Consider the following 71298-nt stretch of genomic DNA (forward strand, 5'->3'; position numbering starts at 1 on the left):
TGCCGAAGAATGGATGCCTTTGAACTGTGGTGCTGGAGAAGACTTCTGAAAATCCCTCGGATGGCAAGGAGATCAAACCAGTCGATCTTAAGGGAGATCAACCCTGAATACTCACTGGAAGGACTGATGCTGAAGCTCCAGTATTTTGGTCATCTGATGTGAACAGATGACTCATTGGAAAAGTCCCTAATGCTGGGAAAGATTGAGGGCAGGAAGAAAAGAGGGCGTCAGAGGAGGGATGGCTCCACCATATCACCAATGCAATGAACGTGAACTTGGGCAAACTCTGGGAGATGGTGAGGGACAGGGAGGCCTGGCATGCTGCAGTCCAACGGGTCACAGGGGACTGAACAACAAGAACAACTTGAGCTTTCCAACCTGGTTTCATTTATTTCATCAATAATATTAGTAGAAGTTTAGGAAGTCTTTGATGAACTGTATCAAAGTGAAAGTGAAAGAAAGTGAAGTCGCTCAGTCATGTCCAACTCTTTCGGACTCCATGGACTGTAGCCTACCAGGCTCCTCTCTCCATGGGATTCTTCAGGCAGGAACACTGGAGTGGGTTGCCATTTCCTTCTCCAGGGTATCTTCCCAACCCAGGGATCAAACCCAGGTCTCCTGCATTGCAGGCAGATGCTTTAACCTCTGAGCCACCAGGGAAGCCCTGTACCAAAGTGACACATTAAAGTTTAAAGGCTTATCTTCTCAAGAGTAATGTGATTTAATTCTAACACAAAGAAAACACTGTGGGACTTAGTTTATTTACACTACTTCATATATCTGAAAATATTCAACTCACATACACGCTTGTATATATAAAGATTTATTTGAATCATGTAAGTATTCATCTTTTTAAAAAAGTAGTTAATTTTTACCTTTGGTTGTGCTGGATCTCCATTGCTGTGCATGGGCTTTCTCTGGTTGCAGCAAGCAGGGGATACCCTCCAGTTGTGGTGTGCAGACTTCTCACTGTGGGGGCTTCTCTTGCTGTGGGGCTCTTTTTTTTTTTTTTTTTTAAACTTTTTTCCTGCTCCAGGATTCAGTCTAGGATCAGGTTATATTTAGTGGTCACATCTCTCAAGTTTTCTTATTTAGTAAAAATTAAAAAATTTTTTTTGCCAAGCTGCAGCATGCAGGATTCCAGTTACTCAACCAGGGATGGAACTCATACCCCCTGCAATGAGAGTCCTAACCACTGGACCACCAGGAAAGTCCCCTCAACATTGCTCTTAAGTACCCAAAAGAACTCACCCTTCGAAGGATACACAAGAGTATACAAAAGATACACAGACACGTTTGTGGAGGCCAGAGCACAGATGCAGATTCTGTATCTACTACCAAGACCAGTCTCATGTCAGTCTGGAAAGTGGGACAAATGAAATCTATAACTGTTGTTCAGTCGCTGAGTCGTTTCCAACTCTTTGGGACCCCATGAACATAAGCACGTCAGGCTTCCCCGTCCTTCTCTATCTCCCAGAGTTTGCTCAAATTCATGTCCAGTGAGTCAGTGATGCTATCTAACTAACCATCTCATCTTCTGCTGCCCTCTTCTCTTTTTGCGTTCAATCTTTCCCAGAATCAGAGTCTTTTCCAATGAATTGGCTCTTCATATCAGTTGGCCAAAGTACGGGAGCTTCATCTGCAGCAGCAATCCTTCCAATGAATATTCAGGATTGATTTCCTTTAGGATTGACTGGTTTGATCTCCTTGCATTCTAAGGGACTCTCAAGAGTTTTCTCCAGCACCACAATTCAGAAGCGTCAAGTCTTCAGCACTCAGCCTTCTTTATGGTCCAATTCTCATACTGTACATGACTACTGGAAAACCGTAGCTTTGACTATATGGACCTTTGTTGCCAAAGTGAGGTCTCTGCTTTTTAATATGCTGTCTAGGTTTGTTGTAGCTTTCCTTTCAAGGAGCAAGCATCTTTTAATTTCATGCCTGCAGTCACTGTCCACAGTGATTCTGGAGTCCAAGAAGATAAAATCTGTCACTGCTTCCACTTTTTCCCCTTCTATTTGCCATGAAGTGATGGGACCAGATGCCATGATCTCAGCTTTTGTTTTGTTTTTTGTTTTTTTTTTATTACTTTCTTTTTTTAAATTTTGTTTTTATTATTATTATTTTTTTTATCTTAGTTTTTTGAATGTCGAGTTTTAAGCCAGCTTTTTTACTCTCCTATTTGACTCCCATCAAGAGGCTCTTTAGTTCCTTTTCACTTTCTGGCATTAGAGTGGTATCATCTGCATATCTGATGCTGTTGATATTTCTCCTAGCAATCTTGATGCCAGCTTGTGATTCATCTAGTCTGGCATTTTCCATGATGTGCTCTGCAGAAGTTAAATAAACAGGGTGACAATATATAGCCCTGTGGTACTCCTTTCCCAATTTTGAACAAGTCAGTTGTTCCATATAAGGTTCTAATGGTTGCTTCTTGACCTGCATAAAGGTTTCTCAAGAGACAGCTAAGATGGTCTGGTATTCCCATCTCTTAAAATTTTTTTCAGTTTTTTGTGATCCACACAAAGGCTTTAATGTAGTCAATGAAGCAAAGGTAGATGTTTTTCTGGAATTCCCTTGCTTTCTCTATGATCCAATGAATGTTGGCAATTTCATCTTTGGTTCATGGATCACAGCCGTGTCGTGGAAAATGGGCTACATAACTCAATGAAGCTATGAGCCATGACATGCAGGGCCACTCAAGACAGACAGGTTATAGTGAAGAGTTCTGACAAAATGTGGTCCACTGAAGAAGGGAATGGCAAACCATTCCAGTCTTCTTGCTGAGAGAACCCTATGAACAATATGAACAGTTCAGTTCAGTTCAGTTGCTCAGTCATGTCTGACCCTTTTCGACCCCATGAAATGCAGCACACCAGGCCTCCCTGTCCATCACCAACTCCCGGAGTTCACCCAAACCCATGTCCATCAAGTCAGTGATGCCATCCAGCCATCTCATCCTCTGTCGTCCCCTTCTCCTCCTGCCCCCAATCCCTCCCAGCATCAGGGTCTTTTGCAATGAGTCAACTCTTCACATGAAGTGGCCAAAGTATTGGAGTTTCAGCTTTAGCATCAGTCCTTCCAATGAACACCCAGGGCTGATCTCCTTTAGAATGGACTGGTTAGATCTTCTTGAAGTCCAAGGACTCTCAAGAGTCTTCTCCAACACCACAGTTGAAAAGCATCAATTCTTTGGCACTCAGCTTTCTTCACAGTCCAACTCTCACATCCATACATGACCACTGGAAAAACCATAGCCTTGACTAGACGGACCTATGAAATCTATAATTCCCATTAATATATCCTGTGAAAACTTATTTCATGGTCACAGGTTGGTAAATGTCTTTGGTGCATCAATGCATTTCCCATTGAAGCTGTACATCCAAAAGAATGCATGTGTTTGCTTTGCAAACTAATTTCATGCTTATTCAACACCCTAATACTAATGAGACTCACAGTGACAGAGCAATTTTTGACATGTTAACCCTATCATAGCTTTATAAGTATGGTGTTATGGTGTTTTAGTCACTAAGGTGTGTCTGACTCTTGTGACTCCATGGACTGTAGCCTTCCAGGCTTCTCTGTCCATGGGATTTTCCAGGCAAGAATACTGGAGTGGGTTGCTATTTCCTTCTCCAGGGGATCTTCCCAACCCAGGGATCGAACCCAGGTCTCCTGCATTGCAGGCAGATTCTTTACCAACAGCTACAAGGGAAGCTAAAGGGTGTGCTGCCTCCCCATCAGGGAATTGAACCCTGGTCTCCTGTGTGACAGGCGGGGATACTCAGCACTATACTAACGAGGACAGCGGCTTTTATAAGTATAAACATTTAAATTCATAGGGACTGCTAAAATCCCCATTTTACAGATGATAAAATGAAATCACTAACATACTAACTTGCCCTAGGTCACAGGTGTTCATAGCAGGACTAGAATTTGAAATCATGAAGTCTGATTCCATTCTCTCTTTTTCAAATTATTTTTTAAAAAATTATTTAGTTTTTAAAAGTGCTGCACTCAATATGCCAGCAAATTTGGAAAAGTCAGCAGTGGCCACAGGACTGGAAAAGGTCAGTTTTCATTCCAATCCCAAAGAAAGGCAATGCCAAAGAATGCTCAAACTACCGCACAATTGCACTCATCTCACATTAGTAAAGTAATGCTCAAAATTCTCCAAGCCAGGCTTCAGCAATATGTGAACCGTGAACTTCCAGATGTTCAAGCTGGTTTTAGAAAAGGCAGAGAAACCACAGATCAAATTGTCAACATCTGCTGGATCATCGAAAAAGCAAGAGAGTTCCAGAAAAACATCTATTTCTGCTTTATTGACTATGCCAAAGCCTTTGACTGTGTGGATCACAATAAACTGTGGAAAATTCTTCAAGAGATGGGAATACCATACCACCTGACCTGCCTCTTGAGAAACCTATATGCAGGTTGGGAAGCAACAGTTAGAACTGGATATGGAACAACAGACTGGCTCCAAATAGGAAAAGGAGTACATCAAGGCTGCATATTGTCACCTGCTTATTTAACTTCTATGCAGAGTACATCATGAGAAACGCTGGACTGGAAGAAGCACAAGCTGGAATCAAGCTTGCTGAGAGAAATATCAGTAACCTCAGATATGCAGATGACACCACCCTTATGGCAGAAAGTGAAGAGGAACTAAGAGCCTCTTGATGAATGTGAAAGAGAGTGAAAAAGTTGGCTTAAAGCTCAACATTCAGAAAACGAAGATCATGGCATCCGGTCCCATCACTTCATGGGAAATAGATGGGGAAACAGTGTCAGACTTTATTTTTTGGGCTCCAAAATCACTGCAGATGGTGATGGCAGCCATGAAATTAAAAGATGCTTACTCCTTGGAAGGAAAGTTATGACCAAACTTGATAGCATATTCAAAAGCAGAGACATTACTTTGCCAACAAAGGTCCATCTAGTCAAGGCTATGGTTTTTCCAGTAGTCATGTATGGATGTGAGAGTTGGACTGTGAAGAAGGCTGAGCACTGAAGAATTGATGCTTTTGAACTGTGGTGCTGGAGAACTCTTGAGAGTCCCTTGGACTGCAAGGAGATCCAACCAGTCCATTCTAAAGGAATCAGTCCTGTGATTTCTTTGGAAGGAATGATGCTAAAGCTGAAACTCCAGTACTTTGGCCAGCTCATGCGAAGAGTTGACTCATTGGAAAAGACTCTGATGCTGGGAGGGATTGGGGGCAGGAGGAGAAGGGGACGACAGAGGATGAGATGGCTGGATGGAATCACCGACTCAATGGACATTGAGTTTGGGTGAACTCCTGGAGTTGGTGGTGGACGGGGAGGTCTGGCGTGCTGCGATTCATGGGGTCGCAAAGTGTCAGACAGGACTGAGAGACTGAACCGAACTGAACTGAAATTTTTTGGTTGTACATGTCTTTGTTGCTATGTAAAGGCTTTCTCTACTTGCACCGCTACTTTTTGTTGTCGCGGTGCATAGGCTTCTCATTGCAGTGGCTTCTCTTGTTGCAGAGCACAGACTCTAGGACATGTGGGCTTCAGTAGTTGCGGCTCCTGGGCTCTAGAGTTGCTGTGCATGGGCTTTAGTTGCTCCGGGGCACATGAGATCCTCCGCACCAGGGATAAAACCCGTGTCCCCTGCATTGGTAGGCGGACTCTTATCCACTGTTATTACCAGGGAAGCCCCTCCATTCTCTCGTAATCATTTCAAAAATTGAGATATAATTGACCTATAACATACTTTTTAAAATATTGAGATATAATTGCCATATAACATTGTATTAATATAAGTTTAAGGTATACAACGTGTTGATTTGACACATTTATATACTGTACTATGATTACCACTAGGAGAGTTAGCTAATGTCTCTATCATGTGACCTAATGATCATTTCTTTTTGTGGTGGAAACAATTAAGATCTCATCTCTTACATTACCATATATTCTTAACCATTCAAGGTCAGAATCATGGAAAGATAGGGAGAGCGACAATTTGATCTGATATTTTGATAGAGGGTATTTTAATAGAGTGGTACAGCAGATTAGGGTGACATTTCAGGACCATGCATAGCACTTGAGCCACTTAGCTCTCTTGTAGTTCCCCTTTCCCAACTACTAATATATTACCTTCCCACTGCTTTCCCACTTAATCATTCAGGCTACAAATTATTGTATGCCTACTGTGTACCAGGTTTCTGAATTATGTGCGAGAGATGAGACAATAAGACACAGGCCCTTCCACATTTACGGCATAAATTGCTCTCATTTCTTCCTTGTTCCTAATCCTAATTTCACTGTTTATTTTTTGCACCAGTTCAGACTGTTGATTGCTGATGTGAGGTGACCCCAAAGTGACCTTTTAAAAAGTCCTAACCCTTTGCCTTTTGGCCTCAGTAAACAACAGAAATAGTATATGGGTCCTACTTCTCAGTAAAAAGCTTTTTCACAGCTCAAGGCGAGGTTTTTGTTTTTGTTTTTTTTAATTTGAGAGTGTTTCAGACCCAACCTGGTTCCATCATTTACCTCCTGGCAGCTTGATAACCAGGGCGCAATAACTTCCTTATCTGTGGATTACTCAGTGACAATATAGTACCACCCCGGGAGCAACAGACTGAGGCCCTTTTCCAGATGCCTTGTTTTAAAACTTTCAGTTGGAAAGACCTTCACTATGTGAAACTTATTGAGATTATTTAAAGTCAATATCTGGTCTTCTTCAGAAACCAACAAACAAATGACCTCTGGCTTGCTGCCTCCTGATTTTGGCTCTAGACCATGGGATTATTTAATTTGGAGTTTTTCAGTCTGACAAGTGGTTAGAAACTGGCCAACGTGGGCCTCAACGACAGATAAGTGCGTCAAAACTGACAGGAATTATGAAGACTGCTATAGATGGCTTAAAAAAAAAAAATCGACCTCCTGTTCTGCAAGGCATCATCGTCTCTTCTTCCCACTGCTGCGCTTTGCCAGGTTTTCTGAGAGTGCCAGGTCTGAGAGGCACCAATAACTCTGTTTCCTCGGTTTTTGCTGCGTACAGGTAATTAAGCTAAAAGTCTGTAGTAGTAGATCTTATTATGCTTTAGTACATTATGCATTCCAGAGCAGAAGGTTTTTGCTGGAAAGCTTCACTGTTAAGATATGATTTGCATTTTTTACTAGATACTTGTCTTTGCTCCTTGAGGACAAACACGTTAGGATTCCTTTGTGCATAAACAAAACTGTGGGCTTGACTGTGTGTTTTTAGCAAGACTGGAAATGCTTTAAAACAGAGCATGCTTTTGCTGCAGAGCCTAAACTATTTGGTTAAGGTGAGGGAGCAAGGCAGAAATAAGACTTTTTGTGCAACTCCATCTGTAATTAAAATGAGTGCTAAGTCATCATATGAAATAGCAAATATTGCAATTACAACTATTTACTCCTCATTTTTAAAAACTGGTTTTTGTAGTGCTCTTTTTGAGGCCCCTGCCCTGCCAGTACTGAGGAATGTTCTTAGTCGACCTACTGAATTAAGCCTGTACTGTGGGCAATTCTACCTGCGTGGTCTCCAGACTGGGACGCAGCGGGTCAAGACAGAGATGGGCTGTTGGCCCATATGGTTTGCTCTTTTTCATCCATGAGGAGACTGGCCCAGAGCCTGGAACATCTATCCCGTGGATCTGGCCAGAGCCAGGGGGTCGCCTTTATTTAAAGCTGGTCTGAGCTGCCCCTTCCTGGCTGCTTTCTAAGGCTGCGGCTCGGTCGGGGGAAGCGACGCGCGCCAGGACGCTTGGGTTCTAACGCGAGAGAGGGCGGAGCTGCGAGGCCGCAGCACCCGGGCACCCGGCTGGCATACCCAGCTGGCACTTAGGCCTTGTCCCGGCGGACAATGCCGCCCAGCCGGCCGCACTACAACTCCCGGCGCGCTCCGAACTCGCTCGCAGAAGCCAAGGGGACCCGGCGTGCTCTGCGCCGGCCAGCCTGACAGCCCAGCGCACCCCTCGGCCCGCTCAACGACCTGAGGGGAACCAGCGTGCAAACCTCCTCTCGCGCCTTACTGTCCTCCCCTCTTTATTCCAACTGCCTGAGATTCGGCCACAAGAATAGGAAGCAGTCTCCTAAATTCAACCCCGTAGAGTCGGAGCCAGCCAATAAAGTACGCAGAGTCAGGCCACGTGACAGTAGCGGGGCGGTGCTCCGGCGGCCCCCTAATCTCTATGGTTTTGGCGCCTCGCTAGAGGGCGTGTGGTCCACTGGAGGACTCCCTACATTCTTCCTCCATTACCTCACTGCCTCCGGTGGCTGCTGGGATACCGGAAGACTCGGGTCCCGACTCGGCTCAGTCCTCCAGCTGCCCGGGGAATACCTCTAGCAGTTCTTCCCCGCCGCCACCGCCGCCCCGCAGCTTCCTCCTCCGCCCGCCCCCTGCCGGCCTTCTTGGCCCCGCCCCGTCCGCGCCGCGCGTCCGGCCCGCCCGCGGCCCGCTTCTCTCGGGAGCCCCCACCCAGGCGCATGGCTCCATGAAGCAGGAGGAGGAGGCAGAGCGCGAGAGGTCCCGTCTGCCCCGGCTACGTCTGGGCCAGGAGAAAAGGTGGGAAACTCGGTCCGCGCCGCGCCCTCTTCCCCCGCCCCGCCGGGCCGCCCTCTCTCGCTCTGCCACCGTGCCCTCCGGGCCTCCTCACTCCGCGGCGACTGGAGGGGCCGGGGAGCGGGCCCCCCGGGTTCGGGGCGAGGGTCCCGGGGCAGCGTGGGGAGGGGGCTCCCGAGCGGCCGGGGAGGGAGGCGGCAGGCTGGGCCTGCGGGCCGCGTGTGCCCACCGGGGGGCGGGCGGGTCGGGAGACGCGCTGGGGAGGGGGTGGGCTGACGCCCCTGCCCCGGGCCGCGAGGAGAGGCCGGGCGAGGCCAGGCGAGGCTCCCACTCTTTTCTCCACTCCCTGCTGGAAACAGTCTCGGGTCGTGTAAAGTTTGGTGGTCTCCGGCGCCGCCTGGCGGCCCTTGCCCCCCGTCCCGGCGCCCCCTCCCCCGCTTGGCGTCTGGATTCCACCCCCGCGGCTCGGCCTCAGCTGCCCTACCCGTCGCTGGGTCGTCTCCCGATTCCTCCTAGCGCCCCGCGCTTTCCTTCCATCACCTTTTTCTTACCTTTTACCTTTCTCTCTGCCCGCTTGGCCCCTCCCCGCTCTGGTCTCTCCTCTCCCCTCTGTATCTCGCCCTTTCTTTGGTAAACTCTTTAACACGCACGCTCTCGCCTTTCATTAATCTTTTTTTTTTTTTAAACCCCACTTTCATTCTGTCCTTCCTTATCCACCCAAAGCCCCTATTTCCACCTGATATTCTGTGGGTTTTATTCCTCCCTCCTTCCCAGGCTGTGGATTTTGCCCTTCATTACTTGCCCTCCTCCGTTCCCTGTCCTGATCTGAACTCCTCACTTTGCCACACTCTCTCACCCTTATCCCTCTGGGCCTATCCTCTTTCACTGCCCTCTCCTTGGATAGAGTGGGTGGGGCCTGGAGTCTCCTGTTTACATCTTTGGGAATAACTCATATCTACTACTGGGGGGTGGGGAGAGTTGGTGAGATTATGAAAAAATTTATGCCAGCCTAAGAGTAATGATGACTGACTGTTACCAACAGTTATCATCTCCTTCTGGGATAACAAGATGGCCTGTCCTCAGGACCCTGACATGCTGTCCAGTAATCCTTCAGCGCCATGTTTGCAGAGAATTTGGGAGTCTTGTTTGTAGTCTGAAACCAGTAGAAAACTTTGAGATGGTGTATCTTGGCCTGAGAGCAACTTCTGATCTAAATTAGTGGTGGAGGAAGTTTTAATGTGTGTTTCATGTTCAGGTTCAATAAAACCTTTAATCTTCCTTGTCCTCCCTTCTTGGTGTTGACCTCAGGAACGAGGTGGTTTACTGCAGGGGGCTGCCCTTGCCACCTTATATTTAGATTTTGAAATGTTTTGACTTAAGGAAAACCTGTTCCTTAGCTTTTTTTTTTTCCTTCCTAGAAATTACTCTGTTGTAGTCCTTTCAAAAACCATCTCTTACCTCCTCACTGCCTTGGTTTTGTTCACTCACTGCACCTGCATTTCCGTCTTAGGTACAGGAAGAAGGAATGGAATCAGAAGGAAGAAAATTCATTTCAGAGACAAAATAGCTCCCCTCCTCTGTTATAGCTGTTCCCCTGACAGTACAAACTTTCTGCTTTCAGTGAGTATTACCTTGGACATACTTAGAATGGAATTGTGTTGCTTTTATTTTTTTGTCTTCTCTTGGTTTTAGGCCTGTGCTTGGACTAGAATATATGTTTACTTTGTTCATTTCTGTTTTTCTACTTACATGAGTGTCCTAAACTTGATGAATCCTTCCACTTCCGCTTGCTCGCTTTTAAAATAATTTTAATTGGTAAAAAACAAGTTTATTTTCCATAACCCTATTAGAGTAACTTAGATGGTTTTGTAGCATTACACTTACCCTTGGGTTGCATAAAGGTTCGCCTCCCGCCCCTTCCCAAACTACTATTTAAAGACAAAGATCTTAACTCAGAGGTTAATACAGTTTCTATCAAGGTCAATGATCAGATGTCTTCCATATGGTTATAATTTTCAGAGAATTTTGGAACATTTTGCCCTAAATCTGCTAGGGTGATACTGTTTTCTTAAAAATAACTAAAATTTTACATGTAAACAGAGTTCTGGGAAATTTTTTATTACTGCTGGGTCTCCTCTGATGGTATGCAAACACTTGTAAAAAAGTTTTTCAGAATGCTTCATACCTTATTGGAGCCTCACAGTCTACCTGTGAGCAAGGCTGGGGACAAATATTTTCATTTTACAAATGAAAGAACTGAGGCCCAGAAAGATCTGGCATCCTGCCATAGCTCACATAGTTAAGGGAGGGGATCTAAAAAGAAAACAAAACATTTGATTTCTTATATTCATGTTTTTCCTTAAGCTAAGTTCACACGAAGGTGTATAGTATTGTGTGTTTTTCTAAATCTGTAAATTTAAAAAGCAGTTGTATAGGCAGATCTGTTTTTCTCAGGGAAAATTTTTACACAGCAAATGTTTCAGATATGTATGTGTGTATGATTGGCTTTCAGAAATACAGAGATGATTATTTGGAATAATGTCCAGAATGTTTTGTGAGTCTTTCATCTGACTATTTCTTGGAATAGTTCCTTAAGTAGGCCAGAATATAGCTTACGTGCCATTTCATACTCAAATAATTATTAAATTGAATTTCAGTTCACTTCTGTGTCACAAAGGAAACAGCAGTCTGTTCCCCTCTGTGTAAATTTGGTTTGAATAGACATCTGGACACTAGTAATAACAGAAGAAAATGCAGAGAACCCCTCCCCCCTTTTTTTGCCTTTTTCCTACCTCCCAAGTCTGTTTTGTTGTTGTTGTTGTTGTTGTTAAAAGGTCATGCCCCTGAATAGCTATTTTGAAATTTGTCATCCAAAGGTGAACCTATTTTTTTTTCCTACCTCCTAACCTTTCTAGATATTTTTATCTAGAAAAGTATTATTGGTTATTGGAAATTTAACTATTTTGACTCGGTAGTTCTGTTAGTACTCAGTATATATCAAGATTTCTGTAACAGTAGTGTATTTAGTAAATTTAGTTTCTTTTTGTTATATGGCTTCAAACTTAAAAGAGGACGTTTGTAGAATAGAACTGCACAGCTGTAAGCCCAATATTCCTTATACTTCCTGGCATCTCACAATGAAAAGATCAATGGATGACTTATTAGAAGTATGGGTCCCCAAAGAGGAAAAGCATCAAGGTCATTAGAATAATAACCCCATATTAATAGTAATAGTAGACGCTTTAATAAATAGTAGTTCTGTGCCAAAGATCAGCTAGATGTTTTTCACGTCTTACTCAGTGAATGCTCACAGAGAAACCCTCTGTGGTAGCAGGAGCCTACATCCAGAGACGGACAGCCTGCCTGAGTCTGCACAGCCTGTACCTGCTAAATCAGATTTGGGATTTGAGCCTAGACGGTGACCCCGAAGCCTGGACTCTGTCCTCTGAGGGTGGGAGCTGCTCTGGGAAGGCATCAGCTTGTTGTTTTCAGTGGACTTTGGAGCCTTGGAAGGGACCCCCAGTGAGGGAAGAAGGCCCTCCTGCCCAGCCAGCCGTGTCTGTCAGGATGCCCTCGCACCCTCCCCTCAGCACTGGTCTCCACATCTTGTTTATAAATATCAGCAATTTATGACACATCATTTCCATTAACTTCTGAAATTGTAAATTGCCCTCCCGACAAATAATGCTTTTAAAGTGCTCCATCATTTAAAAAAAGTAGGAAAGTTCTTGTCACATGCAGTTTAGAAACTAGGCACGGCGTTTGAAAGGAAAGCCTTGAGCAACCTACAGGTAAGCAGCCCCTGAGGCCAAGCCTAGGACTGACCAACTGCTGTGATTTGGCAGAGAACAGCTACCAGTATAAACCAAACCACGAAGTTAGTGTAGGGGGTGTTTGACCTGATTTTTAGCATGAAGTTAGTGTAGGGGATATTTGACCTGATTTTTAGAATGAATGGTCCACATTAGCTATCCGTTTTGCTTGAATTAAACCACGCCTTGGTTTGGGCTGAGTAGAATTGACGTTGTTGATAAGAATAGATACTTGTATTTCAGTCACCTTCGGCTTCTGACACACTCAACAGTCAGCCCCTCGTGGTGGAACAGAGTAAAGATCAGGCTGTTCCATAAATACTCATTTTATTAGAAAGGCTAACTTAAATGAAGTTGCTGGGAGATCTGTAAATAAGATTGTTGATGTGTGTACCATATGCAGGACGCTGGGTTAAGTGTTGTGGGGGAAAAAAAACGGAAATGCAGCCCAGCTTCTGCGACTGAAGGTACTGGTGAGTTCAGCCCCGGCTGGAATTCAGGCGGCTTTGTACCCACTCACCTTCCCCTCAGGCCGCAAAGGTGCCTTTGTTGTGGACCCTCATGAGGGTCAGGATCCCTTGAGCACTGTGTGTCAGATAAAGGGCATGGTGACTTTCAACACTGAGAACAACTTCACTGGACACTTGCTAGGTTAGGAGGCCTTAAGAGGTGAAACAGTGACTCCTGTTATTTCCTCCAGCTCTTTGTGGAAGTATGGGTATTGTCTCCATCTGGTAGAAATCCAGTTTTAACTAGCTTGTTCTCATTGTTTGTTCTAAAGTAGACGGAGTGTAGGAAAATGACATCACTATTATAGGCCCTTAAAATGGCCCTGAGGTTAGCTTGAGGTTAGCCAGCTGAAGGCTCCAGAAGGGTCTCTGTGGTATATGTGTTTATAAAGCAAGGATTTTTACCTGATTCCAGTTACTTCAGATGAACCAACTTGACAGTAGCCATTTGGTTACTCCCATGACCGTTGCTGGTAGTTTTTATGACGTTTTGGGGAAGCGTGAGAACAAAGGCATAGTTTTCTAAGAGAGGTAGAATATGTATGTCCTTAGGGGTATTTTTAGTCGGTCATAGCAGGTTAGTCTATTGCATTGAAAGTATTCTGAGGGATCTTACACTGTGCCCTCAGAAACAGAGCTGTTGGAGAATCAATGTCTTTTGTCACTGTGGGACGGTCCTGGGAGCCAGGTCTGGGACACTTAGTTGTGGTGAGGAAGGCACTGGCACCCCACTCCAGTACTCTTGCCCGGAACATCCCATGGACGGAGGAGCCTGGAAGGCTGCAGTCCATGGGGTCGCTGAGGGTCGGACACGACTGAACGACTTCACTTTCGCTTTTCACTTTCATACATTGGAGAAGGCAATGGCAGCCCACTCCAGTGTTCTTGCCTGGAGAATCCCAGGGACGGGGGAGCCTGGTGGGCTGCCGTCTTTGGGGTCGCGCAGGGTCGGACACGACTGAAGCGGCTTAGCAGTAGCAGCAGCCCACTTTGTTGGAGTTGGGTTAGGAGAGTCTCACTGAGAGGGAAACCTGATGGAGTGGATAGGCAGTGGTTGCTATGTAAATAAAAGTACTCACTACCAGCACCTTCACGGTCTGTACTGTTTAGTTAATATTTGCTTTACGCTGACATACACGTAAAATTTTGGCCCATTTAAAAAACAAACCTTAAATAATTCAGTAGGGTGAGGGAGATGGAGTAAGTAGGCTGTGGATGAAATAAGTTTGGCCCTTTGTTGAAAATTATTAAAGCTGAGTATTGGGTTCATTATACTCTTTTACTTTATGTTTGAAGTTTTCTATAGATTTAAGTTTTATGGAATAAATTTTAAAAAATGCCTTCTAATATAGTTTTGATGCAGAAAGTCTCTAACTCTGCCTTTAGTCACTAATTGAGAATATTGATTGAATTGTTTGTTTAGTGGCCTCCAGAGAAAACTTGGTCCTGAGGATCCACAAGGTTTGGGTTGGCTCTGTTGATTACAAATCACAGTTGGGGATGGTGTGGGTGAATTGCTAAATGTAATCTCTTGGTATGCCCCCCTACAGAGCAGTGGTTGTGTGTTATGGGTAGGCCAGGGGTCACCAGCTACAGGCCTCGGACCAGGACCTCCTGTCAGATCAGCGGTGGCATTAGATTAAAAATAAAGTGCACGATAAATGTGTTTGAATTGTCCTGAAACCAGTCCCTGGGCCAGAAAGATTGGGGACCACTGGTGTAGGCAGAATCTTCCTGAGCTTGACCTCATCTGCCTTGGCATGGTTTGAAAACCCACTGCTCTGTTACGGGGTGTTTGACCCATCAGAGAGCTGATGGCACCTTGGGAGGAACACCTGAGTTACCACTATCTCATGACATTTCTCTCTTCCTTCAAGCGGCCTGTGGTATAAGGAGAATGAGGAAGGATTTCTTTTTTTAACTTACTGTTATTTCATCCCTTCTCTTTGCTTCTTTGAACGTTGGGACTCTAGAGGCAGAGCCTCAGGGCCCTATTGGTGCTGCTAAAGCTCTAGCTCTCGAGACAAGGTCCCTCTGCTTCGTTGAACACATGCCCTAAAGCCTCTGCCCACAGTTAGGCCAAGGAGGACAGTCAAGTGAGGGCTCGGAGGCCAGTGTTACTCGTTGTGGACGCAAGTGACTACGGCAGGGGCACTGGTCGTTGTCAGGGTGATGGCAGAGCTTTGGGCTTAGGTTTTGGTTTTTTCCCCCTGCTCCTCCTTTTTTTTAAATTATGTTGGCTGCACTGTCTTTGTTGCGTCTTGAGGGGATTCTCTGTGGTGTGGGAGGCCTTCTCTCGTAGAGCACGGGCTCTAGAGCCTGCAGGCTCACTAGTGCAGTGCACAAGCTTAGTTGCTCTGAGGCATGTGGGAATCTTAGTTCCCCGACTGTGGGTCAAACCCATATCCCCTGAATTGGAAGGTGGATTCTTAACCACTGGTCCACCAGGGAAGTCAGCTTCCCTCGGCTCCATTTTTATGGGCAAAATTTTGCAAGCTATTCTTTTAGTTTTCAGTATACCCTTGATTTTTTTTTTTTTTTTTTTTTAATCACGCCCTTAGCAAAGGGACTGAATCCAGTGAATATTATTGGCAGGCTTCGTTCTTGTTTATGGCATGGTGGGAAGACCCAAGCCTTGTAGTCTGACAGGTAGATTGTGGTCCAAATACTGACTCTGCCACTCAGTGGCAGTTAACGGCACCTAGTGCCACTCAGTGGCAGAGTGTCTTTCTTATTAAACCTAAGTTTCCTCCTTTGTAAAATGATTGTAATATCCTTGCTGGGTGGTTCTGAGGATTAAGTGAAATCCTATTTAAAGAGCATCTGTTCGGTGCTCTAAGCCTTGAGTGTGCAGCAAAGTCCTAGCCTTCCCGGAGTCTCCCCCTCTGGGGGGAGCAGTCAGATGAGAGCCCAGATGATAAGAGCAGCTAACTTTATGCCAGAAACTGTATGGAAGCACTTCACATAGAATAAACTCAATTCTCCTAACAGCCCCATGAAGCAATTCCCAGTTTGCTGAAACTGAGGCATAGAGAGGTTAATCCTGGAGGAATCACATGTGAACCCAGGCCATTTGAGTCTGGAGGCAGCATTTTTAACCAGGACCTCCTGCTCCCTCTCTTAACAGTCTGAACAAGACAGTGATATCCACACTTAGAATCATTGGAGGTTTTAGTGTATCACATGCATGAGGCTTTCTCAAAAAGAAGCCTGTTGCAAGCTAGACATTGAAATGTGCAAACCGTTTCTCCTCTGCTAGAGACAACTTTCTTCCGAAGAATTGTCCTAATACAAAAATATGTATTTTGTTAGGGATCAGGATATATCAGAAACAAATGCACTATTTGTGAAATTTTTGTATCTCATTCAATCTAAAGTGACAAGTTGTGTTTGTAGAAATAACGGCATTGGAAACGAGTATGCACTTACCTAATTTTATTTAAAAGATTGTACACATTACAACCAAAATACTATACAATACAGTAGAGTAGTGCCTAAAAAGGCAATTATGTACTGCGTGTTCAAATTACAGAGAAAATTTTAGATGAAAATTACATATTTTGAGTAGGAGGCTAAAACTAAGTGAAAAGTGAAAGTGAAGTCACTCAGTCATGTCTGACTCTTTGTGACCCCATGGACTGCAGCCTACCAGGCTCCTCCGTCCATGGGATTTTGGACCCCATGGAGTGGGTTGCCATTTCCTTCTCTAGGGGATCTTCCCAACCCAGGGATCAAACCTGGGTCTCCCGCACTACAGGCAGATGCTTTACCGTCTGAGCCACCAGGGAAGCCCTTAAAAAAAAACCAACATGTAGTGATTTGTGAAAAAACAAAGTACATTTTTCTCAAGTTAGCAGGATTTTAACTTTGGTATTATCAACATTGAAATAACTAGGATCTATTTTCATGAGTCTCAATTATTGAGATAGATAACAGAAAGAATCTTGGTCATGTTACAGCTATGTATCTTTACCTTGGGCTTCTTAAGAAAAAGAATTTAATGGAAAAAGATTCCTTCCTTCCCTTTATCAGCTGGAACTCTGGTTTGCTGGCCCATCTAATGCCACATTTTGTCAGACTGATGGCTTTGCATCTCTGCCTTGCTGTGACAGGGCAGAAATGGCTACCTCACAAAAGGACTGAAGCTTGGGTCATTTGTGTGAATAAAGGTTTCTGCTTGGTTGTAGCTTTTTTTGAATGGGGTCTTGAAAGTATAGAAGTGTAGAAATTGGAGTACGTTCAGAGGCGAACCAAAGAAAATAGGACCGCAGGATTGCTGTGAGGACGGAAGGCGGGCGGTCGCCTTGTGTTAGCGCACTCTTGCCAGAGCAGCGGCTGCTCTCCATCCTCACAGAGGTCTGGAGCTAAAGTCACACAGCTAAGTTGAGGTTAGTGATGGGGGAAATGCGGAAAGGATGTGGTTAACAAGGAAAAACATGAAAGTTCCTCTGGGGTTCTTTAGAAACAGAGTGGTTCAATTTGGAGCCTGTAGAAATGTAGAGAAAGCGTCCTGATGAAGAGCCTGCCAGGTCAGGTGCAGTCTTTCAGTCAGTCTCCAAGTGTCCCCATTCGCCTGCAGACCGGCTGCCACTCTACCCTTCTTTCTGCCTGAGGAGACCTGGGCAAGAGGGAGCTGTCTTTGGCCTGCCTCCATCCATGATGGTCATAACCTTTATGGAAAGTGAAAAATAGCTTCCCCTCAGGTAACGGTTGGGCGTCCCTGGTCTGGAATGCAGGCTCTTCCAGCCCACTGGTCTGACACCCTTTGTGAGCAGTGTGACCTGTGTGAGAAAGAACTCGATGACTCCTACCCCTTCCATGTAGACCCTTTCTCTGATTTTTGTGTTCTTCTAACTAACATTTGAATTAATGCTTGGGTGTTCTCTTTTGGATTAGGGTTCTGCAGCATTCTAGACCTCAAGCACTGAATCAGGATGGGAAAAAGACGTTGTGTTCCTCCACTTGAGCCCAAGCTGGCAGCGGGTTGTTGTGGGGTCAAGAAGCCTAAGTTATCTGGAAGTGGAACGCACAGTCACGGGAACCAGTCCACAACTGTCCCCGGCTCTAGTTCAGGACCTCTTCAAAACCACCAGCATGTGGATGGCAGCAGTGGTCGGGAGAATGTGTCGGACTTAACTCTGGGACCTGGAAACTCTCCCATCACACGAATGAATCCCGCATCGGGAGCGCTGAGCCCTCTCCCCCGGCCCAATGGAACTGCCAACACCACCAAGAACCTGGTGGTGACCGCAGAGATGTGCTGCTACTGCTTTGATGTCCTCTACTGTCACCTCTATGGCTTCCCGCAGCCACGACTTCCTAGGTTCACCAATGACCCCTAGTGAGTAAAGCAGTCACGCGCTGGGGACGGTGACAAAGGCATGGCACCCTCTTTCCAGGGTTATTTTCTTGCAACGGTCTTCTACTTATAAAAAGCTTTAACATGGTTTGGGCAAAGGTTAATGGGAAAAGAATGATGAAAAATATCCAGACAATATCCAGAATATCAAAAGTGGATACTAGGCTATGTTTGAAGGAGTTATTGGCTTATTGTTAAAGTTACATTCTGGGAATCAAGAGAGTTTTGATTTTGCTTGTCTTTTGGTTTCATATGGCAGTGGGTAGCTCATTCAGACCCTCATGTGGAGAAGTCACACCACCACACCATTGCACACCCAGGCATTGCTGAAATCCGAGTGAACTACCAGTGTCTGAGGGCCAGGCTGGAGACGAGGAGCTCATTCAAGAGTCTCATAACTTACTGTCAGTCCCATGGGGCTGCCAGCACCCCACCAAGAATGTCAGAATTTGTTTTGATGTTTTTAGTTCAAGACTGTCCCAAGTTCCCGTGAGGTGTTAGTGACTTAAATAAGGAATATGTGTATGTAAAGGGTGAAGTCAAGTGAAGAAAGGCATGCTAAGGCTTGCTTTCTCAGAACTGGAGGCAGCTTTGAGGTGCATTTAAAGAGCAGTGCTGCTTTTTAATTTTTTTAGGAGGTGCTTTTAGAGGACTCACTAAGAACTGTTCGTGCCATACTGAGGGCTGCATGGGGAATAGACAGGCATGAAGAAATAGTCCTTGCTCTCAGGAGACTTGAATAGACAGATCACACACAACAGCTAAACCGGGTGTGCCTCACAGTGTCTGGGCAGAAGTAGAGGGGAAGTTAGTCTGTGATTGTGTCAGAGGAAAGGAATGAGAAAATGTGCTCGCTTTTTAGGGAAGTATTCCCATGTGACATCTGTGGACAGAAAAGTCCTAACTAAGTAGATGGAGAGTCTGAGCCTTGACCTGAGTGGCATTAGGTGCGTCCCTTGCAGGAGAGGGACACAGACTTTGAAGAGTAGGTGGTGACCACAGCTTTGTAGGCTGTGGGGACAGAGGAATTGGAAGGGTTTTTGAGTAGGTTTTTGAAACATTAACTTTGGCTGGTGCTGTTCAGGTGTTTTACTGAAAGGAAAAGATGGGTAGGTGGGAGATCTTGCCTTGTAATAATGATCAAAGGTAACTTTAAAGATGTAAGTTGCTTTTTAGCAGTGTTAACTCAAGAATCTTAAGACGTAAAGGCATACAAACATGGAAGAATTTTCAGAAGGAGGAGGCAGCCCCGTAACATGTGTCTAAATATCTATTACTGTCTATTTGATGTAGCCTAATGGAACATGACTTTGGCCTAGAAGGTGGTAACTTCTGCTGAAAATAAGCTTTAAAAAAAAAGAATTATTTATTTTTGACTGCATTGGATCTTAGTTGCGGCCTGTGGGATTCTCTCTCGTTGTGACACTCAAGGTTTAATTGTCCCTCAGCACGTGGGATCTTAGTTCCCCAACTAGGGATCAAACTCATGTTTACTGCATGGGAACGCAGATTCTTAGCCACTGGAACACTAGGAAAATCCCAGAATAAGCCTTTTTTAAAAAATTCATTTATTCGGCTGCGTTGGGTCTTAGTTGAGGCACATGGGATCTTCATTGCATCATCCAGGATATTTTGTGCGGTGAACAGACTCTAGTTGTGCTGCTCTGGCGCAGTAGTTGTGACAGGCAGGCTTGTTGCATGTGGGATTGAACCCATAACCCCTGCGTTGCCTGGCGTATTCTTAACCATCAGGGAAGTCCACAGAATAAACTTTCTCGGAGACTTTTTTTTTTCTGGAATTTATAAACAGAAGAGACAGAAATAATGATGGGTACAGTATGGGGTTGAGGGGAGAAGGTGTGCAGGCTATGTCTTCAGGAAGGGTGGAACTGGGAGACAGAGACACAGAAGGAGGGTAAACAGGAGGAGGAAAATGTGGAGAACTAGCAGAGAGAGTCCTGAGCAGAGGAGGAAGGAAACAGTGTGTCCATGCGGAGTGGAGCGGAGCTGAGAGCAGGGGCTGCAGGAGCCTCTCCCTGAGCCTCGTGGCCACTTCCTCTCCATCTACACCTTGGGGCCGCACGGCGCCCGGAGGCCGCAGCCTTCCAGACAGCCCACATCAGAGAACAGTCGTGTTGGGGAAGAACAGGCGGACAGGGATAAAGCCAAGGTTTTCTTCTCTGATTGCTGCGTGCTTGCTCTTTCAGTCCACTCTTTGTGACATGGAAGACAGGGCGGGACAAGCGGCTTCGTGGCTGCATTGGGACCTTCTCAGCCATGAATCTTCATTCAGGACTCAGGGAATACACGCTAACCAGGTAATGACACCACACGTGAGATGGGTAGATTATTTGCAAAATTTGAAAATAACTGCCTGTTTCTTCTGAGTGGTGAAGCTTGAGTGTTTCTTTTTGATAGTCAGGAGCTGTGGGGGCTTTAATCTGGTGAGTCACTTAGCAGTTCAAGTGTAGACAGTAGCATCATGTTGTATTTAGCATGTTCGTGCTGATGGGTAGTGAATGTTTTCTGCAGAGCTCAAGAGCCGTAAACTTTCAGGCTTATGATATTGGCTCCCAATTCCGGAGCAGCCTCACTCATGTTTTCTGTCCCCTCCAGTGCACTTAAGGACAGCCGATTTCCCCCCCTGACCCGAGAGGAGCTGCCTAAACTTTTCTGCTCTGTCTCCCTCCTTACTAACTTTGAGGATGCCAGTGATTACCTGGACTGGGAGGTGAGAACAGCCGCATTTGGAACTCTGCATCTCTCGTTGCATTTGGGTTCGGGTTAGTACATGGTAATGTATCTCCTTCATTGAGCAAGGGTATAAGCATGTGAGAGCTGAGGTCAGAGGCAGTTGTAGGCAACCTGGGTGACAGAAAAGATACTTCGATATTAGAAGCAGAAAGAAATCCCTTTCTTACCAGTCTACTCTCTCCCACGTCCTTTTCCCACGTCTAATAAATAATGGGATAAAGGAGAACATTCCTGATTCTTCTTGGTAAGCCCTTGAATAAATGTTGTTATTACGAGCCACATGTGAAAAGTCAGGAACCCTGATCAAATCCTGTAGCCTGTTCTTGAATATTAAAGGTGGAATATTCATGATTATTGGATGCGTTATTGAGAGAATTGATGTATGTAGCCTCCATACTCTCAGCAAGGTGGCTCCACATAGAGTCTCCCTTTCCCTGAAGCAGCAGTTTCTTCAGCTTCTATGCCTGAGAGAGTCAGTCGTGAAAAGTATGAGGCTCCCCTTTTCTCAGCCCTGGGTCAAGCTGGTCAGGGGACAGTGTCAATTTACGTGAGGATAATTGAAGTTCCATTAGAGTAAGTAAACGGCATTTATTGGTTGTGTGTTTTTGTAGGTTGGGGTCCATGGGATTCGAATTGAATTCATCAATGAAAAAGGCGTCAAACGTACAGCCACTTACTTACCTGAGGTTGCGAAGGAACAAGGTGAGTTCGACAAATGGAGTGATACCCTCCACAGTGTTGTCAGGCAGAGGGCAGGGGAGTGGGCTGTGCTGCCTTTCAGTGCAGCATGACTGCGTATGAGTGGCGGGCTTTCTTTCCATATCTATCAAATTCTTACAGAATAAGAAACTCCCCAAAAGAGCTGGGAGGGAAAAGGGGTAAATACTTGTCAGGTAATCTGTTTCACTTACTTTCAATGAGTAGTAGTATTTCTTGGCCCCAAAACTGCAGTGGTAATTGTAGAAAAAAAGAACTCAGTAGTTCCTACAGTGGGACACTAAAGGTAGGAAGTGGGCTGGGCAGGTTTTCTCTTTAAGAATATTTAGAAGAATACCTTAAAATGGTGTTTATGCATTCTGCAGTGTACAACCCAATTTTCTTTCTTTTTTGGAACTAGTCTTTTTTTAAAAAATAATATCTAGTAGTTAGGTATGAAACTGAAATAGAGGAAAATACTGAGTTCAGTATATCAATGAACTGATTATGTGGAGAGGGATTGCCTTGTTGGTTCCTGTCACGGAAAGCAGTGGGGATATGGCTTAAAAAAGAGGAAGCCTTTTAGCCACCTCTTTGAGGTCATAAATCTGGCATTTCTGTCCAAGGAGATGGACCAGGAACATTTCCTAATAGTGAGATGTGATGATGATTTAGGTAAATAATTAAACACTTTTTCTATTTGGAAACTGATTGGGAAAATTAAAATCAAGGCACCTACTGAAGTGATTTATGGAGTTCTGTTTGGTTTTCAATTTGATATATTTGGTTGTATCTGGTGAAAATATTTCTAGAACAACACAGCAGTAGATGTGCAACAACTTTCCCATCCTTCCCAAGGGAATAGCTTCTGTCCTGCTGTCGAGCCTCTAGTAGAAAACGACTCCTAGAAATCATCAAGATGCACGTGAAGGAATGCAAGCTGCAGAATATGAATTCTCCTTTCTCCCAGAGCAGCCCTGGTTACAGCACTAGGCCAACTAAGTTGGGACCATATTTGCTTCTAGATAGTTGTCCTGGGATCATACCTGACAGGAAAGACTCAGAAGAAGGGGAAGGCCACTGACTGTGTGTGCTGGGCATCCTCGCACGTCTCTGGCTCTCCTTGGACTGCCAGTGAGGCAGACAGGACTCCGGGATGTGGGGGCCACGCCCAGCCTGCCCTGCCCCCAGCGGGTCCGGCTGCTGCCCTCCTGTCACTGTGTTAGGGCGCTGCCTGCCTGGTTTGGTGTCAGTGCGCACTGACCTCTGTGTGCCCGTCTTCTCCTCAGACTGGGATCAGATCCAGACGATAGATTCCTTGCTCAGGAAAGGTGGCTTTAAGGCTCCAATTACCAGTGAATTCAGAAAAACCATCAAACTCACCAGGTAAGCCACTGTCTCATTTTCCTTGTCATTTTAACTTAGTTGGGGTTGGATGGAAGATACTTTTGATAGACAGGGGAAGAGAAAAATGTTCCCTGCTAATGTCTCCAAACCAAAGAAGTATATGTGAGGTTGAAGCTCTGAGGAAGCAGTGGCAGAGAAGGCAGAGACTCCCCAGCATCCTGGGCGTCTCCACAGCTCAGCTGATGGCATAGTGGGGGCAGAGTAGCTGCTGAACAATCGTGGGTGTCTTTGCCAGACCCACTTGTTGGGAGGCTGAGTGGGAAAGCTGAAAGCAGGGGAAAAGGCTCTTAATAACAGAAGTCCTGGATCAGTCGAAGTCACCACATGCAGTCAGGTGGCGTGTTGATGGACTAGTAACAAGGAAACGCCTCTGCCTGTTAGGAGCAAATACGTCTATGGGGGGGTCTATAGTAAAATCTGTATGAACTGGACCCTAAATCCCAGCTCCACCACTTCCAGCTGTGTGACTTGGGCCTCTCTGAGCAGAAAAAAAAAGCCTGCCTTGGGGTTGTTCTAGAGTGTGGTAAGGTAATGTGTGCAGAAATTCTAGTCTGGGGCCAGGCAGTATTGTAGGTGGTCAGTAGGTGTCGGTTCTCTTGCCATCCCTATTGAAATTGGAAATCCTGAGAGGTGTAGCTTCTGTGGGTTTGTGTGGGCCTCTGTTGGCCTCTTCATCTGTAAAATGCTGAATAATCATGTAGTAACCTCACAGGTCTATTTGGAAGATAACCCCATGTTTTTGAAATGCTTTGGATTCCAAAAAAGAAAAATCTTCAAATACAAAGCATTATTATTATCATTATTATTATAATTTATTTGAACAGCCATTTCCCTGTCAAAATTCAGGAATAATCACCTTGCAGTGGAGGAGTGATTACAGAGGGAAAGAGATGGCTCTGGGTAAGGATTGTCACACCCAGCTCCTGTGGTCTGTAGTAGGCTCCATAGGTTTGTAACACCCCATGCTTCGCATCTTGACTCATGGCTCTTTTTAGAGCAAGGCCAAAGTGCTATGAATTCTGTTCTGATGACCCTGTGATATATGATATGGCACATTCATCTGGGAAGTGAGACCCAGGATCTTTTAACCTGCTTCATCAGAATTTGACCCAGAATTAGGTATCTGTGCCCCTTTTAGTTATAAATAACTTGTTTGTTGCTTTTCTGCAAGTTGAAGTTGCATTTCTGTCAAATTTATCACATTTTAACCTGAAATAGATAATGCATTTTACACTGGGCATTGGTGCAGCCATCTTCCCGTCTGCCACCCATATAATTTGACCTTGAAATTCTTCATCCAGACCCTAGTAGCAGATTGCTTAAGAGCAGCCTAATGATAAGCATATGAAGTGTTTAAAGGTGGGATGTGCAGAAAACATTCTCAGGGGTGGACTGTGACTGTGCTTTTTCATCTTGTTCATTTGTAATAACAACACTGTTTTCTTGTGCTGTCTTTCATTTTCTGTAAGTAAGATTGCTCTTGGTCTTCCATTTTATTCTTTGAAAATGTGGAATAAGCTTTTGGTTTACTCTGCTGCGTGATTTTAAAATGAAGTATTGGGGGTTCCTAACACCCTTTCCTGTTTCCTTACACAGGTACCGAAGTGAGAAGGTGACAATCAGTTATGCAGAGTATATAGCTTCTCGACAGCATTGTTTCCAGAATGGCACTCTTCATGCCCCGCCCCTCTACAATCATTACTCCTGACACACGGCTGCATGACCAGTCACACCCCCCCGTGGCCACCAATGGCTATGACATCATTGGAGCAGATGCCTCCTCTTCCTGGTCCAGTTACTTCTATTACTGCACCATTTTATGATGCTAGCTTCCGTTGCCAAGTCTGCCTCCAGCTGACTGAGGTGGGAGGGGGGGCTTATACTGAATGAAACAGAACTTGAGGGCCCAAGCCTTATCTCAGCCTTTCCTCAATACGGGGTTCCGTTGGACTGGGGCTCCTCCATGCCTAGTGAGAATTCCGTGTGGGCTCAGAAGACTTGGGCATGCAGGTGCCGCTGCTGATGTGCTGCCTGTGTGTCGGACACACAGTGGAAGCTGGAATTGATGGTCCATGAAGGCTTACCCCACACACACCTGCAGCCTCCCCAGATCAAGTAGGTGTATTCCCCTGGCAGTCTGGGCAACGGAGACCAACAAGAAACATTTTTAGGTTGTTTTAAATTCCTTTTTTTAAACTTGCAGTTTATTGCGTACCGAGAGTTGATCACAACCTCCATGCTTCATAAGCGGACGCCATGTTAGGGTCAAACGTGGGCACCATGAGTCCTCCGTGGCTCCTGGACCAGAGACCCACCTCAAGATCAGAAGCCCTTTGGATGGCGTTGCAGATCTCATTGCTCAATTAGCCTCGAAGGTTCTAATTCTCATCCCACTCTCAGTTGGATTTTCTGGCACTCTTCCTGCATCGAGTCTTCTGGGACTGAACCAAGCTCTGTGGTTTGGCCTGCTGAGGATGGACTGGGATGCCTGCGGGAGGTCCTGATGGCATCACTGCACGCAGTGTCAAGGGAGAGACCTCTTCCTTACCACCTGGCTACCTCACTCCTCTACTGGTAGCAGTGCCTATAGCTGGATCTAGGTTCTCAGAGACGTTCCAACAAGCACTTGGGTTGGGTTTTAGAAGGATACGTCGTCATAGGAGAGAATCCAGGGTCTCCAAGCTGTTTTTCTTTTCAGGCAAACATCCTGAGAGACCTTTAAGCAGAGGAGTTCCTTTTTCTAGTTTGCCTGTAGAAGTGGGAAAACTGTTAATGTTTCAGTCCTTTATGGGGACTTTAGACAAAGCTGTGTAATTAAACAAGGTGAATCTTTATCTTGCCTAACACGCTGGGAAAACATCACCCCACTGTGGCAGAGTTCCAAATAGCTTATTTTGTTTTAGGTCATTCATACTTTCATGTGGCATATTTCCCTTTCCCATTTTTGCTGATTCCAAATAGCTGTCAGCAGGTTTCTCCTTCCTCTTGCCTATTCTTCACTCATATGGTGGCAAAGTTCATAGAAGTTGGAAATTTGGAAGATGCTTTGACAACGTCACAGAGGCACTGCTGAAGTGATTCACAGGGAGAGGTGGCCAGTTGGAAGAAAAGACCCTCCAGGTGATACACTGGTTTCCAACAATATGCTTAGAGAACTCTAAAGTGGATTGGGTGTCAACCCAGTGAACACAATGTTTTGATTTAATTTATTTTTAATGTTTATGTGGTAGTGGTGTGGCTTTCCGAAATGGGCAAATATTCAAGCAAAAGATCTTTTGAGTTTTCTTCTGCCAGGAGCGGGGGGCGGGGGGAGCAGGGACAGTCTGAGGAATGACACATGCTTTTCTAGGCATAGCAGTCCTGTTTCTTGAAGAGAGGGGTTAGGGAGAGCAGTGTGCTTGGCACCATCCTCTGCTGCTGTTAAGGATGTGGAATGTGCAAGGGAAGCGTGGGCTGATGTCCAGGTGTGTGGGCCAGGCTCCAGCACCAGCTCGCTGCTGGGCACACTCCCACATCCTGCCACCTTTCCCTCGCAGTGTTAATGAAAACAGGCTTCTGAAGATGAAGGAGTTGTTTCATGATTTCCTGCTGCTGAGAATAATAAATGTCTTGTTACAAACAAATGTGACGACAGTTACTTATAGGTGCCATGGATTGATGTCAGGGTGGTCAGCTCTGGACTAAACCACCCACCTCCAATTTGTACAACAGTATTGATACATAGGGCTACACTCATTACTGTTCAAGTCTTCTATGTTAAAAGTTGTGTTTAATTTCTAAAGTTTAAAAAAAGCAAAAAAAATGGTGCTAAACTTTCACCCCTGAGCACGCTCAGTGAGACTGGTCATGCAAGCATTTACAGTGCCATGCTCTTTCAAGCCTATTTTTTCTTGTAGAAATGTTGCCCTATTTGTCTTTCCCAGTGTATAGTATTTTTTTTTTTTAATTTTATTGAGGGTGGGGTAGGAAACCTGCCATTTAAGAAAAAAACAGAAAATTTAAAACCCCAGGAAATGGGGGGAAAAAATCAGTGCACAAGAATCGGGCTTAAGCCCAGAACCACACTGAAGTGGGCTCAGTGGTTTTTGGAGTGAAGAAGCCTTACTCCCCGCACATTCCCTTATGCTCCCATCCGAGTCCAGCCATGGAGATGCTCGGGTTCCTCTGACTTTAGTAAGAGGACTCAGGAGTCGACCAAGGAAAACTGTTTGGCCCTGTGAGGAATGGCACTCAGTGTCTGTCCTGAATGGAGCCTAGTCAGGAAGTGGTCTGGAAATAAATGGTCATGGTCACCTTATGAAGATGTGTGGCAGGTGGCTCTCAGGAAAAATACTAAGTCTGGATCATCCATATGGCAGCTTTGCGTAGGGAAATGACAACTCCGAACTGGAACTGACCTGCCTTCCATGTTGCTTGACCAAAGCAGTGATGAGGGTGGCCAGTGTATGTAGTGTGAGTGGTAGGTTTAAAGAGAAGGGAATGTTTTCTGCTCAGTGTTTCCTTTGTCCTTAGACTGCTCAAGCTGAACAGTAACCACTGTTTTTAAGGGACCAGCCCACTGTGGCTGGTTTGCTTCGGAGTTCGTTTCATCCCTAGCTGTGAGTGCCTTTCGGTCTGGAAAGTTGGCTTGTCTCATAATACCCACAGCTAGGACATTCTGTAATTTCGAATTGTCCTTGTTCTTCATTAAAAGAGAATGTCTTTGATCACTAGAGTTTATCAGTGTTGGATTGTTTCCACTGTGAGATTCTTAAACTTTTTCGCTTCATAATATTAAAGCAACTCATGTTAGAGACCATTTCAACACGAAAGGTTTGTAGTTCAGACATTACATATATTTTATTGTTTATAATAAAAATCATCTATACAGAAGTCCTGGGTGTTAATATTTGCACAAGATCTGTTTTCCATGGTATGTTAACACCTACAATTTCACTAACTGTTGATGTTATTTTCTATTGAGATCCTGGAACCTAGGGAGCTATTTGTTCTTTTTGTTTATTTTCATTCTTATTTCCCTGAAGCAAGAGACTTTGTATGGCCTTCAGTGCAAAGACTTTAGACCAATTCTTTGTATTACACTTGGTTGCCTCTTGGCTATATAACTTCTGAGTGCAAATCATTGAACTCTTTAACAAAGTATTGTAGAGAATAAATCATAATGGGTAAAAATTGTTCTTTGTCTTGTCTTTTTTTTTTTTTTGAATAGTAGATAGTAATAGTAATTTTTGAATAGTCATTTAGAGATAGCCAACCTGACCATATTTATTCAACCTGCATATTTTTGTATGGTGTTGAACCTCAATTACCTTTCATTTTTATATTTTTTTTGTGGTTGCTAGCAGTACCACTGGTTTTTTAAGAGCCAAATTTTCTGAACTAAGATTCATAGTTCTTAGATTTTCCAGTGAAGCTGACCTTGCCCAGAAAGCTACAACCTGAAAGGGGGTTGTGGGGAAATGCTCAAATTTAAGATAATTCATGAGGTTAACTAACCCAACAGTGACCCTGGGACATTGTGTGGTCTGACCTAAAGGAAAATATTTCTTAGTTTTGAATGGCCCAGAAAGGATAAGGTGTGTTTGGCGAAAATAGCAAGGAATAACTTCACACTTTACATTCATATACTGATATTGTTAGTCTTCGGCTGAAATTATTTGCATGGGTGTAATTTTTTTTAAGATACCCAGATCCTCATCCCTGATTCTTGGCCACAGGTGTACATTATCAGGGTTAGATGATTTTGGAAATAGATTACAACTGATCTAAACCGACTGGGGTGATAACTCCAGAGTGTGTGAGAGGGATTTTGTTCCTGCAAGAGAAATTATGGTTCTAGAGTAGTATTTCATGTTTGTAATACCACCTGTAGTTAAACGGCATGGAAATCCATGTCTTTGTTGTTGTTTTTTTGTGGTAGTAATATAGAAGTGTTAGTTACATCTGACTCTCTGACCCCATGGACTCACATATAACATAAAATTTGCCATTTTAACCATTCTGTTGTTTGAGAAATGTTAACTAAGCCATGTGGTCAGAAATCAGAGTTCTTATCAGGATGGAGGAGGTGCTCCAAGTCTGCTCTAAATCTGCTTCCAGATAAATCTAGGGTCTGTGACCTTGGCTTGAATATCTGCCTTTGAAAGGCACTCACTGGGCTGGTTGAAGAACTTGACTCTGAGCCAATACAGTACAAAGAACCATAGTAGCTCTTGAGGAACTTAATGATCTCTTTCTCTGTATCTTCTGTCACTCTCTTTTATGATGGAAACTAAGTCCAGATCTTGCATGAGCTACTCTTACGTGAGCTCTTCTTTGGTACGGCTGTAGGACTGATTCATCTTTTTAAATTCAGTGCCTTGCACTTACGTGTTTATAATGGTTTCCTGAATGAAAATGTGGACAGAACAGCCTGTGAAACATCAGTGTGGATTATTTGTTGTTCTCCTTTCTTCTCTCTTCTGTTGACTTCCTGCTGTGTGTTAGGTTATCTGGCTAGTACTGGGGCCAGCAAATGTTAAGGTCCAGTTAAGTAGTAGGTAGGTGCTCTGCAAAAGCCTGTTGGATGGATAGATGGGAGAACGGGGCCTACACTGAGCTCAAGACTGTATCCCATACCCAGCTGGGGCATGTTCCCAGACTTCTCTGGGCATTGGTCTGCAGCTCTAATGAACTGTGTAGGAAAGCACTTTGAAGCAGTAATAAGCCCTGTCAGCACTATATAACCTACCACTAATTCACCTGATACATTTCTTTTGGAAACACATATACAAGGCAAATTAACTTTTATAAGTTATAATTTAAAGGAATTATAAATCAAAGGAATACAGATGCATACCCTTGTCTGGTAATATCTTCATTTTTTGTGAACAGTTTATATACTTATAGATGGTTCATTTCTGAGCCAAGCAGTGCACTATGGTTATTTCCTTCATTGTACAACCATCTGTTTTCTCTCAAGTTGGAAACAAAATCATTTTTCATTTGCTTACTTACTCTATCATCCAAATGTTCCAACAGGCTTCTCAATTTCACTATCCACATGTTCAGAAGTATTGGAAAAAATCCACTACAAATCAAACATTTTAAACGCTTTGAGGCATTGGAGGAATTACACTGAATGTTTTCAGAGTCACCTACCCAGCTTCCCATCAACCAGAGATCCTTGGGTCGGTCAGCGCGTTCCTGCATCCCATCTAATCCTTCCCCTGCGCCCTGGAAACCGGTATCCTCATCCACACTTCACAGGTAAGATAGCTGAAGCTCAGAAATGCCAAGTGAGCAGTCCCCACGACTCGCGGCGAAGGACCTACTGTTGAAGAAAGTGACGGTTTTCTCCTGCCGCGGCCGCAGGATACGCCACCCTGCCACGGCACTTCCAGAGACCTGCAAGACCCCACCGCTCTGGCCCGTCTCCGCACGCGCCCGAGGCCGCTAGGTCCCTTGGCCCCGCCCACCTCGCGGTTGTCTCGCCTACCCATCGCGGCCCGCCCATCTCCAGTGGGGCCCCGCCCCGTCTCCAAGAACACGCCCCTTCCGTGGCGGCGGCCGGAAAGAGCTTCCGTTTCCGACAGCGTGAGTACTGGTTCTCGGCGAGAGGATGGCGGCGGGCGGTAGCGATCCGCGCTCTGGAGATGTAGAGGAGGACGCGTCACAACTCATCTTTCCCAAAGGTGCGGCCTGGGCAGGCGTGGCGAAGGGCGCGGAGGAGGAGGGTGCGGGTCGTCTGGGCACGGTATCGCGGGAACTGGCCGGCTGGAGGCCACACCGGCAGCCCTGGAGCCGTCGGCGCCCAACTCCACATCGCCCCGGGTGGCCTCTTGTTCGTGTTTAAGTTGTTTTAAGTGCTAGACGGTTGTGTCAAAAATAAAGCCAACATGAAAGGGGTAATGGCAGGTTTTAATCATTAATATACTATCGCAGTAGGGAAAAGCGTGAAGCGTGGAATCATCTAGACTTGGATTTGTACAAAGGTGACTGGGCATTTTAAAGGGAGAATGAAGGAATAGAGAGAGTGGTGAGCAGGGGCTCATAGGGAAATGAAAAATTACGAGAAGCGGGGGTTGGTCCGTTTGAAGCTCTTTTGGATTTGTTAACTGATAAGTTACGGTATTAGGCTCCTTCCCTCCCACACCCTTCGCTCTGGGCTGTGCGACAAGGGCCATATCTTCAGATGTTGTCGGGAACAAACGAATTATTTTGACAGCCTTCAGTTTTCATAAGCAGCCATTGTCAAGGAGCAAGAGTCATCCCAGGGATGCAGCCTTGAGCTGTTAGAAATCGTGTTAGTGTTTTCTTCAAGTCTTTGTGGAACAACCTTGAGTCCTAGTCGAGAAAGGGGCGCGCAGGAGCCTGGCCAGAGTTTAGTAAAGAGAGAAGAGAATCTTTGTCAGATGGCAGGGAGTAAAGCACGGTTTGCTATCAGGGAACTTCTGTGCTGTGTGATGGACTTAATGTGTAATTTAAAAACCCAAAATAAGTAGCTTAAGACTTCAAAATATATCTTACAGGTACTGAAAAACACGAAGTTAGTGAACAGTAACAACAAAGTGGGGGATACTTTAACAGTACCCTCCTTTTTAAAAAAATTGCCATAATATATGCAGAGTAAAACATTAAAGTTCGCACCTTTTCACCCAAACAACTATAAATAGTTTAGTGTTTATCCTTCCAAACCACGCTTATTTATAAATATATACTTATACATATACCCTTTATTCTTTGCAAAAATAGGATTATGCTATAGAAATCATAAATTGTGTAGAACTGTTCTATTCTTTTAAAGGACTAGATAGTACTTGATGGGTGGTGATGGTGTTCAGTCGCAGAGTTGTTGTGTCAATTCTTTTGCGACCCTTGGACTGTAGCCCACCAGGCTCCTCTGTCCATGGAATTTCCCAGGCAAGAATATAGGAGTGGGTTGCCATTTCCTTCTCCAGGGCATCTTCCCCACCAAGGGATCAGGCCCAGGTCTCCTGCATTGGCAGGTGGATTCCTTACCACTAAGCCACCAGGGAAGCCCACTTAATGGTTGTACCATAATTCTATATATTAATGTATATAGAGATTGCTTTCAGTATTGTATTTCACAGACTCAGGGTGAAATATTTCTGAGGACAGCGTCACGGACGTTGTAGGCATAATGGACACATATGTTTGTTTTTTTTTTTTAAGGTGTGATAACTGAGAGGTAGGTGGTTTTCTGAATTTCATGATAAACCAGTTTTTGGTACCTGGGTTTTGTCTCGGTTCTTTTTATTTAAGGTGTTTTGTTTGTTTGAACACTGTGCAGTTGTAGGATGTGAAGCCTCTGGATTTCTGCAGGGTCAGAAATTTGCTGATAGTCACTAAGGCAAATGAACATTTAGAAGCTGACTTGGGGAGAAATATTTTCAGTTGACATTTATGCTTCTCGCAAATAGAGTTTGAAACAGCTGAGACGCTTCTGAATTCCGAAGTTCATATGCTTCTTGAGCATCGAAAGCAGCAGAATGAGAGCGCAGAGGATGAGCAGGAACTTTCCGAGGTCTTCATGAAAACTTTAAATTACACTGCCCGTTTCAGTCGTTTCAAAAACAGAGAGACCATTGCCAGTGTCCGTAGGTGAGTGGAAAGAAAGTTCTTACTAACCCAGACTATTGGATACCTGCATGCAGAATACTGTCACCACCACCATGCTCACTCACCCACCCCACCCCCCACTACCTCATGGCATCATCCGTATGATTCATGCAAGTAAAATTATGTCTTTGACAAAATTTAAAGTAGCTTGTTAGGCCAAAATCCTCCTTGCCTACTTCTTTTGTACCCCAAATCCCACTTACCTCCCTGCAGAGTGACTACTGTCAAAAGTTTGTTGCTAGCCCTCCAGAGCTTGTTCCATGAATTCATATACATACACGTCACAAGCACACAGCCCTGTTATGTTTTAAATAGAGTGGACTTATTTATTTATCATTCACCTGATAGGTCCTAGAGATATTGCTGTGTTTTTTTGGAATACCTATCTATTTATTTGTCTGTGTCAGGTCTTTGGGTCTGCACATCAGCTCTTCACTGCAGTGTGCAGGCTTCTCTCTCATTGTGACTTGCAGGCCCCAGAGTATAGGGCTCAGTAGTTGTGGCAGATCTCTTTAGTTGCCCTTTTGCGTGTGAAATCTAGTTCCCCAAGCTGGGATCGAACCCACGCTCCCTACAGTGGAAGTATAAAGTGTGGAGTATTAACCACTGAACCACCAGGGAATTATCCTGGTGGAATATATTATTATATAATTATATATAATGTTATATAATATATAATTTTATATATTATGTATAATTTATTATTATATATTATTAATATATCTGTATATGATACACAATAAATATATTAATTGTATAATTAATATATAATTATATTCATTAATGTAGCAAGAGGGACTACCCTGGAGGTCCAATGGTTAAGAATTTGCCTTTTGGATCATGTTGATATATGGCAAAACCAATACAATATTGTAAAGTTAAAAAATAAAAAAAAATAAATGAAAAGAAAAAAAAAAGAAAAGAAAAGAGTTCGCCTTTTGATGCAGGGGACCCAGGTTCCATCCCTGGTCAGGGAACCAAGATCCCACATGCTTAATGGCATGGCCAATAAATAAACAAACAAGCATAAACTTGGATTATTCTTTTGGATCTTTGCCATTCAAACGGTGACTGGTTTTTAGCCTTTATTCTCCCTAAGGCATTACTTCTCAAATTAAGTTGGATATGCTCTGGGAACAGTGAGGTGCCAGAGCATACAGGAGGCCCCAGAGAAAACAAGAGCTATTTTAACGTTTCTTTGATTTCCTTGGGGATGAACTTTATTTGTATGAATTAGATAGTCACTTGAAGTTTGATACAAATCGAGCCACTGGATAAGTCCATTTTTATAAACTGGGTAGCATCTTTTTCTTGAAGTATCAGTTTTATTTGATAGTACATGATTTAATACATTTCTACATTAAAGCAAGCAGATACCAGTATACTGTGAAATAAAACAAAAAATGTCTATGAGTTCTTGAATTAAATCATGAGACTTCAATCCTTGGCAGTTGCAGAAAGTCGTGCCTCCAGGCTGCCTTGGGGTGCTTGTTTGCTCCACTCCTGTGAAAATGTTTGAGAAGTAACTGTCCTAAGGAAAAGCAGATGAACAAGAAGATGTATATATGCAGACTCTTCAGAGAATTATAGTAGTCAAAGGTGAAAAACAACCTAAATGTTCAGTAGTAATTAAATAAGTTGTGGTAAATCCATTTGATCGACTCCTGTATTGTCATTAAAAATTATGATAGAAAATGAAATTGAAGAATGGTCACATAAGTTAAATGTGCAGAGGGAGTTCCCTGGTGATCCATTGGTTAGGACTCAGTCCTTCCACTGCAGCAGCTCAGTTCAGTCTTGGTTGGGGAACTAAGATCCCATAAGCTGCTCAATGCAGCCAAAAAAAAAAAATAGTTAAATGCACAGAAGATGAAGTGATAAAACTATGTGAAGTATAGACTGTTGTGAAAAGTGTGAGTGTATTCATGGGGAAAATGTTCCATACAAAACTGCTAATTGTTTGACCCAAAAAATGAGTAAATGAAGATGGACTTAAACATTCACAAATAAAAGGTCTTAATACTATAAAGATGTCATTTATCTTCAAATTAATGTATACATTTAGTGCCATTCTAAATCCTTAAGGGAATTGATGTATATTTGCCCTTGAGGCTCCTCTATCCCTAGAATTTTCCAGGTGAGAATACTGGAGTGGGTTGCCATTTCCTACTCCAGAGAATCTTCCCAACATTGGCAGTCGAAGATTCTTTAATCACCTGAGAAGCCTACACACAGACACACAAACACACATACACACACTCTCTCTCTCTCTGTCAAATATGCTCATGATAAAGCTTAATTTGCCATATAATTCAACTAAGATGAGATGGTAATAGATCATAGTGGCTGAGGCAAGACACTGATGATTTGAATCCTACCAGTGAGTAGCACAGTCTATCTAAAATGGTGCCGAGAAAAATACATCCTCAGCAGTGAAAAATAATAATAAATAAATACCCCCCAAAAGATCTTAAATTTGTAAGAATTGTCAGGAAAAAATTAAAAAAAAAAAAAAGGGAATTTGCCCTATAAGACGTTAAAATACATTAAAAAATGACAGTAATTAAAATAGTGACACTTTGGTGTGAGGATAGGTCATTGGGACAGAATAGGAAATTAAGGAACAGATTCAAATCCAAATTTATTATAGTTTATATGATTCCAGTATATGACAAAGGTGGCATGCTGAGTTAGTGGGGAAATATTTTAAAACAGAGTTTTAACTCTGTATACCTTATTCCAAACTGGTTTCTTTAGAAATTAAGAACGTAAATGTAAACTATGATGCATAAAAGTACTATGTGATAACATGAGTGAATGTACAATTTTGGCTGTGGTTAGTAGGACTTTATATGTGGGGAAGGTTGATAAACTCTAGTTGGCTGTAAGCTTTGCAAGAGCAAGGACTTGATCGTATTCATCACTGTCAATTTCATTAAAGGCACTAACTAGTTTTTAGTTGAATAAGTAAATGAATTTGCAATAAATATCTTTAAACTTCCTTATATCAATAAACTGCCATACTTAAAATGTAAGTATGAGTAAACTGGGAAAGGATTGATAATCCTTAATGTTAAGAGCTCTAAAAAGTAAGAGATGACACCCAGTTTATAAAAATGAACTTAGTCTTTAATGACTAGATTTATATCACAACTTCAAAAGACTGTCTAGTTCATATGAAGTAATGCTCATCTTCAAGGAAGTCAAAGAAATTCTAAAATGGCTAAGCAGATTTTAAAAGAATGGGAAACCATCCACGTCTCCTGCACTGGCAGGCAGATTCTTTACCGCTTGAGCCACCTGGGAAGCCCTCTTCATTCTTTACCCATTCCTCAATAGGCCTGGCTCTTTGACTAATGTTTTTGAAGCCTCCCCAGTGACTTTCTTTTGGAACCATCTGAGACCAAACCTCTCCCCTTTGGACCATGTTATAGGTTGAAATGTGTCCCCTCAAAAGATGCTGAAGCACTAAATCCCCAGTACCTGTGAATGTGTCTTTTTATGGAGATAGAATCTTTGCAGAAAGTCAAGATGAGATCATACTCAGTTAAAGTGGATTCTAATTCAGTATGACTGTTACCCTTATAAGAAGAGTATGACAGGGAAAATACCGTATGACAATGCAAGCCGAGAATGGTTGTCATGTTACAAGCCAAGGAGCACCAAGGATTGTCAGTGGCACCGGAAGCTAAGAAACTGCAGGAAACAGCTTCTCTCCTAGAGGCTTCAGGAAGAGCACGACCCTGACAACATCTTAATTTCAGACTTCTGGCCTCCTGAATTGAAGTAATAAGTTGTTTTAAGCCAAACAAACAAACAATGGGAAACCTAGTGTAAGAAGTAAGAGAAACAGGCGCCATCTTTTACTGCTGGTGGGAGTGTATAATGGTAAAGCTCTTTTAGGGCACTGTCTCTCAGAAGCCTTCCGGACAGTCATATTTTTGACTGAGTAATTCTGCTTCCAGAAATTTATCTTTAAAACACACAGTAATCAGATACATAAAGAAGTATGCATTTACAGTGATGTTCAGAATGCATTATTCAAAATGATGAATAATTGGAAGCAATGGAAGTGTTCAAGAGCAGGACGTTTGCTATATAATTTAAGACACAACCTGTTGAATGCCAAGTCGAAGGAAAAGGTACGTGTGTAAAATGTGGAAAACAGTGACTGTATTGTTGAGTGAAAAAAGGCCGGTTACAGAATAACATTTGTTATGATTTCTTTTTTTTTTTTTTTTAATTATGTAGAGAAGGGAAGAGGATCTCCATGAATATGTTAGCACTAGTTATTTCTGGGTAGAATTTCAGGTCATTTTCCCATATTGGGTGGGTTTTTTTGAGGGGGTGTTTGTTATAAATGAGCATGTGTTCATTTTACAAACAAACTCCTTCATATACATATATTTACTACATTATGAACCTGTGTAAGTTTTTCTTTACAAAATGAAAATAGCTTTATTAGGTGACCAAAAGTTACACAATAGAATGAGTGAGTTTATTTCTAAAACATAGAAAGATGTTTGGAATGGTTTACTAAGATGGTAATGTTGGTTTTGTTTAGGTAGTAATATGGATGACATTTTTCTGTCTTTATGTTCTCAGTTTTGTATAATAACTAGTAGACTTGTAATCAAGTGATAAGGACAGTAAATATTTTTGTCTGATGAGATAATCAAGGGTTTCACAGTCAGTCCAGTGGTTAAAACTCTTTTTTCACTGCTGAGGATGCAGGTTAGATTCCTCGTCAGGGAACTAAGAAGCTGCATGCTGCACAGCACAGCCAAAAATAAGATTTTTTAAAACAGGTCCTTTCTGAAACCTAATTTACCATGGACAACCTCTGTTTTAAGCAGTTTGATCTCCCTGGTGGTCCAGTGATTAAGAATCTGCCTGTCAGTGCAGGGGACACTGGTTTGACCCCTGGTTGGGGAGGAGTCCACATGCCCGAGGGGCAGCTGATTGCAAGCGGCACAGCTACTGAGTGCGCTCTGCAGCCCATGCTCCACCGAGAGGAGCCGACGCAGTGAGAAGCCGGGCACACAAGCAGAGAGCAGCCCTCACTCACTCCAACTAGAGAAAGCACGCGTGCAGCAACGAACACACAGTACAGGAAGAAGAAATAGATAAGATAAATATTTTTTAACGTTTAGAAAATTTAATGTATAGTTGGTGTCTTGATAAAATATTCTACTAAAATGATATTATCTTTTTAAAAATATAGTAGATGTATGAGAATCCAGGATATGATTTGTATTAATTATGTGCTTTTTTACAGTTTGAACTAGAAGTACGTTTAAAATAAGATGCAGCTTATACACAGATTTATACAAAGTAAGATATGCCTGTATTCATTTCTTAGATACATGTAAAAGAGAATTTGAGGCATTCCCTGGTGGCCCAGTGGTTAGGACTCTGCACTTTCACTGCAAAGGGCCTGGGTTTGATCCCTGGTCAAGGAACTAAGATTCTGCAATCCATTCAGCGTGGCCAAAAATGAAGAAAAACTTTTTTAAAAAAAGAATTTCCTCCAAGTCAAAATGCCTAATAGATCAGGGAACTCTAACGTCGTGTGTTAAGACATAAAATTAATAACAAAGGAAGCAAAGAACAGTGGTAGGAAGAGCGGAAAGCAACAAAATAAATTCTTGGGGGAAAGATGGTATGCTCCTCCAGGTAGAGAGCATTTTTTTCGTAAGTTTTTACCACAAGAATCCTCTGCTTAGGTGTGCTCAGGTTACTTTTATTGTCTTTGCCTGATTCATAGCTTCCTGCTCTCCAGGAAGAGAAACAGGAACATGATTTGAAAGTGGGATTTTGCAGCAAACCTAATCTTAATGGAAAGATTGCAGATGCTTTACATTCTTCTCTTCCTTGCTAGCTACATTTCATCTGCTTTTTCTTATTCATCATTTGGCTTGTTTTGATATTTCTCCCCTATGATCAGCTTGCTGCTCCAGAAGAAGCTTCATAAGTTTGAGTTGGCCTGTTTAGCCAACCTTTGTCCAGAGACTGCTGAGGAGTCCAAGGCTCTGATCCCAAGGTTAGTACTGGTGGTGAAAAGTTCTGTGTATGTTGAATAAATTCCTACAAGTAGAATTACTGTGTTTAAAAGCTGTGTGATATCGTTGGCCAAAAAATTCCTTTGGTTTTAAAAGTAAAAATAAAACACATTTTTCATTTGCATCAAGAACTTTATTGAAAAACGTATTCACCATTTTGTTCCACTACCTTCTGCCATTTTTCAAGCAACTTCATAATTCCATCTTCCCAAACTTTTTATCTTTTTGATCAAAGAACTGTTCCAGGTTCCTTTTACCTTCTTCTATTGAAGAGGAACAAATTGAAATTTTTTCCATTAATAGAATTTTGTACAGACCGAAATAAATGGAAATCTGAAAGTTCAGTGTCTGGTGAATTTGTTTTCAGTCGCTTACTCGTGTTGGACTTTTTGCAACCCCATGGAAGGACGCAGCAAGCCAGGCTTCCTTGTCCTTCACCATCTCCTGGAGCTTGCTTAACTCATGTCCGTTAAGTCGGTGATACCATCCAACCACATCTCATCTTCTGTTGTCCCTTTCTCCTCCTATCTTCAATCTTTCCCAGCATCAGGGTCTCTTCTAATGAGTCAGCTGTTCGCATCAGGTGGCCAAAGTATTGGAACTTCAGCATCAGTCCTTCCAGTGATTATTCAGGATTGATTTTCTTCAGGATTGACTGGTTTGATCTCCTTGCAGTCCAAGGAACTCTCAAGAGTCTTCTCCAACACCACAGTTCAAAAGCATCAGTTCTTCGGCGCTCAGTCTTCCTTACGGTCTCACATTCATACATGACTACTGGAAAAAACATAGCTTTGACTGTGTGGACCTTTGTCAACAAAATAATGTCTCTGCTTTTTAATACTCTCTAGTTGGTTATGGGTTTTCTTCCAAGGAGCAAGTGTCTTTTAATTTCATGGCTGCAGTCACCATCTGCAGTAATATTGAAGCCCAAGAAAATAAAGTCTCTCACTGTTTCCATTGTTTCCCCATCTATTTGCCATGAAGTAATGGGACCAGATGCCATGATCTTTGGTTTTTTGAATGTTGAGTTTTAAGCCAGCTTTTTCACTCTTCTCTTTCACCTTCATCAAGAGGCTCCCATGAATATGGTGGATGAATCAAAACTTCCCAGCCAAGCTATAACAGTTTTTTCCTGGTTGTCAAAGAAACATTTGGTCTTGTGGTATCCTGATAGAATATTATGCATTTTCTGTGGACTAATTCCTGACACTTTTTGTCAAGTGCTGCTTTCGGTTGATCTAATTGGGATCTTTTCCAGAAAGAGCTCATAATAGAGGACTCCCGATGCCACCATGTACACATCACCACCTTCTTTGGATGAAGATTGGCCTTTGGCATGTTGGTGGTGATTCATTTTGCTTGCCCCAGGATCTCTTCCATTCTGCATTATTGTACAGTATTCACTTTCATCACCTTTCAAACTTTGTTTTTAAAACGAAATGTTTTTGTTATATTCATGTATAGAATTGCACAGGAAATAAGGTCAAGAAGGGTTTGGTTTGTTTTTTTTTTGCATAACTTATGTAGAACCCAGACATCAAAGCAATCAACATAACCAGGCTGGTGCAAATGATTTTCAATGCTTGATTCAGATATTTTGAGTGTGTTGGCTACCTATCTCCTGCGTGGTATAGCATTGATTGTTTTCTCAATTATTGTGTTGATTTCATTGCTATCAACTTCAGCTGTTCTGTCTGACTGTGGGATATCGTCCAGCAAGAAATCTCCAGTGCAAAAGTTCACAAACCACTTTTGACATATTCAGTCACAGCACCTTCTCCATACACTGCACAAATCTTTTTTTGCACTTCAGGTGTGTTTTTACCTTTCTTGAAATAAAGCATAATAGGCCAAAAGTGTTGCTTTTTTTCTTCTGTCTTCCGTATTGAAATGGCTACACAAAAATTGACCAATTCTGATAAGTTTTTTTTTAATGCATGCTGATATGAGAGCTGTCACAATGTAGTCTAACAAAATTGTTTTGAATGAAATTAAAGACAAGTAAGCGCTAATAGAGCCATCTTAAGGAAAAAAACAAACTTTGTGGCCAGCCCAGGAGAATGAGTGCTTTTGTAGTAAGACCAATGTTTTTACAGTGTACCAGTTGTGGGCAGAAATGTGAAACAGCTGAAACTCTGGTCCACTGATGATAGGAGTACAGATTTATACAGTCAATTTGGAGAATAATTTGGCTACATCTAGTAAAGTTAAATACACCCCGTGACCCCAAAATTCATTCCTGGGTATGTGTCCTAAAAGCAGGTCAAACATAGTTTAAAAGGAGACATGTATTCCAGTGTATATTGCTGCATTATTAGTGATAGTGGAAACTTGCCAACAGTCTTCAGTCTGCAAGACTGGATAAATCTGTGCAGTCGTGCAATGTTTATTATACAGCAGTGAAAAAAATAAGTGAACTAGAACAATGTGAGATAATGTCACTATATGCCAGAATGAACGTTGAGTGAAAAAATTGCAGAAGGATACATAACTGCTGTTTCTTACAGTTTAAAAACAGTGCTATGTATTGCTTATAGGTACATTCATGTATACAGTAGTAAGTATAAAAATATATGTAGGGGTAATGAATGCCAAATTTAGGATGATTGTTACTCCTAGGGAAGGAAGAGAAGGTTTTGGAGTAGGGGAGCCCACAGAGAACCATTGATTTGTGTCTGTCAATATTTATTACTGAGTCAACTAGGGATAATTCTTCTATACCTTTTATGTATTTGAAATACTTGATAATGTTTCAAAGGAAAGGAAGGAAATTGAGTTGAAACGTAAAGGTGTCAGTGTTCAGCGGTGAGCGGAGAGGTGAGCCAGCAGTGCTCCAAGATCTGCACCTACGAGAGAAGAGGGTGGGAGCACTGCCAGCTGCTGTTACACTCACTCTTGGTTTTCTTCTTGTAGCCTGGAGGGGCGGTTTGAAGATGAGGAGCTACAGCAGATTCTTGATGACATCCAGACCAAGCGTAGCTTTCAGTATTAATCTCCAGATATCACTGCTGCTGGGGACCCACATCACATCCCCAGCACAGCGCCGCTGGCTCAGTCTAGGGCTGACTCGCACAGAAATTCTGCTGCAGAAGACACTTGGCCTTCCTTTGGATAGAACAACCCAGTGCTTCGTCTTGGTTTAGGTTGCTATTTCAAGCTTGACTGTTGGCCAGTGATGACCTGAACAACCCTGGAGAGGTCTTGCAGTAGCTGCTCATGGCTGCCTGAGCTTGCCTCTGGGAAGGACGAGGTGGGGTGATGTGCATACAAGCCGCACTACCGACTGCCTCATATCATGGTCTTTGGCCCTTGTGTCATTTTGATTCCTAACACTTCATGTTTTAATATCAATATGTTCGTAGTTTTTTAAGCTCTTCTAGAACATGTAAAACTAGTATGGGAAACAGTCTTACCTAAATGCAAAAGGAAGAATTAAAGCAGACCTATATCACTGTTTGAAATTCTTAAAGAGAAGACGTAGAGCCTTGGCATCATTGTGCTTAGCCCAGGAGACAGGAAAGGGGTTTCTGAGAAAAGCAGCTCCTCTGTCATCCTGAGGGTAACCACTGGGTGTTGTGGAGCACACAGCCTTGTGATGGACAAGCACCATACCTTTTTCTTGGATTCTTGTGGAACGTATATGTGGAGTATGTGTTCTTAAAGCGCTTACTTCGTCACTCCCAAATTCAGACTTTTCCCTACCAGGCCGGATGTGAAGCAGGGAGCACTTTGCAGTCTCCTCACGTGGGGCGTCAGGTCCAGACGTCTGGCCGCCTGCTGAGCAGGAGGCGTTCTGTGGGGATTTGCAAGGAGGGAGCCTGCCACTTGCTGAGCCACTAGAGTGATATCACTCGATCGGAGACTAGTTCCACGGAAAATACTTTAATAGCTAAATATTGTGGCTCTCAATTTTCAGAGGGGAAATACACCTGTTGTCTTCACAGTTCGGGGATTTTTCTTTGAAGTACTTGTTGATGCCACCTGAATTCATGATCCAAAAACAAGGATGGGGAAAGAACAAAGTTGGCTTTAGAAAGTCAAGGCCATTTTATGTCAGCTTCCAAGGCAAAAATCAAATTTTCTTATTTTTATAAATTATTTTCAATTTCTGAAATGACATGGTTTTTAAGTCACCATTATTTGAAGGAAATGTCAGTTATACCTCAATTAAAGGAATATTTGAGGAAGTACTCTTCATCATTGGCAACTTCTTTGAGACCCATCAGCATTCTCAATTGTAAAATGTGGATAATAATAGATACTGAAAGTAGAATGAGAAAATTATTAATAATTTAGAGCCTGTTCATATCTGACATACACTATACCCCAGTACATGTTAGCTGTCATTAGCTTGCTTCATAGAAGTTGGTGCAAGGATTCGGTAGCCTACCCACTGGCACCGGTATCAGACTGAAGACAACGCAAACTGACTACTTTTTGAAGCCTGTAGACTTGGTTTGTAAAAGAGGCAGTTACATGGTTGGCACCAAGCAATGGAACAGAAAACAGACCAAGCTACCAGCTGGAATCCAGGCACGTGCACTGTGGGGCAGGAGCAGGGCCCTGCCACCGTCGCCACGGTGTTCCCATCTAATACTCGGGTGAGCCACCAGAGAACTTTACACTGTGTAAAGCTCCTGGCATATAGTTAGGCACTAATGAATGGCAGGCAGTAAGGCAACTCGAAGCAGATGTAAAAACTAACTCAAATTGGGATGATGGGTAAAAGCAGCCTTGTGCTGTGTTACAGATGCACAGGCTGGTCTGTGCCTTCTGCACTGGTTCTCTCCAGTCCTGGACAGCTGCTTGCTGTCCAGTGAGCAGCAAACCTCACAAGCTTTTGGATCATCTGTGAAACATCGTTAGACTTATACTGTTTGCAAAAGCAGAATTCAGACACATTGAAATAAAGATGTCATGTCAAAGCCTCACCTCACCAGAAAGCTAAATGAACCTGAAAAGCTTTTCTGGAAAGTTCTAGTCATTTTGCTTTGATAAAAATTTATTAAACTTGAGTCTTGAAAAACAGCATTACTGAGTGAGGCCTAAGCACAAGCTGCATAAAATGACTATTTTATGCTTATAAAATAAGAATGACTATTTTATGCTTATCTCTCAAACCCACACATTGAAGCCCACACACAGACTTGTGTATGAATAATTACAGCGTTATTCATAATAGCCCCAAACAGGAAACAGTCTGAATGTCCACCAGCAGGTGGGTCAATCAGCAAGATCTGATCTAGCCACGGAGTAGAATACCATTTAGCAATAAAAAGGTGAACTAAAGAAATACCTGGACCATTGAAACACAGGGTATGTTGGTTGTGTGACATCCTTTCAGCTTTTTTTTAACTCTAAGCCCAGAAGAGCTAAAAGGCTAGTGCATTGATCACACCTGTATGTTCATCACCTGCATTTAACACATTTGTTATTCTTTATTATATTTTTCCAGGAAGCATTTTAAAGCATTTAAAGCATTAAAAATTCAAGCATGCATTTTAAAAATACACTCCTCTGTAAGTTTGCCTATTGCACTTGTAAGAACACCAAGAATTTCCTGGTACTTAGTTCAGAATCTCCTGGGGAAAGTTCTGGGCCAAAGGTCAGTCCCAGTGCTGGTACAATTCAGTATATAAAATCAATTGTTATTAAATATGTAAACACTGTGAGAAATATCGAAGAAACATCGGGCTACTGCCCTCAAGTTGTTGGATGAAACTACCCCTGGGTGAAAAAAATGGGCCTAAACAGAGTGCAGGCCCTGAACAGTGATGTATCTGCATGTGGCTCTCCTGTCTCAGCATCGCAGGAGGACAGTCTGGGACTGACGGGTGGCATGTTTGGTGACAGCAGGCTGAAGGCACTTCTGTCTGCTGCAGTCTTTGCAGTTCTGTGTGCCTCACTCCTTTTGCACGACGCTGAGGGAGTGCTTGATGGGCTTCCCTGTGGCTCAGATGTTAAAAAGAATCCACCTGCAATGCGGGAGACTGGGTTGGGAAGATCTCCTGGAGAAGGGAACAGCTCCCCACTCCAGTATTCTTGCCTGGACGGAGGAACCTGGCGGCTACAGTCCATGCGGTCACAGCAGGACACGACCGAGCGACTTTGACAAATGACAAGGGGGTGCTTAAGTAGTAAGTGTTGAGTAAATACATCATCCCTGTTTTTTTTGTAAATACACTGCCCCTGTTTTCAGCAGTGAGGAGTGCAGGGAGAGCAAGAATATACTTGAAATAATACAGTTGGAAGCGAGGGCTTGGTGAGACATGGTGGAGGAGAAGAAGCAGCCCAGGAGACACCTGAGAATTGTGGAAGACAGGGCAGCTCTGTCCAGCGGAACAGATAGGACTGTTCTGTGTCTGCTTCGTCCGGTGTGGGGGCTGCCTGCTACTCGTAGTCCTTGAGCACTTGAGGCGAGTGTCCCTCGAGGAACTGCACTGTAAATGTCTTAAATTTAAAAATGTAACTAGTCACAGAATCTCCCCAGTGGTCCAGTAGCTATGACACTCAGAATGCAGTGGGCCTGGGGGTGATCCCTGGTCAAGGAACTGGATCCCACGTGCTGCAGCTAAGGTCCAGCGCAGCAAGAAGTTGTTTTTTTTTTTTAATTTGTAGTCACATGTAGCCAGTGGACAGCACAGCTCTTAGCTCCCAACACAAATGTCCTGCAAAGCATTGACAGCATTTCAGCAAGATTGACAGTGCTCACATGAGCAGTAGTAGTAATGGCGGGCCATTCATCCGAATTGCATCTCCAGAGTTTTGAAGGCTAAATGTGTATATCACTCTCTGTGCATCACTGAGTCCAGCTTTTGTGTATGGTACAAATTCTGGTTTTTAAAACCTGTCTCTTTACTACTAATGCTCATGGACAAAATTATAAAGGCTGTTTTAAGGTAACATTTGGAAATAGTGAAAAGTTGAATACTTCATCTTGTGTTGAAAACCTCTTTCCTAATTCTGCATTTTAAGTAGGCTGAAAACTTGTATGTTGAATTTAAAAAGCAAAACTCCCAAGATTTATTACCTTTAAAGGCTTCTGATATTTATATTTAATAATTCTACTAATAAATGTGGTTCAGGCACTGGATACTCCTGGATTCAAACTGAAGTCCTTTTAAATTCAGACCAGCCTTTTATCTCCCAAGCCATATCAACACCAGCCCGTGACCACACGTGTCCTAAATATATTCTGCTTGTTAATAGGGAACTTAACAGTGCTCCATGTTGAAAGGCATGTTGAAGTTACAAGACATGTAAGAAGCAATACTTAAAACCAACCTAGATAGCATATTCAAAAGCAGAGACATTACTTTGCCAACAAAGGTCTGTGTAGTCAAGGCTATGGTTTTTCCAGTGGTCATGTATGGATGTGAGAGTTGGACTGTGAAGAAAGCTGAGCACCGAAGAATTGATGCTTTTGAACTGTGGTGTTGGAGAAGACTCTTGAGAGTCCCTTGGACTGCAAGGAGATCCAACCAGTCCATTCTGAAGGAGATCAGTCCTGGGATTTCTTTGGAAGGACTGATGCTAAAGCTGAAACTCCAGTACTTTGGCCACCTCATGCGAAGAGTTGACTTATTTGAAAAGACCCTGATGCTGGGAAAGATTGAGGGCGGGAGGAGAAGAGATGACAGAGGATGAGATGGTTGGATGGCATCTCCGACTTGATGGACATGGGTTAGGGTGGACTCCGGGAGTTGGTAATGGACAGGGAGGCCTGGCGTGCTGCGGTTCATGGGGTCACAAAGAGTCGGCCATGACTGAGCGACTGAACTGAACTGAACTGAAGAAGCAATAAAAGCAGTGCTTTCTAAACTTAATGATAGAAGAATTTAAAAACATGAAAGATTACATAAAAATTTTTAATTGTGTAAAATCACTAAAAAGGTAATTGAGAGACATAGAGAAGACAAGAAGGTGAAGATGTTTATAAACAGCTTTAAAAATAAAATTTAAAATATTGGGACCCCAATTTCAGAAAGGACATAGACACAAGTTACATTCAATTACCAAGTTAATGGGGAAATGTACACCATAGTTAGTTTTCAAGAGTGATTAAGTGAGGTGACATTTTTCTCATTTAAAAGGTACAGAATGAGTTTGGAAGTTTACCTTCCTCTGATGGTATGGGGAGGGAGGAGGGTTCAGGATGGGGATCACATGTATACCTGTGGCGGATTCATTTTGATATTTGGCAAAACTAATACAATTATGTAAAGTTAAAAAAAAAAAAAGTACAGAAGAATACCCTCTGTTTACACATAGGGACACACTTCTTTGTGTTGGGTGCTGCTTTATACACATGAGGGTACAGAAACAGGATAGAACACCTACTCTTAGAGTCTGCAAGCCTCAGTGAGACAAATAAAAAGAAAGCATATTTCCCACAAAGACCACAAAATCATCCCCAAGCCCCTCCTCCCACCTCTGTGCTGTTTTTGTCCAGGACTTTAGATTGACTCTGTTTTTAATTACCCTCAACACACCCGCAAATACACGATGTTTACAGTCAATGCAGAGACTTGTCCACATTTTTAACAATTTACTTGCTCATCACTGCCACTCTGCATCCCTCCTTCCTCCTGGGTTAGTTTTCATTTTCACAGAGGTGTTCCTTTGGTAGTTCTTTGAATAAGAGAATGAGAGTAAATGTTCTCGGCCTTTCTTTAGCCAAGTATGTCCACCCTCATTTTGAGTAGTAGTTGTAGAATTCCATGTTCTACATAGACATTAACTTTCCAGGGTCCTTTGAGGATGCTATTTGTTGCCTGTAAGATTTCTGACAGTCTTAATGTTCCTTTGTAAATAATCTGTTGTTTCTGACTGCTTTTATGATTTCCTTCTTGTTTTTTTGTGTTTTACAATTTCACTTCAAGATGTCGAGGAATGGATTCAGTCTTACACTCTTTGAGAATTTGCTGCTGCTGTCTATGGCTTCATGCCCTCTATAATTTGGGACAGTTCTTTGTCATTGCCACTTTTAACTGCAGCTTATTTCCCATGCTCCTTCCTCTCTCCCCTTTTTTAAAATTTGTTTTGGCCACACCATGTGGCTTGTGGGATCTTAGCTCCCTGACCAGGGGCACCGGACTCTCAGAGAATTCCCCACTGAGGTTTTTGTGTGTGTGTGTGTGTGTTTTTTTTTTTAAACAGCTTTATTGAAGTAAAATTGACATGCACATTTAAGGTTTACAAATTAATTTATTAATTATTATATTCTTTAGTATAGCCACGGACTGTGAAGGCATCACAAGAATTAGGTGTGGAACATTCCATCATTTCAAGAGAAACTTACACCATTAATAGTCACTTCCTCTTCTCCTCCCCCATTTCCATCCTCCTCAGTCCTGCTAACTGAATTCTTACTTCAGTGACTGTACTCTCTACTTCATAATTTTCAACTTGATGTTTTCCAAATCACCACGTTCTTTTTTCGACACTGTCGTATTCTTTCATCATAGTTCTACTGCTTCTTTCATAACTTCAGTTCAGTTCAGTCACTCAGTTGTGTCCAACTCTTTGCGACCCCATGCGTCACAGCACGCCAGGCCTCCCTGTCCATCACCAACTCCTGGAGTTCACCCAAACTCATGTCCATTGAGTCGGTGATGCCATCCAGCCATCTCATCCTCTTTCGTCCCCTTCTCCTCCTGCCCCCAATCCCTCCCAGCATCAGGGTCTATTCAAATGAGTCAGCTCTTCACATGAGATGGCCAAAGTATTGGAGTTTCAGCCTCAGCATCAGTCCTTCCAATGAACACCCAGGACTGATCTCCTTTAGAAAGGACCGGTTGGATCCCCTTGCAGTCCAAGGGACTCTCAAGAGTCTTCTCCAACACCACAGTTCAAAAACATCAATTCTTTGGCGCTCAGCTTTCTTCACAGTCCAACTCTCACATCCATACATGACCACTGGAAAAACCATAGCCTTGACTAGATGGACCTTTGTTGGCAAAGTAATATCTCTGCTTTTGAATATGCTATCTAGGTTGGTCATAACTTTCCTTCCAAGGAGTAAAGTGAAAGTGAAGTAGCTCAGTCGTGTCTGATTCTTTGCAACCCTGTGGACTGTAGCCCACCAGGCTCCTCCGTCCATGGGATTCTCCAGGCAAGAATACTGGAGTGGGTTGCCATTCCCTTCTCCAGGGAATCTTCCCGACCCAGGGATTGAACCCAGGTCTCCCACATTGCAGGCAGACGCTTTAACCTCTGACCCACCAGGGAAGCCCTCCAAGGAGTAAGCGTCTTTTAATTTCATTGCTGCAATCACCGTCTGCAGTGATTTTGGAGCCCAAAAAATAAAGTCTGACACTTTCCACTGTTTCCCTATCTAGTTCCCATGAAGTAATGGAACCAGATGCCATGATCTTCGTTTTCTGAATGTTGAGCTTTAAGCCAGCTCTTTCACTCTCCTCTTTCACTTTCATCAAGAGGCTTTTGAGTTCCTCTTCGCTTTCTGCCATAAGGGTGGTGGCATCTGCATATCTGAGGTTATTGATATTTCTCCCGGCAAGCTTGATTCCAGCTTGTGCTTCTTCCAGCCCAGCGTTTCTCATGATATACTTACTCTGCATATAAGTTAAATAAGCAGGGTGACAATATGCAGCCTTGATGTACTCCTTTTCCTATTTGGAACCAGTCTGTTGTTCCATGTCCAGTTCTAACTGTTGCTTCCTGACCTGCATACAGGTTTCTCAAGAGGAAGGTCAGGTGGACTGGTATTCCCATCTCTTTCAGAATTTTCCACAGTTTATTGTGATCCACACAGTCAAAGGCTTTGGCATAGTCAATAAAGCAGAAATAGATGTTTTTCTGGAACTCTCTTGCTTATTCGATGATCCAGCAGATGTTGGCAATTTGGCATTTAATTTCTACTCTCTCTCAGACTGGTTATCTCTAGTTCTAGTTCTCTATTTGTTAATTTTGCCCTTTAGAGAGGAAATGTGTTAAGTTTATTGACATGTTTTTACAGAGGGGTCTGCAGGTCTCCTAGGCTTCTGGTATCAATGGCCTTGGAATATTTCTTACAATAACGTCTCAGCATAGCGATTCCTACAACATAGAATGTGTAGCATAAATTTGAATTCAAACCCACACGTGGCACAAGTTTCAGGTTTTGAGTTCTTGGAGGAGACATTTTTTTAACCTGAAGCCTTGAATGAGGGACAAGCGTCGTTGTTCACCTGGTTATTTTGGAAGAGCCCACATTTCAATCACAAGCTGGAATCAAGATTGCTGGGAGAAATATCAACAACCTCAGATATGCAGATACCACTCTAATGGCAGGAAATGAAGAACTAAAGAGTCTCTTGATGAAGGTGAAAGAAGAGAGTGAAAAAACTGGCTTGAAACTCAACATTCAATAAACTAAGATCATGGCATCCAGTCTCTTCACTTCATGGCAGATAGAAGGGGAAAAATGGAAGCAGTGACAGATTTTATTTTTTCTTGGACTCCAAAATCATTGTGGATGGTGACTGCAGCCACAAAATTAAAAGATGCTCCTTGGAGGAAAAGCTATGACAAACCTAGAATGTATATTAAAAAGCAGAGAAATCACTTTACTGACAAAGTCCATGTAGTCAAACCTATGGTCTTTCCAGTAGTCAGGTATGGATGTGAGAGTTGGACCATAAAGAAGGCTGAGTGCCTAAGAACTGATGCTTTCAAATTGTAGTTCTGGAGAAGATTCTTGAGAGTCTCTTGGACTGCAAGGAGATCAAACCAGTCAATCTTAAAGGCAATAAACCCTGATTATTCAGTGGAAGGACTGATACTGAAGCTGAAGCTCCAGTACTTTGGCCACCTGGACTCATTGGAAAAGACCCTGATGCTAGTAAAGATTGAAGGCAAAAGGAGAAGGGGTTGGCAGAGGATGAGATGTTTAGATAGCATCACCGATTCAGTGGACAAGAATTTGAGCAAACTCTGGGAGATAATGGAGGACAAAGGAGTCTGGCATGCTGCAGTCCATGGGGTCAGACATGACTTAGCGACTGAAAAACAACAGATTTCACTCATGAGACAGACCTTCTGGTTCCTGGCATTATGCAGGGGACTCAGGAGAAAGATGATGTGGGAGATGGTAGAGCTGAATGATTGTCAGCAGTAGGAGATGGAGGGCAAGCTGCAGTTTCACTCATGCCTGTCATTGACAGCACAAGTTTTGTTTCCTTACTGGATTCAATTCTATCTACCCCAATGAAAGAACAATCTGGTGATATCTGGGTAGTAACTCTTTTTTCTCATCATAGAAGACATGGTAGCACTGAATTGCATTATGGACGGCTCCTGCCATTTACCTTCATTTACCACTCTACATTCAGGTCCTGTGCCTCAAAACCAGAAAAGCCTTGGATTCCTGTTCAAGATGGTGGGGTAGGAGGAAACACTCCTCTCCTCCTGCTAGAGCACCAAAGTCACAGCTAGCTGTTGAACAAACACAGGAGGATGCTGGAACCCACCAGAAAGATACCTCACTTCCAAAGACAAAGAAGAAGCTGCCGCAAGAGGGTAGGAGGGGTGCAATCATGATAAAATCAAATCCCATACCCACTGTGTGACCCACAAACTGGGGAACAATAATACTAAAGAAGTTCTCCCACTGTTAAGAAGGTTCTGAGCCCCACATCAGTCTTCCCAGCCTGGAAATCTGACAGAGGGACTGGGAATCCCCAGGGAATCTGTGAAGGCCAGTGGGATTTGATTATAGGACTTCCACAGGACTGAGGGAAAGAGAGACTACAGTCTTGGAGGACACAAACAAAATCTTGTGCAAACCAAGAGCCAGAGGAAAGGAGCAGTGACCCCACAGGAGACTGAACCAAACCACCTGCTAGTGTTGGAGGGCCTCCTGTGGAGGCGTGCATTGGCAGGGGCTCACCACAGGGCCCTGGCTCTGAAGTTCCCCCTTGGTGTAAGCCCTTTTGGAGGTCACCGTTAACCCTACCATAGTGCCCATAGACCCCAAGACTGGGTTACCAAACAACTAACAGGGAGGGAACACAACCCCACCCATCAACAGATAATTGGATTAAAGCTTTACTGAGCAAGGCCCTGCCCATCAGAGCAAGACCCAGTTTTTCACATTGCCAGTCCCCTGAATCAGGAAGCTTACACAAGAGTCTTAGCCTCCTCCATCAGAGGGCAGATAGAAGAAGCAAAAAGAAGCACAATCCTGCAGCAGCTAGGAAAACCACATTACAGTTAATCAGGATGAAAAATGTTAATCAGGGTGAAAAAGCAGATGAAGGGACAAGATAAAACCCCAGAAAGACAACTAGATGAAGTGGAGATAGGCAACCTTCCAGGAAAAGAATTCAGGATAATGATAGTGAAGATGATCCAGGATCTTATGAAAAGAATGGAGAAGATGCAAGAAATGTTTACCAAAGACCTACAAGAACTAAAGAACAAACAGAGATGAATAATACACTAGAAGCAACCCAGAGCAGAATAACTAAGGCAGAAAAATGGAAAATAAATGACCTGGAGGATAGAATGGTGGAAATCACTGCCACAGAACATAGAAAAAATCATTTTTTTTTTTAAAAAAATGAAGACAGCCTAACAGATCTCTGGGACAACATTAAATGCACCAATATTCCCATCATAGGAGGTCCCAGAAGAAGAAGAAGGAAAGGACTTGAGAAAATATTTAAAGAGATAATAACTGAAAACTTCCCTAACATGGGAAAGGAAGTAGTCAACCTAGTCCAGGATGCAAAGAGAGTCCCAAGCAGTATAAACCCAAGGAGGAACACACAAGACACATAATAATCAAACAGACAAAAATTAAAGACAGAGATAAAACATTAAAAGCAACAAGGGAAAGATGACAAATAACATACAAGAGAACTCTCAGTAGAACTCCTGCTTGACCTCCCAAATTGTGTATAGTTATTTCATATTGTTAAGTTAATCATGTTCCCATTATGGCATTCAATTGTAATTATCTTTTTTTTTTTTTTTTTTTTTGTCTAGCTATTGATTGTGGAAACTGGTAAACATTTTCTACTATTAAAAAAACGAACAATGCCTTGTCAAAAAAAGAAAACCCCCTTGACATTGCTGGTTTCTCAACAGAAACTCTACAAGCCAGAAGGGAATGGCATGATATATTTAAAGTGATGAAAGGGAAAAACCTACAACAAACAATACTCTACCCAGCAAGACTCTCCTTCAGATTTGATGGAGAAATCAAAAGCTTTCCAGACAAGCAAAAGCTAAGAGAATTTAGCACCACCAAACCAGCTTTACAACAAATGCCAAAGGAACTTCTCTAATCAGGAAACACAAGAGAAGGAAAAGGCCTCCTGAAAATAAACCCCAAACAATTAAAAAAATGGTAATAGGATCATGCTGCTGCTGCTGCTAAGTCGCTTCAGTCGTGTCCAATTCTGTGCGACCCCATACACAGCAGCCCATCAGGCTTCCCCGTCCCTGGGGTTCTCCAGGCAAGAACACTGGAGTGGGTTGCCATTTCCTTCTCCAATGCATGAAAGTGAGAAGTGAAAGTGAAGTTGCTCAGTTGTGTCTGACTCTTAGCGACCCCATGGACTGCAGCCTACCAGGCTCCTCCGTCCATGGGTTTGCCAGGCAAGAGTACTGGAGTGGGGTGCCATAATCATACATATCAATAATTACCTTAAATGTGAATGGATTAAATGCACCAACCAAAAGACATAGCTTGGTGGGGCAAATGAAAACATGTGCGTATATGCATTTCCACTTACCATGTCACTCTGCTTGACCTCCCAAACTGCATAGTTATTTCATATTGTTAAGTTAATCATGTTCCCATTATGGCATTCAACTGTAATTATCTTTTATTTTTTTGTCTGGCTATTGATTGTGAAAACTGGTAAACATCTTCTACTATTTAAAAAAAACTAACAATGCCTTGTTGCCAGGAGCCAGCACGGGAGATCCCACCCATGACAAGGTCATGTGGAAGAGCCATGACGAGCAAGGCGGATCATGACTCGAGGGACCCCTGGATCTGCTCGAGCATCTACCCCCAAACCAGAATCTGTCTGTGTTACTATTTTGTGCCTTTCACCAACTCTTCTGACATTAACAGGGGGCTATCCCCAACTACAGAGAAGGCAATGGCACCCCACTCCAGTACTCTTGCCTGGAAAATCCCATGGATGGAGGAGCCGGGAAGGCTGGAGTCCATGGGGTCGCTGAGGGTTGGACACGACTGAGCGACTTCCTTTTCACTTTCCTGCATTGGAGAAGGAAATGGCAACCCACTCCAGTGATCTTGTCTGGGGAATCCCAGGGACGGGGGAGCCTGGTGGACTGCCGTCTATGGGGTCGCACAGAGTCGGACGTGACTGAAGCGACTTAGCAGCACCAGCAGCAGCATCCCCGACCACCTTTCTCAGAAAAAGTCAACTTAGGGCTTTAGTTAATAAGTCTCCTGGGCGTGATAGGAGTGTTTCAATTCAAATCCCTCTGATGGCTTTCTAGCTTGCCTGACAGGTTTATCCAGACTCTTGCAGCTATGCATGTGATCGTTCACAGCCTTCCAACCGTGAGAGACACGGGAAGCCTAAAACATTCTAAAAATATAGAGCCTTTTAGAGTTAAAAACTATTAGAGTGGTGCTGGTGTAAGATTTCATTGTTGAGCCAATGCTTGCTACCAGGTTCCCATATCCCTTATCCATTGTGCACCTGGGAGTGCATTAGTTAATGTAGTTGGAATATAAGAAAAACAAGCAGCAGCCTTGGAATTAACCACATCAGACCTTTGAGCTAATTGGTTCTTTCTTTGTTGTGCCCTCACTGCACCTTTGCTCCGTGAGAATGTAACTCTGTTTAGCACTTTCTGAGGTTGACATAGATTAGAAATATAAAGAAAAAACACTTTAAGGGAAAATAAGTTTTCTGGTTGAGCAGCCTTTATCAAAAAAGGGTCATAAAATGTCCACAGGACTCCAAGGCCAGAAGATAATGTACACAACATTGTTTATGGGAAAGGTATGCAGAAAAAGTCCTGGTTTTGATAAAGACAAAACAGATGTAATGTTTGGGCTGACTCTGCATGACTTTGCATCTTTCATTTCCTTCTATGTACAAGTCAAGGTATAAAAGTTTCTTTTGAAAATAAAGTTATGGGCCTCGCTCACCAAAGCTTGGTCTCCCCGTGTCATTCCTTCTTTCCTTTTCTTTCTTTCTCTCTCTGTTCTTCTTTCAGGATGACTCCTTGGAGCACAGGGGCTCTCTGAGTTCACTTTTTTGCCTGGGTTTCTAAGACCCAATTGGGAAGGCGCCTTGCTTCTTCACCAGGGAGGGGACGTCCTGCATCCTCACCCCACCGAGAGGGCGCCTGTGGCCTCCGTGAACAGAGCAAGTTCCGTGCCAGGAGCTTTATTTGCTTTCTGTGTAAACCAAGGAAGATCAAGCCTCTTTCTCTTCCCTTTTACTTTCCTTATCGCCGACGCCGTAATCCCGAGCGTACCCCTGGATCCTGCTGGGGATGGACCCCGGCACCTTGTCAAAAAAAGAAAACCCCCTTGCCATTTCCTGCATCATGAATCTCTTTAGTTCTTCAGTTACTTCTCCTTTGTCCTTACTCTGGGCCTCCAATTCCATCAGGTTGTCAAGGCATGTTCACGTATTTGAAAGTCATAACTTGAAGGTTCATATGTAGGGGATTTACTGTATAGCAAATATCTTGGGTGCTCCCAGAAGTGAAGGTGAGTGGCATAAGTAGTCATGGGCTCAGAGGGAAAGAAAGTCAGCACTAGAGATGGGCTTTAGTGGTAGAGAGACGGAATTGAGTCCAGTAGGGAACTCTGTGGGACTTCCCCGGTGGCTCAGCAGTAAAGAATCTGCCTGCCGTGCAGGAGCCACAGAAGACCTGGGTTCGATCCCTGGGTTGGGAAGTTCCCCTGGAGGAGGACATGGCAACCCACTCCAGTAATCTTGCCTGGAGAATCCCATGGACAGAGGAGTCTTGTGGGTTACAGTGCATAGGGTTGCAAAGAGTTGGACACAATTGAAGTGATTTAGCATGCACACATGCAGCAAACTCTGCAGCTATAGTGGGCAGACACCAGCACTTAAAGGCTTCTAATGAGGACACAGAGGCCCGACTGGTGAAGTCACTTGCCAAGGCCACACAGGTAGCTCCAGGGAGCAGTGTGAAGGCCAGGGAGACAACAGTCTCAATTACTATGGTCCTTTCTGAATGGACCCTGTTCTCTAAGGAAGCTGGCATTCCTCCAGGTCCTTCTTTCAGTTATGCAGTGATGTTTGTGGATAATAGGGTCCAGAAGAGCGTGCTGCTGGATCTCAACAAGGAAATCATGGATGAACTGGGTGTGACTGTGGTGGGCGACACCATCGCTATCCTCTAGCACGCCAAGGTGGTACACTGCTAGGATGTGTGCAAAGTTGCCACCAAGTTGATGCCCTGTAGCCCCAATCCCCTCCCAGGTGAAATTCACTGAGGCACCTGTAGGAATTCTTTTCCATTATAGGTTATTATGAGATATTGAGTATAGCTCCCTGTGCTATACGGTAGATCCCTGTTGGTTGTCCACTCCGTGTATGGTGGTGTGTCTGTTTTAATCCCAAGCTCCTAGTTTACTGGGCCCCCTTTCCCCTTTGGTGGCCAGGGGTTTGTTTTCTATGTTTGTGGATATGTTTTTGTTTTGTGAATGGATTCATTTGTTATCCTTTTTTTTTGGATTCCACATACAAATGAAATCATGTTTGTCTTTGGCTTGCTTCACTTAATGCGATAATCTCTAGGTCCATCCATGTTGCTGAAAACACAGAGTCTTATTTCTCAAAAAACAAAACAAGTATCTTAAGTACAGAAAAAGCTCTCTATCCGGAGCTGATTCTCACTTTTTCTAGTAGAGAAATTGGCAGAGTATGTTATGGTCACTTATTTGTGGACTATACTCATCTGTTAAACAGGTGAGTTTTTCAGGAGCTAAATGGTTTGTAATCAAAATATTTTTGATTTTGCTGGACCTTGAGGGCATCATGCTGAGTGAAATAAGTCAGACAGAGAAGGACAAATACCACATGATCTCAGTTATATGTGGAATCTAAAAAACCAAGCTCACAGAAACAGAACAGATGTGTGATTGCCAGAGGTAGGGGGTCAGGAGTGGGGGAAATGGGTGAAGTTGAGCAAAAGGTACAAGCTTCCAGTTATAAGTCCTGGGGGTATAATGTATAGCATGATGACTGGAGTTAAAAATATTGTATTATATATTTGAAAGTTGCTATTAGAGGGGCTTCCCTGGTGGCTCAGATGGTAGAGAATCTGCCTGCAAATGCAGGAGACCCGGTTCCATCCCCAGGTTGGATCTTCCCGGCATGGCAACCCACTCCAGTGTTCTTGCCTGGAGAATCCCATGGACAGAGGAGCCTGGCAGGCTACATAGGGTCCACTGGGTCGCAAAGAGTCAGACGTGACTGAAGTGACTTACCACATACACAAGAGAGGAGACCTTAAAAGTCCTCTTCACTGGAAAAAAAATTGTAACTATGTGAGGTGAGGGATGTTAATTAAACTTATTGTGGTGGTCATTTTGTTATATTATGTTATACACCATCAGTTCAGTTCAGTTAAGTCACTCAGTCGTGTCCAGCTCTTTGTGACCCCATGGACTGCAGCACACCAGGCCTCCCTGTCCATCACCAACTTCGGGAGCTTACTCAAACTCATGTCCATTGAGTTGGTGATGCCATAAACTAATACAAAATTTCGTGTCAATTATATCTCAATAAAACTAGAGAAATACATGAAACTTACTTTTTTTTTTTCTTTACTTAAAGTAAAAATTAGATGCTTGAGTAAACAGACACAAAAGAGGTGACCATTTATGCTTCCCTTCCTTACGGAGCATTTAAGAACTGAACTTGCCTCCTTACTCAGGTCAGTGTACTTTAGCATGGACAGAGGTCTGCCAAACGCCCTCCTCTTCTCTGTGTGGACAGGCGAACTCAGAGTGTGCAGGCCTGCTAACCCCTGGACAGACTGTGTCAACCAACTTTGGCTACACTCAGGGCTCCTGAAAACTCCCTAGCAGGGTCCCAGTACCGCCTGGAGCCGGTCTGACACACAGTCCCTTTTTACTGCAAACTCACAGCTGGGGAAACCACACAGTTGGCATTTCAGTATCACGTGAAGGAGCTCACAGTTGGATATGCCTCTATGAAGTAGAAAAACCGTTATCAATGTATCCTTCTTGGTGGGAAAAAATGAGCTAGTTTTAATAATAATAATATCTTGCTTTTCTATATAAGACAAGATACAGAGGTCTCTGCCTTTACCAGAGGCAGTTCTTGGTAAAAAATGTTCTTTTCAGCAGCTAGTCAGAACTCACATTCTCCAATAACTTACTCCTGTCAGTTATAAATTTTCAATAAGCAGGTGCTTTTCAAAACATTTAATGATCTAGAAGCTAGGCTGATGACCTGGATGTTGTCAGGCAGTAACTCTGTAATTGCCAGATCATAGTGAGGTCCTGGGGAGATAGGCATGCTCAAGGTCACTTATGGAAATATTTCAGTATTTTAGTAACTAGTATGGTCCCGGGGTTATCTCAGCTGAATCTCTCCTTTCTATGTCTCTCTCACACACACCTACCCATGGATGTCTTGTAACTCCCAGGTTTATTTGCATTTGAAACAGAGAAGGGGCGAAGGCAGACTGCCCTTGAGCCCAGGTGTTTGTGGCTAGATGCTAAGTGTTTTATATATCTTATCGAAACTTCAGCACAACCCTTGGGGAATTTTTAAAAACACTCCAGGGCATGCCCTTATACTTTAATGCTCACTAATGCTCTTAGTCAAGTGGGCCTTAGAAAGCATCACTACGAACAAAGCTAGTGGAGGTGATGGAATTCCAGTTGAGCTATTTCAAATTCTGAAAGATGATGCTGTGAAAGTGCTGCACTCAATATGCCAGCAAATTTGGAAAACTCAGCAGTGGCCACAGGACTGGAAAAGGTCAGTTTTCATTCCAATCCCAAAGAAAGGCAATGCCAAAGAATGCTCAAACTACCACACAATTGCACTCATCTCACATGCTAGTAAAGAAATGCTCAAACATTCTCCAAGACAGGCTTCAGCAATATGTGAACCATGAACTTCCTGATGTTCAAGCTGGTTTTAGAAAAGGCAGAGGAACCAGAGATCAAATTGCCAACATCCGCTGGATCATGGAAAAAGCAAGAGAGTTCCAGAAAAACATCTATTTCTGCTTTATTGACTATGCCAAAGCCTTTGACTGTGTGGATCACAATAAACTGTGGAAAATTCTGAAAGAGATGGGAATACCAGGCCACCTGATCTGCCTCTTAAGAAACCTGTATGCAGGTCAGGAAGCAACAGTTAGAACTGGAAATGGAACAACAGACTGGTTCCAAATAGGAAAAGGAGTACGTCAAGGCTGTATATTGTCACCCTGCTTATTTAACTTATATGCAGAGTACATCATGAGAAACGCTGGACTGGAAGAAGCACAAGCTGGAATCAAGACTGCTGGGAGAAATATCAATAACCTCAGATATGCAGATGCCACCACCCTTATGGCAGAAAGTGAAGAGGAACTCAAAAGCTTCTTGATGAAAGTGAAAGTGGAGAGTGAAAAAGTTGGCTTAAAGCTCAACATTCAGAAAACAAAGATCATGGCATCTGGTCCCATCACTTCATGGGAAATAGATGTGGAAACAGTGGAAACAATGAGAGTCTTTATTTTGAGGGGCTCCAAAATCACTGCAGATGGTGACTGCAGCCATGAAATTAAAAGTCGCTTACTCCTTGGAAGGAAAGTTATGACCAACCTAGATAGCATATTCAAAAGCAGAGACATTACTTTGCCAACAAAGGTTCATCTAGTCAAGGTTATGGTTTTTCCTGTGGTCGTGTATGGATGTGAGAGGATCAGCCCTGGGTGTTCTTTGGAAGGAATGATGCTAAAGCTGAAACTCCAGTACTTTGGCCACCTCATGCGAAGAGTTGACTCATTGGAAAAGACTCTGATGCTGGGAGGGATTGGGGGCAGGAGGAGAAGGGGATTACAGAGGATGAGATGGTTGGATGGCATCACTGACTCGATGGACATGAGTCTGAGTGAACTCCGGGAGTTGCTGACGGACAAGGAGGCCTGGCGTGCTGCGCTTCATGGAGTCACAAAGAGTCGGACATGACTGAGCGACTCAACTGAACTGAATGCTCTTATAGCCTTCTCCATATCTGATCATTCATTCATTCAACATATTTTATTGAGCACCCACCAAATAGACTTGGATTCAAAAAGGCGAGCTAGATGAGAAGGTTCCAGTGCTCCTGGAGTCTATGTTCTAGTGGGGAGAAAGGAACAAGAAAAGCAGTGAAGCAGATTAGCCTGAGAAGAGTACCAGATTAGATATGGTTCTTGGGGCTGGCCTCTTTAAAGAGTTGCAATTTGAGCTGCCAAGATAATGAAATCTAGCGGGGGAGAAAGAGTTCCAGATAAGGAGAGAGGATGCAAAGTGGAAAGGCATGGGGTGGGGACAGGGGTGTGGGCGCAGAGAAAACAGACTGGCGCTTCAACAACTAGGGCAAAACCAGCAGGAACCGAGGTGGCAGCAAGGGGTCTGGATTTTATACTCTGTGCGTTGGGAAGCCATTTGGAGGCTTCAAGTAAGGGGGACACAAGCTGTGGTTTGTGTCTGAAACAGGTCATTCTGGCTGCAGTGTAGACAATGGATTGGAGTTGGGAGGAAGAAGAAACTAAGATGGAAAAGGAGAGAAGGGAGAACAGTTAGGAGGCAACCACAATAGTCCAAGCAAACACGGCCTGGACTAGAGCAGAGGTCAACGCGCTTTCTGTAGAGGAGCAGAGAATACTTCAGTCATTGTGGGTTACATATGATCATCACCCCAGATTCTTTGTCTTTTTCCTTAATCCTTTAAAAATGTAAAGCTCTTCTCAACTAGATACAGGCACACTCTGCCTATATCTGGACTAGAATGACAGCAGTGGAGAGGAAATGTGGTCAGGTTTACAATTTGTTTTGAACATTCCATGAGAGCATTTCATTTCACCAAAGAAGAAACTGAAACTCAGAAAACTCAATATTATGCAAGCAGTAAATCACAAAGATAAGATGTAAATTCCAGAAGCTATTTGAATCCAGGACTATGTGACCCAAGGGATTTCTGGTGATAGAAAATATTCATGACACAAATGGTATGAGGCTTGTGTATGTCCAAAGGGCAAACCCTGGGCTGGGGATTGAATTTGCCAAGTGCTCCTTAAATTCTCTAACAGGCATTAGAGGAAAAAACAGAGGCAGTGCAGGCCAACATCAGTTCACCATGTGGCAGAACCAGGACTCTGACCCAGGCCTGTTGACCTGGGGTCCAGTGTTCTTGCTTTATAAGCCAAACCTGGAGTTGTGTATACAGTATTCTAAATGCAAATTTTAATTTTCTCTAAACATCAGAACTGAGTATTCAAAGACATTATATGCATTGTCTTCTTTGGTCTTTAATTCAGGCACATAGTTTGTTCCGTTTCTGATTTGTTGTTGTGGTTGCTGTGTTGAAAAGCCTTGCTTTCTTGGCCTCTCAGAAAAATATTGGGATTTCCCTGGCAGTCTAGTGATTAAGATTCCACGCTCCCAATGCAGGGGGCATGAATTCGATTCCTGGCCAGGAAACTAAGATCCCATGTGCCATACAACATTATCTAGAACTCTGCATTATCTAGAGGGATCTCTAGAAATAACCTAATTTAATCCAGTGGGAGGTGATATATGAAGCTGTGTTTAGATGTTTAAAAAACATACAAGTATGGCAATTGCAGCATTAGTTGTACTAGCAAAAGATTAAAAGTAACGCAAGTGCCATCAGTGGTTCCAGTGGTCATGTATAGATGTGAGAGTCAGACTGTGAAGAAAGCTGAGCGCCGAAGAATTGATGCTTTTGAACTGTGGTGTTGGAGAAGACTCTTGAGGGTCCCTTGGACTGCAAGGAGATCCAACCAGTCCATTCAAAAAGAGATCAGCCCTGGGTGTTCTTTGGAAGGGATGATGCTATAGCTGAAACTCCAGTACTTTGGCCACCTCATGCAAAGAGTTGACTCATTGGAAAAGACTCTGATGCTGGGAGGGATTGGGGGCAGGAGGAGAAGGGGACAACAGAGGATGAGATGGCTGGATGGCATCACCGACTCGATGCACATGAGTTTGGGTGAACTCCAGGAGTTGGTGATGGACAGGGGAGGCCTGGTGTGCTGCAATTCACGGGGTAGCAAAGAGTCAGACACGACTAAGTAACTGAACTGAACTAAGACTAAGAAAAGTGCCAAGACATGTTGCCACAAAAGGAGCAAGATAAGAAACGTTGTATCACATCCTTCTTGCGTAGGAAAAAATAATGTCTATATACTATTTCCATATATTATGTAATACACAGGATGGAAGGGGACAGAGTACAGCCTTTAAAAGAAGGACATAGATGATACAACAAAAACTGGTTAGAACCAACTAGAGGGTACTTCCCTGGTGGCCCAGTGATTGAGAATCTGACTTGCAATGCAGGGGACACCGGTTTGACCCCCGGTTGGGGAACTGAGATCCCACATGCTGCAGAGCAAGTAAGCCTGCACGCCACAACTAGAGAGCCCACATGCTGCAACCACAGAAGGCGTGCGCTGCAGCTGCAGAGTTTGCTCCATAAAGAAATATCCCACATGACACAGCAAAGTTCCTTCGTGCCACAACTAAGACCTGATGCAGCCAAAAGAAAAAAATTAAAAACAAAAAAACAACTAGGCCCAACATGGTGGAAGACCTGACTTCCAGTAGACATGGAGCCTCATTATGTGCTCATTGTAATACATCAGCTAAACGACACACCCGCAGAGCTCCCCCATGAGCTCTGAGGTCATGAAAGGCCAAAGGTGGGTGGTGGCACAATTCCTGGAAATCCTCGACCCTTCCCCCAAATAACTGGAATAATCATCCCACTTGTTAGCCTATGATATTACCCAGCCCATAATTCTAACCACCCCAGATTTCGGGACTGCTCTTGCCATAGGAGGTGGACCACACTCTGGGGAGTGTTCTTCTCCCAGGGCCTCTCACCTGGGTCTGAGATGGCCCACACTCTGACTATGGCACGTATATCTCCCTAAAGAAACCTGCTACCCCACTTAGTTCTCAGGACAAAGCCCTCTTGACTCTGCTTGTATCCTTCACAAGGGTTCTATATTAACATCTACTTATCCCTTTGTCTCTTGCTAAATGCCTCTGGTGCTTAGATGTAAAGAATCGGAGCTTCTTGAGATCAGGTGGGCTGTTTCAGCTGGGAGATTGTGGGTTTAAGTCCAGTCTGAAGTGTGACTGGGCTCAGAACTGCAGTCTGAGGTGTGCAGTTTCATCTTTGAAGGACACATAAGAAACTGGTAAGAGTGGCTGCCTTCAGAGAGGCGACTGAATGGGAAAGCAGTTCTCTTTTCCTCCTTTTTCCCTCTTGTAACTTGGATGTTGTGCCATTTGAATGTATTACCTATTCCCCCCAATTTATAAGGACCAATTGTTCAATATTTCCTTAAAGAATGTTTCAAATGCACACAAAAATAGAATAGCTTTATGAGCTCTCATTTACCTGTCACATAGCCCATTCCTGTCATCTAGCTCTTCCTTCCCTCCCATCCATTTTATAAACTGAGCCTTTACAGAAACAGAAATGCAGCTCTACAAGCAATGCAAAGCCTGCTGCTGTTCAGTCGCTTAGTCATGCCCGACTTCCTGTGACCGCACAGACTGCAACACGCTGCTTCCTCTGTCCTCCACTGTCTCCTGAGTTTGCTTAAATTCATGTCTATACAGTTGGTGCTGCCATCTAACTGTCTCATCCTCTGCCTTCCCCTGCTCCTTTTGCCTTCAATATTTCCCAGTATCAGGGTCTTTTCCAATGAGTTGGCTCTTCGCATCATGTGGCCATAGTATTGGAGTTTCAGCTTCAGCATCAGTCCGTCCAATGAACACCCAGGACTGATCTCCTTTAGGATGGACTGGCTGGATCTCCTTGCAGTCCAAGGGACTCTCAAGAGTCTTCTCCAACACCACAGTTCAAAAGCATGAATTCTTTGGCACTCAGCTTTCTTTATGGTCCAGCTCTTACATCCTTCCGAAGAGTGTCTTTTAATTTCATGGTTGCAGTCACGGTCTGTAGTGATTCAAATCCTACCTATCCTTTTTTCCCCTCTACCTATCCTTTTAATCAATCTCCAAACCTCCACTGTGAAGAAATGAAAGTGTTAGTCGCTCAGTTGTGTCTGACTCTTTGAGACTCCATGAACTGTAGACCACCAGGCTCCTCTGTCCTCAAAAGTCGGACATGACTTAGCACCTAACCAATAACAGCAAGCGTGTGTGTATATATATATAACTTTTTGGGGGGGCTATTTTTCTTGATAGTGTTAACTACAAATTGGCACTTGCCAAGGGCATTTGTCATCTGCCTCTGTGGAGACTGAACCCTGTACTGCGGCAGCTGTTGACCTTCGACAAGCCCTGAGGGAAGTTGAGTGTGGAGAATGAGGCACTCTGTGCTCCAAGGAAACTGGTGGAATAAGTCTTTAAATAGATATTTTTAGGAACTGATTTCATGATCTCAATCTTTGCATCTCCTCATATCCAAAAAAGCACTAAATCCCTTCATGGTGACACCAGCTCCTTGTGACTAGCAGAAAACCTTTTGTAAAACAAGTGCTTGGTTACACTGAACTCCCCCTTCACCAACATCATATAGGTTGACCTTCCCCACTGCCTCTTTGGAGCAGTTTCTCAGGGCTATCTGAGGTGCTATCTCCCAGGCTGCAGTCCTCATTTTGCCCCAAATAAAACTTAACTCACACTCTCACGTTGTGCCCCTTTTTTTAGTTGACAGCAGTTTCATGCTTCCTTTCTCCTTCTTTCAGATTTACTCACGATTGTTATTATTTTGTAATTTTTATCATTGTGCTATTTTGGAATTCATACATTCTACCATTTTTCTCACTGAAGTGGCTTCTCCGACTGCAGACCACAGGCTCTGAGCGTGTGGGCCTCCGGTAGTTACGGCTCATGGGCTCTAGAGCACTGGCTCAGTATTTGTGCTTTACGGGCATAGTTGCTCCGAGGCACGTGGGATCTTCCAAGACCGAGGATCAAACCTGTGTCCCCTGCATTGGCAGGTGGATTCTTTACCACTGAGCCACCAGGTAAGCCTAGGAATCATTGGGGTTTTTTTTGCTAGTGAATATCTCATTTCTGCCTACATGTACGTTTATCAATATTTGCTGAACATTCCCTCTGAGATCATGCTCCCTTTAATTGCCTCAGTTTGTCTCTGAGAAACCATCTTTATGTTTACTGTTATTTGAGTACACGTTGAAGTATACGATTCTATACTGATCTTCTTTTGAAGTCTGACACATTAAGGTGTTATTTTAGTTCCTTTGATTTTTACTGTTGCTGGTTGTTCTTTTGGGGTAAAAACAGTTCATCTTTCCCTTTGTTTTCTTTGCATCTCAATATAGCTGTATGTGAATTTTTAATTTCTCCACCCACCATGGTTTTCATCCTGTTTCTTAAAGCTGAGAATTCATACATTTTATTATATCTAAGAAATATTTGGCTGTAATCACTTCAATGTTTTCTCTTCTCCATTCTCTTCACTTTCTTCTTGGAATAAAATTAGAAGGTTATCAGATCTCATCCTGTTTCATATTATTTAACCTTTTTATTTATTTATCTATTTCTTTCTTTTTTTATTTGTTTGTCTTTTTGTTTTTATTATGTTAACCTCCCTAACTGAGTATTCCATTTCTTTGTATAGCTGGGTTGGGAAAATATGTCAGATCTAACTTCCATTTCTATTTTTTTTTTCACCTATCTCTAATCTTTGATAGTTCATTAAATGAGTTTTTAGTTTTAATTTCTGTATTTTTTTATGTCTAATATTTCCAATTGTTTCCTTTAATAATCTGTCAGGACATGTTTGATAATCTGTAATTCTGTGACCATGCTTTTAGTTCTACACTTACTTTTAAAAATATTTTAAATATACCTGTGATTCCAACAACTCTAGAATCTCCAGCCCTTGACAGAAGAAACAAGGTATTTTTAGGTATTTGAAAATGCATGGGCTCTGTCTTCTGGTATCTGGATCTTAATCATTTCCTGTCCTCATTTCTTTCCTTTAATTACTTTTGTATCATAAAGTAGAATGAAATTACAAATGTACCTTTTACAGAGTGTGTGTTTACTCATATTTGAACATACCAAACAAATTATTTGCTCTTGACATCATAAACAGTCTGATTATAGCCTTTAATAAACTTAGTTATGTGTCAGTACTTATTTCAGATGAGCACATTGCTGACCTAAAATAGAATTAGAACCCTCATATTAAGGTAGAAGAGGGGATGGAGGAAGGAGTAAGCCACTGGTGTAATGTCCACCACCGTACTGAGTTTTCATTTTCCGCATGTGTGAGAATTCCTCAAAAGTGCAGTATACATGAAACAAACATGTCACTGCTGAGATTTTCAAAGTATCTTCGAAACATACTTTTAAAAAATGTTTAAATTGAAGTATTATAAACATATCGAAAAATCTTTCATAACATGATTGATTAGTTCAATGAATTTCCACAAACTATGTAATCACCCCCTAGATTAAAAAATAAAGACAGAACCCAAAATACATGACTCGAACCCAGCACCCCAAAGTTCCTTCAGACCTCTTTCGCATTATGCACCAGGGGGTCACCATTGTCAACTACTTGCAAATAAAGAAAATAATAATTCCTTTTGTGTCAACTTCATTTGCTCTACATTTTGTGAACTCACTCATATAACCATATACTTTAAGGATCCTTCTTCCCTATGAAACGATAGCATACACTTGCTGAAATATGCTAGAACTGGTTCACACATTCTACTGTTAGGAGGGTTTGGGTGGTTTATGCCTTTGGGAAATTTAAGAATAAAGCTGCTATGTACCGTCCTGTAAATGTCTTCTGGGAACATGTGTGTGCATTTCTACTGTATTCTTTATTCCTCTGCCAGGAAGAACCACTGGGACACAGCGATGCCTATGTTCATCCTCGGATACTGACCGAGAGTTTTTCCAAATAGAATGAGTGTACATCTAACCCTCACACTGGCTGTGGAAGAGCATCTGGTTGGTTTGGTTGCTGCCTAGCCTCACCCACAATTGGTATTTTCTGGAAATGTCATATCAGCCATTCTGGGAATGCGCAAAAAGCACATCGAAATTTCAGATGCTTCTAGTCAGTTTGCAGATTCTGACAGTTTGCAGGCAAGAAGGGCAACCTGGTCAACCTCTGCCACTGTTGGGGCTGTTCCTTAGCATCTCGTCCAAAATAAAGAACTGGGAGATAGTTTGGTGCTACTTGATATCACTGCCACCACAAGCCCTGGAAATGCACAAATAGTGGGAGATACAAAACATGAGGACAAATAGACACTCAGAGGAACACTGGCGTCCAACACCCTTTTTGCAATTCCCTCATATTGCTAAGCAAAAGGAGTGAGTGAGCCGGCCCATCAGTGTACTACAAGTTCATCTGCATCCTCTGAGTTCCCCCAGAGGACCGGTGAGCAGAGCAGGTAAAGGGGGGCCATCTAATGCCAAGTTAAGATTGTCTTTGTCTGAGGCAGAAATGTTGCTTTCTTGATTTTTTTCTTAATCAGCCTAGCTCAGATATGACCTGATCAGGCACATCACAGAGTTTATTTACAGTTTCCTTGGAGGACTGGAAGGGTAGTCTCTTGCCAGCTGTTTCCTTCTTTCTTTTTATCGCAGTATAGTTGATTTACAATGTTGTTTGTGTTAATTTCTGCTGTACAGCAAAGTGACTTAGTCATACACATATATATTCTTTTTTACATTTTCCATTTTGGTTTATACCAGGAGATTGGATATAGTTCCCTGTGCTCTACTCTAGGACCTTGTTTATTCATTCTAAATGTAACAGTTTGCATTTACTAACCCCAAAGTCCCTCTTCCCTTTTGTCAACTCTTCCCCCCGTCTTTTGTCAACTGTTTCTGACTTGCTGCTGCTGCTGCTAAGTCGCTTCAGTCGTGTCCAACTCTGTGCGACCCCAGAGACGGCAGCCCACCAGTTCTTGCCTGGGATTCTCCAGGCAAGAACACTGGAGTGGGTTGCCATTTCCTTCTCCAAAGCATGAAAGTGGAAAGTGAAAGTGAAGTCACTAAGTCATGCCCAACTCTTAGCGAGGCTAAGAGGCTCTTGATTTTTTCTGAGCTCTTAGACTCCTACCAGGCTCTTCCATCCATGGGATTTTCTAGGCAAGAGTACTGGAGTGGGGTGACATTGCTTTCTCTGGTTTCTGACTTAAGAGGCACTAAAATATGGGAGTATCAGGTTATAAACTGTTGGTAGGGGACCTTTCTCCAGCAGCAATTTTTCCTCTTCAATTAAGACTTTTGAAATTGACAACCAGGACAGACTTGAGACACATCCTCCAGGAAACATTTATGTCTTTTGGTATTTGTAGGTGTCTGCTATTCTTGCTTATAGGTTTTCTAGTCTTGACCACTGTTTCTCATCTGATTCTCTAAAGTCAGAAGGAGAGCAAACTATCTGTGTGAACACACTGTGACCTGATCCTCATGGTGCTTTCATTTCTGTAACTGCAGGTGGCTTCAAGAGAAAGCAAACAAACAAACAAACGAACTTCTGGGTCAGTTACTTGCTGGGGAAAAAAATCCAGATGATAAGAAAGGTGGGTTTTTCCTTCTGGCTTTTATCTAGACAACCAGCCCTATTCCAACTTTCTGGTGGAAGTGAGGATTGAGAGGAGGCAGAAGAAAACGATTTTCTAGGTAAAGAACTGTGGCTGTGTTTCTGTAAGCTGCTGCACTCCCTTTAGATAGCACGGGTTTGTCATGGGGTCTGGGACACATCTTCTCGTCACTTTGTGTGGTGTGTCTTTCCCCTAGATTACATCTCCCTTCCACAGCAAAACTGCAAGTGTCAACTTTTTCAGTAAAAACTTCTGTCACCTGGGACTTCCCTGGGTGGTCCAGTGGTTGGGAGTCTGCCTTATAATGCAGGGGATGTGGGTTTGATCCCAGGTCAGGGAACTAGGATCCCACACGCCGTGGAGCAAGTAAGCCTGACAGCCACAACTGGGGAATCCGTGCCACTGCAATGAAAGACCCCACACCACACATCAGGGATCCTGCGTGTGGCAGCTAAAGCCCTACACAGCCACATAAACAAACACATGAATATACAAAGTATTTTTAAAAATCCTGTTACCATTACCTCGTGGGTATGAGTGCATCCTCTTTCCACCCTAGTTGGGTGCCTTGCAATCCCATTATGACTGTAACCACTCAGAGTTACTATTAGACCCCAAAGTTAAGAATAAATTCTTCCACAGGACTGTCCTTTCTTTAGATACCCAGTCACAATTCAGTGGTCCCCAGACTACTGGTACTTCCCAAAGACTGGAGATAAATTTAGGGGTCCCCATGACCCCCTCAGGTTTGATACTTTACTATTAATGATTCACAGAACTCAGGAAAGGGCTATACTTATTACTGAAGTTTTATTTTATTATTTACTATTATATATTTATTACATAGGATGAGGTCTGTGAGAGGATCCTGGAAGCATAGCTTCCATCGCCTCTCCCTGTGGGGTCAGAGTATACCACCCTCCAGCACATTCATGTATTCACCAAACAAAAACTCCACTGAGTTTTAGTGTCTCTAATTTTTACTGGGGTTTCATTATGTAGGCATAATTGACTAAAGCATTGCCCAAACGATTGAAGTTGTGTGCTGTCTGCCCTCCCCTCTCCTAGTCTTTGACCATGGTCAAAGATCATATGATCTATGATCATATGATCATACCTGTCTGAGCATCAACATTTGCTATAGCATTTATATAACAAATACAGCAAGAGTACCAGCATGAATATAACATTTGGAGGAGCAAGTGTGGGGCACAGGTTTTTTGGCTCCAGTGTACTTCATAATACATGTGTCTATCAATACCATAATTATAATTTTACTAATAATGCCAGTGTTAGACCATATTGAAAAATGGCAGATATAAACTGAAAAATAGAAGTCAAGAGATACTGACACGTTACTAAAGTTCCTTTCAGTCATTCATAATTAGTTCAGCCCATCGTCATGGTGTATATCCAAGACGTCCCCATGGGCCAGGGTCACACAACCATGCAGACTTCCATTTGAGATTGTCAGGTTCCAAAAAAAGGAGCTGTCTCAGCTCGATATGCTTCACTCTTTCTGGCATCTGGAATAACTGGACTAAGGGCTATTTTTGGGACGAATACAAGGTTTATTCCATTGCATAATCCATGTATTCATTCCTTTACCCTCAGTATTACTTCCCCGTCTCTCCTCTGATACAGAACCAATGTGCTATTTCTACACTAGACAATATGGGTGCATTTACTGTGACTCCCATTTTGACCAGAGGAAGTGAAAGCACAACTCATTCAATCAGGTCCTTAAGGATTCTGACATAAAAATATAAAGGTATAGTTACAATTTCTTATCTAGAAACCATGTCTGATTCTGACAATTGTAGTTGCAACCCAATCCTGGAACTACTGGGTCAGTAGGAAAAAAAAAATTGAGGTGATGGGGGAAGAAAGAAACATATATAGACATGCCATCATCTTTCCCCAGTGGGAAGAAGTGCATAGACAGGGACTTCCTGTGTGGTCCAGTGGTTAAGTATCTGCCTTCCTGTGCTGGGGACAGGGGTTTGATCCCTGGTCTGGGAACTAAGATCCCCCATGCTTCAGGGCAACTAAGCCCACACACTGCAACTACAGAGCCCTCAACTCTAAAGCCAATGAACCATAACTAGAGAAAGCCCGTGCATGGCAATGAAGACCCAGTGCAGCCAAAACAATAAAAGAAACTTGGTAGTCATACCAGCATCCTCTCCCACAACCTCTTCCCAGATCCATCAGAAAAGTAGGAGGATCTATCTAGTGGGGACACATCCTCAGCACCGGTCACGGTGAGTGTGAGCAAACCCTTGTAAAGGTGAGTAAGCAAGCCTGTCCTAACTATCTCCCTGTGTTTTGGGCTTCTGAGTTGAAGCTAGTGGTAAAGAACCCACCTGCCAATGCAGAATACATAAGAGATGCAGGTTTGATTCCTGGATAGGGAAGATCCTTTGGATGAGGGCACAACAACCCACTCCAGTATCCTTGCCTGGAGAACTCCACGGACAGAGGAGCCTTGCGGGTTACAGTCCATAGGGTCACAGAGTTGGACATGCCTGAAGCAACTTAGCACGCATGCATGCCCCTTGCTGTAGAGAAATGAATGATCTAGTTGCCTATCCCAATTCTCTATCAGATGACTATTCTGAGAATGAGTGTGTGTTCCTTGGTCTAAGAAAATCTAACTGGGTGTTCTAAATTGGTCCAGAACCTTCTGTTCTCGTTCTTT

The 71298-nt window shown here is 43.2% G+C and overlaps 2 protein-coding genes across 5 annotated transcripts; both read left to right on the forward strand.

The window, feature by feature from the left end:
- Nucleotides 1–8220: 8220 nt before the first annotated feature.
- Nucleotides 8221–28271, forward strand: AMMECR1L (AMMECR1 like). Of its 4 annotated transcripts, XM_061431962.1 has the most exons (9): nt 8262–8563; nt 10071–10180; nt 17778–18222; nt 20448–20558; nt 20857–20971; nt 21606–21696; nt 22980–23076; nt 23944–23997; nt 24694–24783. In XM_061431962.1, the coding sequence occupies exons 3-8, from the start codon at nt 17816–17818 to the stop codon at nt 23969–23971; spliced, it is 849 nt and encodes a 282-aa protein (XP_061287946.1). In that variant the 5' UTR covers nt 8262–8563; nt 10071–10180; nt 17778–17815; the 3' UTR covers nt 23972–23997; nt 24694–24783. The 4 variants fall into 4 exon arrangements, with proteins under 4 accessions (XP_061287925.1, XP_061287946.1, XP_061287918.1 ...); XM_061431934.1 differs by lacking the exon at nt 23944–23997 and having other exon boundaries at nt 8264–8563; nt 24694–28271; XM_061431951.1 differs by lacking the exons at nt 8262–8563; nt 23944–23997 and adding an exon at nt 9776–9798 and having other exon boundaries at nt 24694–28271.
- Nucleotides 28272–30634: 2363 nt separating this feature from the next.
- POLR2D (RNA polymerase II subunit D) lies at nt 30635–42975 on the forward strand. The gene is made up of 4 exons (XM_061431976.1): nt 30635–30770; nt 32520–32700; nt 38666–38761; nt 41694–42975. Exons 1-4 carry the CDS (start codon nt 30698–30700, stop codon nt 41770–41772), a joined length of 429 nt encoding a protein of 142 aa, XP_061287960.1. The 5' UTR covers nt 30635–30697; the 3' UTR covers nt 41773–42975.
- Nucleotides 42976–71298: the final 28323 nt, after the last annotated feature.

This window comes from Bos javanicus, chromosome 2 (assembly GCF_032452875.1).
Source record: "Bos javanicus breed banteng chromosome 2, ARS-OSU_banteng_1.0, whole genome shotgun sequence".
Classification (NCBI taxonomy): domain Eukaryota; kingdom Metazoa; phylum Chordata; class Mammalia; order Artiodactyla; family Bovidae; genus Bos; species Bos javanicus.

Bases quoted from the DNA above. Each gene is read 5' to 3' on its own strand.
- AMMECR1L (XM_061431941.1), top strand. From the start codon at position 17,816: ATGGGAAAAAGACGTTGTGTTCCTCCACTTGAGCCCAAGCTGGCAGCG. The intron at 20,559-20,856 runs GTAATGACACCA...TGTCCCCTCCAG, and splicing joins AGGGAATACACGCTAACCAG to TGCACTTAAGGACAGCCGAT. The intron at 20,972-21,605 runs GTGAGAACAGCC...GTGTTTTTGTAG, and splicing joins GTGATTACCTGGACTGGGAG to GTTGGGGTCCATGGGATTCG.
- POLR2D (XM_061431976.1), top strand. From the start codon at position 30,698: ATGGCGGCGGGCGGTAGCGATCCGCGCTCTGGAGATGTAGAGGAGGAC. The intron at 30,771-32,519 runs GTGCGGCCTGGG...TCTCGCAAATAG, and splicing joins ACAACTCATCTTTCCCAAAG to AGTTTGAAACAGCTGAGACG. The intron at 32,701-38,665 runs GTGAGTGGAAAG...CCCTATGATCAG, and splicing joins ACCATTGCCAGTGTCCGTAG to CTTGCTGCTCCAGAAGAAGC.